This window comes from Callospermophilus lateralis, chromosome 10, assembly GCF_048772815.1.
Source record: "Callospermophilus lateralis isolate mCalLat2 chromosome 10, mCalLat2.hap1, whole genome shotgun sequence".
Taxonomy (NCBI): domain Eukaryota; kingdom Metazoa; phylum Chordata; class Mammalia; order Rodentia; family Sciuridae; genus Callospermophilus; species Callospermophilus lateralis.
Window position 1 is genome coordinate 65,450,934 of NC_135314.1, and position 53,409 is coordinate 65,504,342.

The window sequence follows — 53,409 nt, forward strand, 5'->3', positions numbered from 1 at the left end:
AAAAACAAGTTTTGTAAAGTAAATAAAGGACAATCTCTTCCCTTATTTTCAATAGTGAAAATTAGACTTATTTTAAATTTGTCTTTATGCATATAAGATTAAAACATTGCAGATAATAATATAGTTTCTTTCATGCATCAGGACTTCTGGATTGGCATTACCTCCTTTCCTTCATAGGCTGACCTGCCTCTGGAATACTTTGTTCTCCTAGGTAGGAATTGTCTGCCTCTCTATCCATTTACCTGGAAATTCCTCCCAGAGTTAGACTCAGTCTGGAGAGCAGCTGGATAAGAATGCTCTGGATGGATCCGATGTTGCTCAACTAGTTCCCTAGTTTCTGTCAAATTGTTTCTTCCAAGCCCCTCCCCTGCCCGTTTCTGCCTATACGTATAACTCTGTATTATCCAAGATCAAATAAAAAAGTATTTTGCCCTTTGTTTTATTTCCTCCATAAGGGCAGGCAGGCATCTGCTTTGCTTACCATTGAATCCACAGTGTCCAGCACATAGTAAATATTCAATATATAATTGTTGAAGAAATGAACTAATGAGTGATCACACTACAAAGAGCTGAATAATGCAAAAATACCAAGAACAATACATGTGGGGAAAAAGGTATACTCATAGTTAAAGCTTCATCCTGGGGTTTCATAAATTGACTTCCAGACCACTCATGTATAATTGAATCAAGCCTTTATTGAAGCACACTGGTCGCAACTGACCAGAACATAAACCTGTTTCCCTGATCAGCCCTGAACAATTGCAAGGATGCTCCTTATAAGCTTGAAAATCACAAAAGGGACGTTTGGGGGACTAGCCAATGCAAGCAAGCCAAGTTGCAGAAGTGAGAGAGTGCAGTCAGGCAGCAGGATGCTTAACCAATCACAACTAGCCCAGACACCCCAGTTACAGAAACATAGCCCCATTACCCTACTTACAGAAACAATGCTCCATTAGGTAGTTCTGTGTTCTTAAAGGTTTCTATAGCAAAAGGAAAAGAACATCTTGCCCTGGTCATGACCCTTCTACTTGGCATGGTTGTTTTATAAAATGGAGTTACTAAACAAAATGGAGTGACTTTGGCTTGACTCTCACACTCACACATTGCTGGTGGGACTGCAAATTGGTGCAACCACTATGGAAAGCAGTATGGAGATTCCTCAGAAAACTTTGAATGGAACCACCATTTGACCCAGTTATTCCACTCCACATACCAATGATGTTATGTGTTATGTCACATCAATGTTTATAGCAGATCAATTTACAATAGCTGAACTATGGAACTGAACTAGGTGCCCTTCAACAGATGAATGGATAAAGAAAACATGGTATATATACACAATGCAATATTACTCATCTTTAAAGAATGAAATTATAGCATTTCCCCTTAAATGGATGGAACTGGAGACTATCATGCTAAGTGAAATAAGCTGATCATCAAAATCCAAAGGCTGAATGTTCTCTCTGATGATAACCCACAAGGCAGAAGAGGATAGAAGTTCATTGAGTTAGACAAAGGGAAATGAAGAGCAGGGAGGGGGCATGGAATAGGAAAGACAGTAGAATGAATCAGACATAACTTTCCTATGTTCATGTATTCATACATGATCAGTGTAACTCCACAACATATACACCACAAGTAATGGATCCTAATTAGAATAAGTTACACTACTCATGCATGTATAATATGTCAAAATACACTCTACTGTCATGTAGATCTAAAAAAGAACAAAAAATAAAAGAATATGCAAAATAAATCCATGATTCCTATCCCCAAATTTCTTTCTTTTCTTCCTCTTGAGATATATATAAAACTAATATACCCTTTATAATCTACAGTTCTGTGACAAGGAATACAAAGAGACATATCACCACCACTACTATCAGGATAAAGAAAAGAGCAGAAATTCCCTCCGTATCTTTGAAAATCACTTTCTTCCCTATCCCTTGCTTGTGGCAGACTTTGGTTTTGTCTTGTCCCAAATGTCACAAAATGTCAGTTTTATGTCTGGTTTTTTAAAATAATGCATTTGAGATTCATCAAGTTGTTACACCAATTGGTATTCCACTCCATAGTTTGTTCAGCCATTCACCAGTTGAAGATTATTTGGGCTATTTCCAATTTGGGGGGCAGATATACAACTTTACATACAAGTTCTTAGAGGATGTAGGTTTCACTTGGGTAACATAAACTTTGTTAAGAATTTACTTTCTTTGCTATTTCATTTAATTTACTGATAAGGGAGTTTTTGTGAATCTCAGATAAGCAGGACTACTGCATTGCATGAGAAGTTTAACTTTACACATAACTGCCATTTGGTTTACAAAGAGGCTGTACCATTTCAGATTGCCAAGAGCAATGTGTAACACTCTCACTTGTACTCCATCCCTTGTTGGCACTCAGTATTGTCAGGTTCTGTTTTCTTTTTCAACATCAGCCCTTCTAAAGAGTGTGCAAAGGTACTGCTTTTGGTTTTGAGCTCCATCATCCTAATGACTGTGATGGTGAGCATCTTTTCAGGCATTTATTTGCTATCCATACAGTGTCTTTGGTGAAGAGTCTGTTCAAATAGTTTGCCATTTTTGTTACTGGACGTTTGTTTTCTCATGAGTGAGTTCTGAGAATCCTTTATATATTTTCTACTAGCCTGTGGTTTAACCCTTTGGTTTAACCTGTTCTCTTTTAAAACAAAATTTCCCCCCCTGACTTTTCTAAGACAACATGATTTAATAGGTATCTGAAATGGAAAAAACCTCACAACCCACTTGTAATTGCAGACCGGGGGTTCCCCAGGTTCTCAGGGCCTGCACTGACCAGCAGATTCTGGTTTTGGCTAATAGTCCAGTGCACAAAGGCTTTGACATTTCAGCACGTTCTGCGTGTGTGCCTCTAACGCTCCTCCCCCGGCCTCTTCCTCCCCTAGACAGATACCCTTCTCTTTTCTGCTCTGCACAGGTGGCCAGAGCCATGCAGCCCATTCTCTAAGTCAGGAGTTGCCCTGTCAGAGTGCAAGGGGTGAGAAGGAAGTGGTAAAGGGACGGTTGGCTGAGAAGGTGCTGAGAGGACTGAGAGGATGGGGAACCATCTACAGAGGGAAAACAGGTGAGTCCAGACTCCCTACAAGGGAGCAGGGGAGAGGGTGAGGGCAACATGAGAAAAAGAGGGCTGTTCTTGGGGGTGAAGGGAATTGAATAAGGAATCTGACAAGAATTCAGTTCCTCCTATGTGTCAGACACCCCACCAAGTTCCTTAAATACAACTTGGCCCAGAATCCTAGTGAGCAACTGCTGTGAAATGCGGAACAACTTCATCCAGAGAGGCCTCTGTGCTAGGCCACCACCTAAGAAAGGAGCAGTTTTCTGAGGTCCTGGGAAGGGAATGCTCCCTTGAGCACAATGCTCTACAAGGAGCTCCAAGACACCTACTCTTTCTGTCACTATTTTAAGTTCAAAACAATTAGCAAGTTTCCTGCCACCATGAAGCCTCATGTACTGCAGACTTCCTAGATTTAAAACAGGTAAGCAGAGGTCATGTACATAGGTAGAGTGTTTGACTTAACTTTTCTAGACCTCAGTTTCCTCATTTTAAATGGAAAAAAAATTAAATGATACCTACCATGGAAGCCACTCGTGTGCATAATGCTAACTTAATGTCTGACACAAAAAATGATTCAGTAATCAGAAGTAAAATTTTTTTAACCAGTCTTCATTCGCATCAAAGCAAATGAGGTAAAAATTAGTACCACCCAAACTAAGGGGATCTTTAGGGTATAAAGTGATGAGGTCTAGGGAGAGGAAGCTTGCAGAATGGTATTGTTTATGGGATTTTTTGGTGTCCAAGATCTCAGATCATGCCACTGGAAAGTGGAGTACAGAAAAAGGGCGTATCCCAAAATACCACTTACCAAAAGAAGGCTTGGAAATCATACAGAATGTCTCATGTTCCTTCTTGAGTAGCAGTATTGTCTGAGACTCCTCCTCCCTGGATATTCAGAGCCCTTTGTCAGTCTTCTGCTCTAACGGTCTTCTGAAAGAGTAGACATCACTGTTTTTAAATGTGGATGTGAGATCTTTGAATGTAGGGATTATTTTTCATTGTTTATTCACTGTTTCTTAAATTCCTGGGTCCTAGCATTGTTCCTGGATCATAACATTTCCATAAGCATTAGATGAATGGTTGAAAACAAGGAAAAAACTGTCTTGATAATAGAAACAAAATATAGATATGTTGTGAACAGGAAAGTAGAGATTGATGTCACAAGGGTAATTCTTGCAGGACTTCAGTGTCAGGGTGGTGGATTATGACATTAACATGTAATCATTGTAAAAAATTCTTGAGACAAACTTCTAATCATGGTTATAACATTAGATGCATTATATTTATTTTAAGTTCTATATCCATCAGTCATTTGATTTATTTATCTGTAAAGAAACAATAATGTCTTTTCTCCATTTTTGTTTTGGATTTTGGTTTCTTTTGTTATTAATGGTAAAAGTTATTTGTACTTTAAAGAAATTAGTCCTTACGTAAAAATTGCAAATATATATGTATGTATGTATGTATGTATGTATGTATATGTGTGTGTATATTTTTCATTTGTGTATATTTTTCATGTCTTGGGCCATGCTAACTTTTATGGATATATGTTTGTTATATTTTAAAGATAATTGAATTAAATGTAGAAAGTATTTAGGTTTCTTGCATCTATGCTTTAATTCTTTCCCTCTTCTAAGACCAACCCACACATACATGCTTTGTGTGGTTTTGTTTTATGTTTAGCCCTATATATTCAACATACGCTTTCAGATATAATGTTTTTTTTTAAATGGTTGATCAGTTGGCCTAGGATCCTCATTCCCATGCTGATTTAAAATGTTTTTCCTGACATATTCAAAGGTCTTGTATTGACTGGGAACTAAGTTTTTTACTTTACCCATCACCCAGTTCCCACCCTGTCAGCATGCTCCTTACCATGTCTTTCCTGATCAAATTTGTTACAAAAACTGGGAAAACTCCCCCATAGGATAGAAGGGCACCTATGCTTTCAGGAGAAGAGCTCAGGGTTTCTGAAGGAAGAATCTGCCCCAGGGCAACCCAGACTCTCTCCGTTACTGGTTGTGGATCCTTTAGCAAATTGCCTATTTGGGCCTCACTTTCTTCATCGATTGGTAAGTAATAGTATGATAATATGAACTTCATGGTGGTCATATTCTGGGATTAAGTGAAACATGGCGCATAAAATGACTAGCATAAAGTAAGCAGTGTTTGTTAGTTTCCTTTTCTTCATACTCTCAACTTCCAGCAAATGAAAACATGATTTTGCAGATATACAACCCAAACAATGAATCTATTCATTGTCTTTATTTAATTCTTTTCCTCTCCTTTTAGCCCTGTTCTCTGTCTGCCTCCATGCTTTCTGTGAAAGATGGTGATTTACAGGAACCCATTGCTTGTGTACAGCCCTTGGAACCCCACCAGTTAATGACAGCTGAGGAGCCGAGGCCTCTCTCTGTACACTGACACTTTAGGGAATGTGATGAGGGTTCCTGGACATTTGGGAACAAATGATTTAGGACCAGAGGTATATGTCTAGGGACTTTTCTGTGGCAATGGAAAGAACATCAGGTCTGAGACAGCTGTGGCGTGTCATTAGGAGGGAGTATTAACAACTGCAAGAAGGGCCGGGAAAGCTGAAGCGATTTCAGGATTACACAAACAGCACAAGTGAGCAAAGTGGTGAAAATAGAAAGAGTGAAAATCCTGGAGAGGAATTGCTGAGCTCATTTCGGATACATTGAGTTTTAGGTGGCAGCAGGATACTCAAGAGATGCCTTGGAAACTCAGACTCCAAAACACCAAGCAGAGAACATCCAGGTGAGAGAACCCTGTACCTAACTCTGTACCAGACTCCTCCCAGCTTCTGCTCAAGAAAAAGGTAGCCTGACAGGTCCTAGCCCTCAAGTACCCATCACACACACGCACACACACACACACCCTGCGTCAGCATAAGTGTACTTAATGTGAAGACAGGATAATAGACAATGGGGAAACTTTGGATGGGACTTGTGCTGCTTTGCTAGGAGTCTGAAGTAACTGTGAGCAACAGTCAATAAGACAGTGTCAGACTCTCTCCTACCCTGTTATAAAATAAGGGGTCCTATATCCTATTGTGTCTTTGTTTGCCTGTCTCAAATCCTTTGTGCCCAAGTTCCATCTAGAACTTCCATTTGAAACTTTTTCTGTTTCTGAAGTGATCCCATTCCCCACACCATGACAATTCTTGGAAGGTTTATGAAGAAGTCCTTGAGTTTACCCTGATGCTGTTAAACAGAGCCTCATCAATTCTTCCTAACCTTCTGAGTGCCCAACTCTAAAGAATTTCCTCCAGGAAAAGAATCACCACAATGTGGAATTTGCGTCCCAATGTCCAAGAATCCAAGTATGGTAAAATCTGTTGTCCTGTTTCCTATGGAATTATTTGCACTTTTCTCATAGTTTCAGAAGGATCTTTTGAAAGAGTGGAACTAAAAATCAACTGCTGGGCCAAGGCTGTGTGGGGGCTGCCGACTCAGTGATTGGCCAACAGACCACATTCTTCAGTGCAAGCTGAGAATCATATATTTTGGGGCAGGCATCATTGGGCATATAGTTCAAATATGCTAAAGCATATAATCCAAATGATGAAATAAATAAGAAGGGCCAGGACCATTAAAACAAGGGAGAGATCGGGTAGACCTGGGAGCAAGGGAAGTCTCTGTGGAAAAACAGAAACCTACAATCGCTGACTTGTAGGTGAGGTTATAGAAATTTGATTTGAGATATGGAAATTATTGGATCTCATCCTAATCCAAAAACATTCTCATTGAAATGCAAGAATGCGTTTCAGAAAAGGCTTAATAGAGGAAAGAACTTACAAGTAGCTTTTTCCTATAGTCAACTTTATCTGATCCTTACAAACCCATTAGCTAAGCAGTATATATATATATATATATATATATATATATATATATATATATATCCTCATTTTAAGATTTAAAAACTGTGGTTCAAGGAGTTAGGATATATAGATCCAGTAGTTTGAAATCTACCATCTCCTTTTATCTCACTCTCATATCCCTTTTGTGAAATTTTTTCTTAGCATTGATTTGACTAAGTAGTTTCCTTATGATGCCTTTTAGTTACAGAAGAAGGAGATGGAAACAAATGGCTTAAAGGGAACCAAAGGCAGCCAAAGAAGAGGAAGAGCTGGAGGCTGTGCCCTTCAGCCTCAAAGGCTCTGATGACACACAGTCCCTGGAGGCTGTCACTACCCTCAGCCAACATGGTGGCCACAGCCATTGTTACAGTGCAGCTAACCACTCCTCCACCATCCCCTCTGACAAAATTCCCTGGGAAAGGTCATCAGAGAGACCTTTTTTGGACAGTGTTTTCCAAATATTCTTAACTAATGTAATAATTTATAGAAGGCTTTCACATCCAACCATGGGTTGGGGGGAGTTGACCATGCCTCAAATTCAGAAAGATGCACAGAATGATATTTAGATTTTAACCCAATATCTGTGTGCAGAGGGGATTTTTATTTTATCTACTGTCAATGACATGTCTGGCTATCTAGCTATGCCATTGGAGTCAGGTAGTAGATGATCGTAGGTGCCAGTTAGTGTTACTTTGTTCTTGGCTAGTCATTTCTTATTCATATTCTTATCAAGTATCTACTGAAAACATTTATTCTATGTCAGATGTGGCACATGCTGGTGACGTGTATCATGATAAATGAAGCAAATATGACTCACCACTCTGGTGAAGCTCACATTCTAGTAAAGAATATAGACAGAGGAGCAGACCATTAAAATGTAGTACGAAAAGGAGAAATTCAGAGTGCCCTGAAATGATGTGTAGATATGCCAAACCCACACTGGAATGAAATGACCTTTAAAGATGTCCACATGCCTGTATCTTGATTTCCTGAAGATAATCCTATGTGTTCCTCATCACAAAGGAACAAAGCAAATCACTAGTATGGGGTGTGAGAAAACTTTTCCCTTTGCTGGGAATACAGTAAATGTTCTTCCCCCTGATTTGGAACCAATGGTGTCATCTTCATCTTCAGAGGGATGTGTCCAAGTCACCTAAGGTGAAGGCGTGCCTGGGGAAACAAAGGGTTTTCTACAGAAATGGTGAAGGGTAGGCAGCCACCTTAACAAAGCTGCATAAACGAGTCTTGTGACTGTGAGTTTCTCTTGGGTATTTCAGATGCTGGGATTGCCACGACAGAAAAGAGTGTTTCTGCCTCCCGTGGTAAGTGGAGAATCACTCTTATGAGTGATTTCCCTACGTGTGGTTTCAGTGTGGTGTTTGCTCTAAGTTACCTGTGAACTCTGGGCTGTCCGTGGCCACAGTGCAATCCTGGCACCAATCCCAGACCGCAGTCACTTAGAGTCCATCTGGGAAGCAACCCTCAGAATTGGGTGAGAAAGAGGAACAGTTGTCTCATGAGTGGTACACTTTCCTCAAACTGGCAAGCCTCAGAAGCGAGAGTGAAACTGGCTACTAATATGAAGACTTTTTTTCACACTGAAAATTCCAGGGTCTCCATGTGTAGAAGCACACCTTTCTGTTCCTTGCACAGATAATTTACAGACAGTTTACTAATATAATTTACTATCCAAACTGGGACACCTTTGGAAATGATGAATATGCTAAACATAATTAATAACTGCTAAGTAATTGGTAATGACATTAACCACTGAGCAAACCAGGGCAATATGGTGATCCTCCTCAGAGCAATGCGTCCTTGTCTCCGGAGATGGTAATGGATGTCCACTACATTTATATTCCATTTTTCCAGGAGACCTTCTCTACAGTGTGTTCTAATGGAAAAATGTTTAGGGATCATAGATTAGGACTGGGAATGGCAATTATCCTGGCTCCCCCACTCACATGATATAAAATAAACTATTATTGTATTAGAAATAAACCTCCAAACAACCATAGTTCCCCTACATGTAAATTCCATATCAGGTTTAGAAAAGGGAAGAAAGGGGACAAAGAGAAAAAAGGGAGCAGGGAGATATATGTCCATCTGGTCTCATCTTTCATTTTCTCTTTCTTATCCTCTGATTCCTGGAAGCTGAAAAGTCATCATAAAAGTCATATAAATTTAACAACTTAAAGATTTAGAATTAAATTGCATATGTTATTGTAATTTCTTTGGAGAACTTCTGAATATCAAAAAAAATTTACTTTTCTCTTTTTTGCTTTTGCAGGAAAAAATTATGTGTTTTTAAAGCAAGGCAAGATTCCCAAAAGAAAAGTAAGTCATTGCCTTCCCTTCATTTTCAATTTTGATAGGCATGTTTCCAAACTGTCCCTTCTCTATGCAGTAAAAGCCCTGTGGGCATATTTCTAGTATAATATCTACATATGTTACCACAACGTATCCAATCATCTGTCTTTTGTCCCTACTGGATTGTGAGCTCACTGAAGAGAAGATAGGCTTATTCATCTCCATAAGTCCTTAGTGTCTGTGGTCTGGTGGCTGAAGGGATGAACTACAGACAATAAATGTAAAAGGTGGAGACAGAAGACATTTATAAGGAGCTGCGAAAAAGCACAGGGATGGGCAGTTAAAGATTTAGATCCTTGTCACGAGAGCACAGGATAATCAGCAGCTGCACAAGGGGCAAAGGGGCAGGGATGATGGGCTCTGCATAACAGCAATCATCCGTCTTCTGTGTGGATAACAATTTTGGCAGGGAAAGGCAAGAGCAGCTGCCAAAAGCCCACTCAGGTGACTGGTGCACTGGTCTCCAGGGACAGATCAGTGAAGTTAAGGAGAGAGAAGAATTTGAGAAGGAACAGGCAGTGAATAGCATTACATTTAAGATGCCTTTGCTTTCCTGGGCAGAGGGGAATGTAGTTTATTCACACACCAAATCCTTAAATCCAGCTTTGCAAGGTGTTTAAGTGAATAAGCTTACCCTCCCAGCCCAGCCATTTTACCCCAGGAATGGTGGGTCCCAAGAAATTCTAATCTTCATCAGAGTAAAATGTGATATAAATAAGACCCCTGATGCTTACAGTCACAGACCCTGTTCTTGTAACGATCATCGGAGGGTTCTGGATAGCTGTAGAAGCACATGGGGACGTGAGGCCCTGAGGAATGTAAATCTGTGCACCGCATGGCAAGCTACGTGCCACACCTGCCTCCTGTGCAGGCTGCGTGGAGGGCACCTGTTTATTTACCAGCTGGCCCTTTTGCCATTTTGGGGAGTGGGGGTTGGGGAGTGTGGCAGATGTGTTCATTTGCCTTTTTTGCTGAGTGGTCAGAGCCAGTCGGTGACAAACAGCTGGCTTTTGAAAAACAGTCTTACTTGTGTCCCCATTCCCTGCAGCTTCAGGAATGGGAATGCTCCCCTTAAGAATTTCCCTTCTGTAAGACTTTCCTTGACCACAGCCAACACAGGAGCACCACCTCCTGCTGCCCGCAGGACAAGCAATCCCCTCCTCATTGCATTCTGGGTCTCTCCCAGTCTGTGTGCCTCCTAGGCTAGCCTGTGAGCCTCTAGAGGAAAGGACTGTTTCTGATGCTTATCCTGCATGTTCCTTCTAACAGAGTAGGTATGCGAAGGATTTTGTTAAGTAAGGAGAACAGAGGGAGGAAAGCAAGGGGAGTGTGATTCCCTGTTTCACCAAATGTGTCTCTTTCCACTCGATCTCTCAGCTTGAGCAAGCTTGGGCTGTTTCTTGTTCAGATAGCTCTGTGACTCCTCAGGGATCTTCTGCAGATCATAAGAGCCCAATAAGGGCACCTCAGCTGCCCCTTGGTTCTCTGGTTGCTGATATTCCAGTTCCCACTCCTCTTAAATCACCTTGAGATGTGAAATTCATTGAGTTTTATTTTCTCTCTCTAGATGAAGAAATGACACCTACTCCTATCCAGGTAATAAGACCTCTTCTGACCCTAACATGGAAGAAGAACTTTTTAGATGCCAGGAATGTGAACCCAGGACCATATGCAGGGCCTGGTGGCAGAAGTAGCAGCCCCTCTGTTGCACAATTTAGTTTAAGGAACTAATATTTACTGAGCATTTCATTTATGACAAGCAATGTACTGAGTGCTTTAGAGGCATCATCTCATGTAGCTGTCACAACAACCTCATAAGATGGTACCATTGTTTCTCCATCATTTAACATATGAGGAAACAGATTAAGTGACAGCTGAAAGATGGCAGAGCCAGGAACCAAAGATCACTCCAAAATGCATGCTCTCTCCCTGTACTTGGCTCCCTTTGCTTTTATCTTCTGCAACCCCACCATAAGTAAGGCCTTTCCTTGAATTGTTTCTCTTTTTAAGATGTAATGATCTCTATAGTAAGTGGTTATGTCATAACCCAGTATATTAAGATATCATCAGATCATTGTCTTTTATGAGAAGGGGCTGCCCAGGGCCCAAGACTTAGGGAATTTTACAAGGTGTTCAAGGGTCATTCTGGAACATGGTGTACATAGAATACACATGGGTAGTCTGTGTACACTGGGCAATATGAATGCTCGGGCTACCTTGTCTAGAGGTTGGAGTGGAGGCCATTTTTAGGAAAAATGGCCAAGAGATGGAAAGGAAATGGTTGTAGAAGAGAGACTTTACCCAGAATCAGGCCTGTGTGGAGACTAAAGTGTGAAGGGAATAGCATGAGGCCAAATCTTGATGATGACTCTCCTTTGGCCAGCAGGACCATGCTAATCAGACCCACACGAAGGAGCTCTGCTATGTCCTTATCCATCATCACAAGGACCAGGGAAGAAGGCCTTCAGGGACCTCTGCTGAGGTGTACTATGAGAATGTTTCCTGCAAGGCTGAGAGACCCAAAGAGTCTTTGGGAGGAACAGAGACCGAGTATTCACTTCTCCATGTGCCCTCCACTCCTAGGCACCTCCCTTCCCCAGAAGATGAATATGAGCTTCTCATGCCAAGCAGAATCTCCTCTCCCTCCCTAAAACAGCCACACATACTTCCCTCCCCTTTTGAGACACAGTTTTCCCTTTTACAATGAAGAAGCTGGACTAGTGTTAGTTTAGCACCAGCAGGTAAAAGTGGAAAGTGGGCGTCTCTGCTTGAAGCAAGTCTCAGGCAAGAAGCCCTTCTGTGCACAGTTTGCTAAAGACAAGGGCCTCTAAGATCCTGCTCAACATTCAACATCTGAGAATCAACCAGTCATCCTGAACACCATTATTTGAGAAAGGAATGATCATCCTTGGTTCTAAAACTGGAAGTACTGTGTGGTGGAAAGAGATTTGTGGTTCCCCTGCAGCTCTGTTCACCACGAAATGTTCTTGGATTCTTACAAAATATAATCATGATTGTTATCTGAAGGCACAAGGAAGTTTTCTCATTATATCAAGTGACCCCAGGGGGAAGTCACTCATTGCAGGGACTCAGTCCTACTCCCAATGACAGCCTGAGATACTCCTCTGAGGAATGTCCTTGATACAATGTCCTTCGACTCATTGGTTCCTGTGCCTGGGTTGGTTATGGGTTGAATCAGGAGGGTACAGTATAGGTTTTTATAAATCTTTAACCATGTTTTTTTTAAGCTTTATATTTCTCCCCATTAATTTATTTTGGTGGGGAGAGCTAGAGATTGAAACTACATACTAGACAAGCAAGCTACCACTGAGCTACATCTCAGCCCGCCTCCTCCCCACCCGGTAAACCTTAATAAGACAATCAGTCTCAAAAAGTGATACTGCATAAAGACCTTTGGAGATTCTTTAATTCCCTCATCTTTTTTTGGACTCAGAGAGAATAATTTGCCCATTGGTATATTAAGTTAGTGGCACAACTTTAGCTAAGAGCATGATTTCCTGGCTTCCAACTCAGTACTCTTCCAATATACTGTACAGAAGAGTCTCTTCTATGTAGTCAATATCTCTATTAAATAGCATGTCATGTATAAAATAGGAATGAGAAGTCTACATGGGAAACAAAACTCACATCCACCCCTTCTCTGATGAGCATGTCTCCTTTGGCCTCGATTATTTATTGTCTCTCTTCTCCTTTTTTTAGTATTTCTAGAATTATGTCTATCCCTAAATCAGGTTCATCACACTGTGGCCCACTAACCGAATCTGGCCCATCACCTATTTTTGTAAATAATGTTTTATTGAGACACAGCCACACTTATTTCTTTGCATTGTCTACAGTTGCTCAACCATGGAGGAAAGTTGAGTAGTTGACATAGACCACAGGCCCTGAAAAATCAAAAATATTAATGTTTTGTCCCTTTATAGATTGAAAAAAAAATTGTAGACCTCTGCCCTAAATGATCATATTTGAGATTAACTTAACAGGAATATGTTTGGTTATTGATGTAACTCATAAGAGTAGTGCCAATAAAATGATATGAAAATATTAAACCACAAATGAGATGAGTGAGACCAAGAAAATTAGCAAATTAGGCTATTTCTATATTCACACCTGTGTCCTCCACTTGCTGTTTTGTTTTACTCATGGCCATTGTCCTAATTTTAGAGAAGTTAAAATAGTAAACGTTTGTTGAAACAAGCAGTAGATACATTATATGTTTCATTATTGTTTTGTTCTCAAAGCTAGCAAGCTCAACTTTGCTATTTAAAACATGGCAAGTGCCCAATGAAGAGAAATCCAGTGGTTTGAGGCTAGATGATCAATGCAGGCTTGCTGGGCTTTCAGCCAGCTGATGGTCTGCAGCTAAGAGTCAATCACATCCTGACATCTTAGCTTCTGCTAGTCTCCTACTTTTAGCAAAATTCTTTCCCAGGTAACCCTAACTTGTATCTCTGGCTGGAGTTCACTCAGGTTTGAAAAGACATGTTCATGGTAGCAGAGAACACTGTGCAAGGTGTAACGTGGCTGGGGGAAGAGTATGGACCCAAGACAGACAACTAGTGGTTCAAATCCTGGTTCTTTCTCTTCCTGTTCTGTGACCTTGAATCTGTTACCCAGGTGCTCAGGTTTTTCACTCACATGGGAGGATTTACATTTAATACAGTAAGCAGAACCTCTATCATAAACCCCGAATAGAAATCATATCAAAGAGTAAAGAGAAACAGAAATCTTTTATGATGTATGGAAAAGAGCATGTTGATACATCTGGTTATCCAGGGCCACACAGGGACTTTCCAGCAAGGCAAAAGCACCAAACTGATGGGTTTTTGCTGGGATTTTTTACATGGATATGAAACCACTATGGAAGTTGGTTGGTTGATATATTCTTAGAACAAAATGGCAACCTATATGTGTTTGAGCCTTATCCTGTGAAAGCATTACCTGTCCCAAACAGTATTTGTCTCCCATCAGGACCACATTAAGTATAAGTTCCTAGCCAAAAAAAAAAAAAAAAAAAAAGAAGAAAAAGTTGTTCTTATAGTGAAATTAGAAGGATGTAAAAGGAAATTATTATGTGCTAGAGAACCACTTTGATGTGTTTTGAAATACCCACAATGATGTATACAATGTTATTTGTCAATCAGAAATAATAAAAATAACTTAAAATAAAATTTAAGAAAATATGAGTTTAGTACACTTCATGTCCTTCGACTCATTGGTTCCTGTGCCTGGGTTGGTTATGGGTTGAACCAGGAGGGTACAATACAGGTTTTTATAAATATTTAACCATGTTTTTTTAAGCTTTATATTCCCCCCCATTAATTTATTTTGGTGGGGAGAGCTAGGGATTGAAACTAGAATATCTCAATTATTCTAATAAAATTTAATGTTGAAAAAACCCTGCTACGTCTGTATGTAATGCTGATTCTATTTTCCAGAGATTTCTAGATTTCTGATGAAAGCTGTATACTCTATTGGTGGAAAATACACACACACACACACACATTTGTATACAATCGCATTGGGTTGAGGATGAGCAATCTGTGTTCTTGGTAGAGAACCCGGGGTGGAGCATTTACTCTCCCATGTCATAAATATAACCAGAAAACCCCTCAACCCCTGCGCTGGGCTTCAAAGAGTACATAGCCAAAATTCAGAGGTACCATATCCAGCAACAGCAGGCAGGCTCTGTGGTCTCCATTTACATTCGTATGAGCCTCTACAAATAATCTCTTACTCTGAGAAACTTATTTGGGACAAAAGACATAAATGGGAAAGGGGCAAAGATAGGGCAGGGAATCTGTTGAGAAGTTCAAAGGTTGACACTTTTAGGACAAGCAATTTTAGGATGACAGGTAGTTCAAATCTTCTCAGAGATGAAAGGGCACAGGCAGAACAGAAGAGACAAGTCTCTATGACTCCAGGAGGGCCTTCAGAGAAAAGGAGGTTCTGTTTTTCCATGTGTCTGACTGTTCTTTTCCAAGCCTAGACACATAAGTGCAGAACGTCCACTTGGTCTGATGATGCTCTGCTTCTGCCAATTGTTGAATGAATCTCTCCCACTTTCTAGAGGGCACTTTAGCAAGTGCTTGGGGAAATACTGCACGGAGGTTGTCATCACAGAGTCTCCTACAGCCCGCTAGCCACACCTTTCAATTTATCTTTCCCTGACCATTTGTGCTCCTCATAGATCCCAGATGTCAACCAAAACCAGCACTGAACATGACTGGGGGACACCCACCAGGGTTGGTGGCCAGTCATCATGTGTGGTGAGTGGACTAGGCTTTGCTCACAAGGAATGATGGGACGATGGGCTGGTCCTCCTGGCTCTTCAGGTCTTGGTCTCCCAGGTGTAAGATGAGGGTGCTCCCTTTCGATGTTGAAAGTCAATGATTTCTAATCATAAAGAAAACTTTAAAATCTGTCTATGGATGAAACTACCCACAACATTGTGAACTGCCTTATTAAAAAGCAATAAAACAGTAATGGGAGAGAATGAGAGCCTTTGAGAGAATGCTTCTGTTTTTCTTTTCATGGATCATACTCTGAATAGAGCAGGAGTTTATATCAAGAATCCACATATAAAAGGAAAAGGAGAGAATGTGAACTGCATCCTAAGAAGATACAGACATGTGCAAAAGAGGGCAATTATTCAAATCCCACCAGTGCTTCAGGGTTCAGGTTGAACTTCCTTCTTCCTATGCAAAACCTTCTCCAACTGAATTACACTGACCACGCATTTCTCTGAGCACCCATGACTTATATTTTGTCTTTATTTTTCAAATCTGGATATGGAACCTGGGTATCTTCCTCTGCTATTTCCTCTTTCAGATTCTGACTCCCTGATTATATGAGCAGCTTCTTTTCTCACTATTTTCTCCACAGAGAACCTCGATAAAACATATCACTTTAAAAAAATATATATAGAAAAAAATTAAATTGAAAAGCAAAAAATAATTGGACACATGGCTAGAATTTTTGGTGGCAGCAGAGACAGAAGGGATTCTGCTGATCGGGCTGTCTCCTTTCTATGCATATCTAGGTGACTTCTGAAATAGAGCAGAAATTCAAACCCTCCAATTATTTTGTAGATACTTATTGAAACCTCTTCCTGTGCTGAATGGAACACACAGAGAAGAATGCTGCCTACCCCAGTCCAAACAGCTCCATCTTATTCATAAAGAAGAGGAAGCTGCCCTGGGGAACATGAAAAATCACTTCTGACCCCATTTACTGCAAGAAAATGCCAGTCCAAAGCATGACCCTGGAGAGACAACACCCGTGAGACAAATCTGAGCACAAAAATGCAGATGCAAAAATAATTTATTGTAAATGTTTTTAAAGTCATTCTCCATTAAAATTCTTCATTTTATTCCAAAAAGTACAAATACACTAAAAGAGTCACGTTTGACACGTAAAAAATAAAGAGGAAGAAGAAAAATTCACTAATTTAAGGAACTATCCTTATAATGAAACAATGAGTTGTAATACATGTGTCTTCTAGTTAAATAAAAAAGCGAATTCACATTATCCAGAATCCTGGCTCATAACAAGCTCAAGTCACTGTGGCACGCACCCATACATAGCTGCCTCTCACAGACTTCCACCTGTGGCAGCTAAGACACTGAGATACTGCAGCTAAAATATCTCCTTATAGGACCACACAACTGTTTCTCCTGGAAAATGTGTACAAAGGTATTTCTCTCCCAAAACAAATATTCTATACCTTCACAACAGGCAATTCTATATCCATTGAAGACTGATACAGTCCCTAACATTCCTCCTGCCCTCAAATGACAGACATAAGCTCTCAACAATTTATGCCAAAGGGACAATAGTTCTTCCTGTTTCACAGCCGTTGGAGATAAGACACACCATCAATGCCTCAAGACACTGAGTCCCGCAAGAAGGCCAGTAACACGCGTACTACAAAGCACATGTGTGGTATCCACAGCAGAAGTTAAGCAATCTTGACGGTTATTTGATGGAAGTTTATAAAAATATAAAGGAGTGACAATGCAAAATGATGGTGGCATGTTCAAAACCCACAGGGACTCGTGTTTCGAAGAAGGAGATGCCAAATAATTAGTAATCCCTATCGTATTTCTGTGTCTGTGTATGTAAAAGTAACACTGGATGATGTGCTTAAGGCTGGTTTGCTAAGATACCCAGATATTCTGTAATGGTGGGAAGAGTTGGAGATTTCAAAGAGCAATTGGTTGAGTTCTCCCTTGCCTGAATGCTCGCTTCACCCTGCCCCAACACAGGCTGACAGGAACCTGTCTAAAACAAAGCTCTACATCACCCTTGTGCAAAAGAGAAAGTATCCACACATGGGTAAAGAGAGCCAAAGCCTCAAGAACTGCAGCACCCACACATCAAGTGACCTGCCTCCCCCCAACCCTCCCACCCATCTGACTTCCTGCTTTGTCAAGACTTGACCCAAGTGAGTCAGCGCTTGGGAGCTGCCTCGCTGGGTGTGGAGTCAGACTTCCTATCTGTGCAGAATCAGGAGGAAGGACAGTCTGGTCATTGTCATAGGATCTTTCCTGTAAAAGAGAATGAGTTCTTTTCTCTCCAAAAACTCAGAGGAGCACCTTCTGACACAGACCAGCCTCAACCACTTCACTCTGAAAAGAAAACACAGAAGAACAAGTCATTACTTCTAAAAAGCAAGATTATTTTAAACATTTATGTTTTTTTTCTTCTGGTTTCATTGAGTTTGAAAATAAAATCTTATTGGAATGTGTGTCAGTTCTGAACAGAAATGTTCACTCTCCAGTCGGCACACATGCATGGGTGTGCACACACACCACCCTGGACACTTTCCCAAAGGTAAATAACATTTATTGTCTGCTTTTTTGTTTTGATATAAATCAAGATAAATAACATTTTGAAGCAACATTTTGGATACTGAAGATATCTTACCATTTGGCTATTTTCTTGTAATCTAACCATAAGAAAACCTCTAAAGGGTCAAGGTTTTGAATCGTGCTGTGTGTTCCAGAGAGGGAAATGATGGGAGCTGGCTGAGCGGGAGGTGCTGATGGAGACCCTAGCAGAATACACAGACAGCTCCTGTGCTCAACAGCATGGTTCTCAAACTTCATGGTTTATTTTTTCTGTAACTTTTTCCAACTATGCTGTCAGCTTATGGAGGGCAGGGACTGACCTCCATCCACAATGTGGAACATTCCCACACAGAAACAACACCGGCTATGTGGAGGAGTGAATGGATGGGTGGTTTGTACATTGCAAGCTACTACAATGGCCAAACCAAACCACCTGCCCCCAAACTGTTCACCTACCATCCCGATTCTGACTTCTTTTCTACTTACCATAGAGAAAGAGAGATGCTGGATCAAGTCCCAGACTCTCACAATGAGGTATACTCTGATCATAGAAATCCTGTAGCAAAACTCCCAGTACAAGCTCCTCACTCATCATGTACTTCATAAAGTCGTCATCTTCCCACGGAACCCCAAACTGCAGGTGATAGGTTGCTGTGGCGTTTTCACCACTGAAAGCCAAACCAGAGAGAGTAAGACACAAGCAGAATCATACTGAAACTCGGGAAATCGATCTTATCAACAATATGTATTTAGTTCTTCATCTTCTTCCTCTAAACAATAGCAAAGGATGTATTGTCCTGAGAGAATGTACTATACTAGAAAAATCTTCCCTAGACCCATCACAGAAAGTGTGATACCCAAAGGACCTAAAATCAGCATACTATAGTGACACAGCTACATCAATGTTTACAGCAGCTCGATTCACAATAGCTAAACTGTGGAAGCAACCTAGATAGATGAATGGATAAAGAAATCAATAGATGAATGGATAAAGAAACTGTGGTATATATACACAATGGAATATTATTCAGCATTAAAAGAGAATAAAATTATGACATTTGGTAAATTGATTAGGTAAATCGATGGAGTTGGAGAATATCATGCTAAGCAAAGTAAGCCAATCCCCCAAAACCAAAAGGCCGAATGTTCTCTCTGATAAGTGAATACTGAACCATAATGGTGGGGGGGCGGGGAGGGGAGGGTGTGGGGTGTGGAATGGAACTTTGATTGGGCAACGGGGAGGGAGAGGAGAGGAGTAGGCATGGGGGCAGGAAAGATGGTGGAATGAAATGAACATCATTACCCTAAGCACATGTATGACTGCTCATATGGTGTGACTCTACATTGTGTACAACCAGAGAAATGAAAAGCTGTGCTCCATTTGTGTACAATGAATCAAAATGCATTCTGCTGTCGTGTATAACTAATTAGAACAAATTTAAAAAGAAAAAGAAAATGGGATCACAGCCTCCTCCCTCCACCTAGTACTCATCCCTCAGAGTTCACTGGCAGAGGCCATTGAAGGGAGAGACACGGCCTACAGTTAAAGAATATGGCATGCTGGCATGTCCTCTGTCCCAACAGCAGCCTTCCACCCTCTGAGGCAAGTCAGGAAGCCTGGTCTCCGCTCCTTGCGTATTTCCACCTGCCCACTCTCAATGCTACCCCCGCAAGTGAGGGTTAGAGTTTTTCAGTTTAATATGCTCTTTATTAAACTTATAAAAGTGTTTAAGGTGAGGCCCATAGCTGCCTACCATTGGCTGAGTGCAGGACCCCTGAACCACTAGGCTGCCTTGTGCACCAGCAGAGAACCACACCGCCTGTGTTTGTCCCCAAAGTTGGATTATTTTTTTTCCTGTTCCTTTTTCAGTTCCAGAGACCCCTAATGCAGGATGACCAAGATTTCCTGAGGAAACTCCAATGAAGAGGAAATCCTAATTCTTTCATCTTCCTAGAACATATTTTTCCCATTTTCAGAATAAAATTAATCGTAGGTCTATCCTCAGTTAATTAGTAGCTTATGCTGCTCTTTGACTCTGATTCAACATTTAGGGTTTTCACAGTTATTCTAATTGTGTGGTTCACGATGACCTACATTATGCAATAAAATAATCAGTAGGTGGTCACAGCTGAGACTATTACTCTAGTGTAAGTTTAAAGACATTCGAGTCCCACCAGCATGAATCAGCCACCGTCCTTGCTAAGGACAGGCAGAGAGCTCCCTCTTGTGGCCAGAGGTTAAACCAGCCAATAATTGAAACATTTCACAAAGTGGCTGACAATTCAGTCTGTAAACTCTACTATGGCCAAGTAGAGCGCCAAACCCTGTAGATGAAATGAATAAGACAGAATTGGAACTCTGAAGAAGCACAGTTTCAAGAGTGTCACTCAAATCAGGCTGAAATATGCACTTGCAAACTCTAATCCATCTACCCTAATTTGCAGGTGCCATTACTTATCCTCTGATCTCTGCCCTTTAATTATGATTAATGGTGGTCAGCACCTTGACAGAAAGCCATCCTGCATGCCGTGGGCAAGGACTTGAGAGGGCTAATAAAAAGGTCCAGAGGCTGAATTTCAGAAGATCAGCTGAATGAAAATTTGGACTGCCTAAACCAGCCTGGCTAGCCCATCCTCGTCCCCCATGTCAGGCAACTAGGTGAACTTACACTAGGCCGCATTTTTAAAAAAATTTTTTTTTCATTAGTTGTTCAAAACATTACAAAGCTCTTGACATATCATATTTCATACATTTGATTCAAGCGGATTATGAACTCCCATTTTTACCCCATATACATATTGCAGATTCACATCGGTTACATTTTGAGGGGAGAATTTTCAAGGAAGCAGTGAATCCTGTGAGCTCTGCCCCAGCAGCCCACCCACCTCTGGAGTGCGTCTAGCAGCTGATAAGCTAAAGGGCATTTTCCAGATGCCTGCTGGATCAACCTTGACTGAGGTCAGGAAACCCCAAAGACATGAATGCATAAGTCAGGGAAGTGGCTGTCTATTGCCCACGTGCAATAGCGTCCTTTTAGAAGCAATGGCTTTTGTGTCTCATTTCAACACTTTAGAAACTTTTCCTGGCTTTAGAAAAAACAAACATGCTTTTCAAAGATAATTTTTAAATCTAAAATACAAAAATACTTAAGTTTTTTTCCCCCAAACAACTTTATTTCTTTTTTTTTTTTTTTTCAAATTAGTTATACCCCAGATAATGTTCAGTGACAGATTCTCTAACACCAAGTCTTGGCTAGATTTCAGGTCATGATTTTTTGATGGGTTTTTCCCACTGTCTATCTTTACTCTGATTATATGGTCCCAGCTCCTCTGGACCCATAACATAGAGCTAGATTCCTGAAGGCTGTGTGAGGGTCTTTTCTCTCCCAGCGTTGCTTCAATCTTTGAATTGCAAGTGGGGTCAAGGGGATGGAGGAAAGCATGCTGGGTCTGATTATATATCTCTCCCTTTTCTATTGGCATTTAGTACCAGTGGTTTATGATTAAAGGGAACAATGTCAAAGATGGCAACATTAGGCAGCATGTGACTTGGGGGACAATTAAGAAAGAGAGAAGGCAGTCTGACACCACCTAGGTTTGCATACTTCAGATCCATTTTGGCCCAACCCCATGGTGTTACCACTGGCTTCAGATGCTTCCTCTCCCAGGTATCCTAATATTATAGTTTGGAAAATGTCTGGTTTTAGAGGGAGATTTCAATATGTAATATATCCTTTGATGGTCACATCCCAGAGACATCTCAGGAACAGAAGACAATAAAGCTTTGCTATGTAAATCTTCTTCAAATTATTTCCAATAGTCTTAATGATATAAAGTCCTAGTAAAATGACCTCTACGAACCTAGACCCTTTTGACTACATTCCAAGCATATTAAAGATCAGGGGGAAATTGAAAAATAAAAAAAGTGTATACACATGTGTAGTATATGTAATAAATACACATGCATAAGAAATCACAACAAACTATTAATAGTGGCTAATTTCATAGAAGTTGGTATGATTAATTATTGGTAGTAGTGCAGGAGAAAAGAGGCATAGGTTGACTTATCCTGTAAAAGTTATGTTTTTAAATTACACAAGGAGAATCTACTCCTGTATTGTGCTCTTCAAAGGAGAAATCCGGCATATGGATTATATCATTTCCATCACATCACTATCTGAGATCTATTTCTCTTTCTACTCTTAATTTACTTGTGCATCCACATTTAAGTAGAAACGATTTATCTGGGACTGGTTTTTCCCCTCTCCATGTGACCTAGTTGAGTTACATAATTAATCTTGGCTTCCTTTTTCTCGTTTGTAAAATTAAAGAATTGAGCTAGTTGATGCCCAAGGAAGTTGTGACCCTGGAGATTCTGTTATTGGTTCCTTTCCTGCTCTGAGGCTCAGGGAAGTCCTCGTAGGTACAGGGTACCTGGGGTGAGCCAGAGAGGCAAGAGAAAGAGATCATATGTTATGCTGCACACTCTTACCTGAAGTCCACTATTTCAACTGAAGTGAAATAACGACTCAGAGATGGAGATTTACTGTACACATCTTCAAGCTAATCAAACAGAAAGAAAATAACATTATTGATGATTATCTTCCGCATCACTGGACAAAACAAAACTACCTCTAGATGAGAGATTCCACCCTAGGAATCAACCTGTCTGGGCTGAGAAAGGGAAGGTATTAGCCTATCACGAACAAAGGCTGGAGTTAGCACTCACTTAGAAGAGCCTCGTTGACCAGGCCCAAGTGACTCCACTGGAATTCTCAACTCCTCTCATGAGCAGTGATGACATCCTATGGCCTGAGTGATGAGGATGGCCAGTGGTCACAGCAGGAGCCCACACAGTCCCCAAGGACCATGGGAAAGAGAGAAAATCCCAAGGTGAGATTGGGGGTGCATCAGCATGGGCCCCTCAGCACTGGGAATGTCACTGGCCAAGGGCTTCTTTCTCCCTTCTGCAGAGCTACATTGCAAGGAGCAATGGCTGTGATGGGCCACAGGTGTAGCACTGCCCCCTGCACAAAGGGATAAATCGGGGAGTGGCAAAGATATGGAGGTTTTATTTTATACATGAAATACTGCAAACATGAGAAAAAATTCTGACCTGCCTCCTAGATCTTATGCCTTATATTGTGCTACACAGATGCCCCTTAATTTATAATGGGCTTCTATCCTGATAAAATCCATTGTAAGCTGAAAATATAGAAAGTAAAAAATGCATTTAGTACACCTATACAATACAAAGCTGAGCCTTGTCTACCTGCACTGTTCTCAGAACACTCAGATTGGCCTGCAGTTGGGCAGAATCATCTAACACATGTCTATTGCATAAGAAAGTGTTGAATGTCTCATAGAATTAATTGAATACTATACTGAAAGTGAAAAACAGAATGGGTGTATGAGCGTGCTTGCACACCATCATAGAGTAAGAAAATCGGAAGAGAACCCATTGTAAATTAGGGACTGTCATTATTGAGTTCAGACCTTTATTTTGGGAAACAAAATAGGGCTAAAGTGACTTCTACACCCTATTCAATTTTTCCCTCCTCTCTCCCCTAGTGCTAAAGAGAATCCTGACAACTTTTCCTTGCATGTTTCTCCTGATCTCAAACTCAAGTGATCCTTCTACTTCAGTTCCAGAGTAGCTGGAACTATAGGTGTGCACCACCACACCCAGCTTAAAACTTGCTTTTTCTTTTCTTCTTTTATTTTTTCCACAAAAAAATTACATTTGAGATTTATTTGTCAGGTACATCTCAATGAAGGCATTTAGTCTAACTCCTGGGTAGATTCCATCACAGGATTATACCAATATATCTGTTCTACTGATGGTCATGTGTATTGCTTCTGATTTTTCCCTTATTACAAAGTATGCTGAAGCAATTGTCCTTAAACGTTTCTGTTCATCTCTCTTTGTACATGTAAGGCTTCCCAGCTGCACATGTAATAGTTTCTCTGGGCTACATACCAAGAAATGGAATTGCTGGATCGAAATAAATCTTGCCAAATTGGTTTCATTTTACTCTTCTCCCCGCAATGTATACATGATTCTTTTCCCACATTCTTTCCAAACTTTTAAATTTTTCCAATTTAAGGAATAAAAAATTGTGTTTCATATTTGTATTCTGCTTTTCTTATAGTGAGTCTGTTTTCCTGTGTTTCACTCTGAATGGCTCATTAGTCAGTTTCTTTTCCTATCTTTTTCTTGTCTCCCTAAAGTGGTTAGTTTTATGTTATGGATACGTGCTGTTGATAGTATGTTACAGAATCTTTTCCCAGGCTTTGATTAGTCTTTTCATCATGTATCAGAGATACTAATCCTAACCTCACAATTAGGAGAACATGCAGCTGAACCCATGTACCTTGTATTCCTTCTAAATTTACACTGGAAGGTTAAACACCTTGGTCTCTAGCAGATTAGTTCTAACATAAATCAGGACTATACTGAAGTCTGGCTACACTCCCGGCAGGCACCTGCCCCTGGGGTTGGAATGAGATTACAGCCAAGTATCTAAGAGCACCACCAGACCCTCTCCTCCCAGCCTGATTTCAGCACAGGCAATTGTTTGGGAAATCTCGCCAGCATCTAGTGGTATAACTGTGCTGAACAAGGCTTGCCCAGCTGCACCGTGAAGGCTCAGTACCTGTTACTTTATCCAATAACAAGCATCAGAAGACACAAAGCAGCTGTGCCCAATCCGGAGCTCACCGGTCTCCTATCTAATTCCAGTGGGATCACAAGGAGGCTGTGCTTGACGGCTCTCTACCATCTAATTCACACGGTGACAACTCAGTAGCTCATTAAGCACAGATTAGAACATTTGCAGTGTGTTGTTTTTAATTTTTTTAAATTAGAGCTTAATGGTTATATATAGCAGTTGGATTCATCCTAACAAACTCATACACGCATGGAAATGGATTTCAACTCATGATCCTCCCCTTTCCCTCCCCCTTTTCTCCCCCCCCCCATTCTTTTGTTTCTCTCACTAGACTTCCTTTCGCTCATCTATTAATTTGTCTTTGATTGGTTCCTTTCGTAATCTTACTCTTCCATCCCGCTTTCCTTTATTTTACTCCAGCTTCTGCATATGAGAGAAAACATTCAACCTTTGATTTTCTGAGTTTGGCTTAGCGTGATATTCTCTATTTCTGTTCCTTTATGGGAAAGTGCCATAATTTCATTCTTTTTATGGCTGAGTAGAGCTCCATTGTGTGCAGAGCTCAACACAATTTCTTAATCCATTCACCTAATGATGGGCATCTGGGTTAATTCCATAATTTAGCTATTGCAAACATTGACTATTTGAACCTTTCTAATCTTGCTAATACTGTCTAATGGTCACATCCCAGAGACATCTCAGGAACAGAAGACAATAAAGCTTTGCCATGTAAATCTTCTTCAAATTATTTCCAAATTATTTATAAGAACCTGACTTAACAGACATTAATACATCTCCCCTTTTTTCAGGTTAAGAAACCAGCCTTCCAAGATATTAAGAAACCAATAGTACCTTCTCACTCTGCTACCGAATGGTAAAGGCAAAATTCAATCATAAGGGCAGACACAAAATCTCAGCTTTGACTCATTTGACCTAAATACCCAGAGAGGCTGAAGCTATGTAGGAGAGTGGCTCCTGAATATCAGGGTGGGAAGAAACGATGCTCTAGTGACACTGGGGGAATGACTGTCTTATGGTTCTGGAGCTCACAGGAGGTGGCTGTTGAGCCAGTCATCAGAAAACTAGGAAAATCAGAACTAGGAAAGCAGCGTTAGCAGGGATGCTAAATAGAATGAAAGACAGGAGAAGAGTGAGGATGCTATAAAGCACTAAAAATATTAGCAATATTAAACAATTATAATGTTTCTTCCTTTTGGTTTGAGTTTCCTATGAGAAGGGTTACGTCTATCATCTCTCTCCCCACCACCTCCTTCCTATGCTAATTTTTAGGATCTAGTACTATGCTTTGTACATAGTAGACTCTTACAATCTTTTTTTTTTTTTGTACTGGGAATTGAACCCAGGGGCTCTTTACCACTAAGCTATATCCCCAGTCCTTTCACTTTTTTTTATTTTGAGATAGTCTTACTAAGTTGCTGAGGCTGACCTCCAACTTGTCTCAGCCTCCCAAGTTGCTAGAATTACAGGTGTGCACCACTGCAAAAATTTTTAAGTGTTCTAGCCATCTATTGCTAGTGTTCACACTAAGATTATTTTTGTTGATACAGTCTCCTTCTATATTTAGGGCATATTTACATTTGAGGAGTTGTTAGTTACGCTGTCCAATCTGGGCCCAAAGAAATGGAATAGGGGCTTCCCCAGCCTTTATTCAAGTGTCCCCCACTCTGTTCCTATGAGGCTTGGTACCAACAGAACTAGGAGACCAGTGAGCTAATTAGGAGAGTCTGACTCCATGGCTAAGAGGAATCACCCCTGGGTGCCTTCTCTAGGTTATTAGAGCACCATTGCTAGTCCCAACCACGCCCAGGAGGATGCAGTGCACCCCATGAGCAGCAGGTGGCCTTAAGCAGCATAACAGCCCCAACTTTGAGGGAAGAAAACCGGCAATGGGATATTAGAAGGCCCAGAAAAACTGTTAAGAAAAGCAAGGGCAATGGCATCACTTTCCAACATACTGGGGCATAATAAAGAATGCAAGTGTGGCATCTGTCCCCAGTTCCTGGCACAGAGTTCCTAAAACCCCATGATGACCTGGTAATAGGGATGCTGGTACATCTCTTATTCTAATCTTTGTTCTTCAGTCTCAGCTTCTAAACACCTTGGAATCTCCTGGGTGGTAGGAGCATCTTCTGTTCTAGTGAGGTGACTCTTGGTGAGCATCTGATTGGAGGCAGGTCACCAGAAACACCAAGCCAGGGTAAAAGCTTGGAACTGTAAGTACCTTCCCCACCATATGGACAGAGTAGGGCTAAAGAGTGATTAAATAACCCATTATGCCTGTGGGCCGAAGACTCCATAAAAATCCCTAAAACCCAGAGTTGGAGAACTTTTGGGCAGTTAAACATCCACATTCTGGGAGGGTGGCATGCAGGAAAGGAGGGCTCCATACCTCTTCCCACATAGCTGCCCTCCTCTGGCTGTTCATCTGTATTCTTTATAATAACCAGTAAACTGAATTCCCCCGGTTCCGCAAGTTTTTCTAGAAAGGAGGAGTAGTGGGAACCTCTGAGTTATAGCCAGTTGATCAGAAGCCCAGAGGACAATCTGTATGCATGATTGGCATTTGAAATAAGGGCAGTTTTGAGACTGAGTACTTAATATGTGAGGCCTATCCTAATTTCAGGTAGATAGTGAAGGATAGTTTAGTGTGGGAAAAAGCTCCCAGAAAAGTGTTCTGCACTGAGTGGGAGTGTAGAGAAAAAGTCCATTTTTCCTATACAAATGCTCACTTCTGTTTACCCTACATATCTAGGAACTTCTGGAATTTGGCCTAATGGAAGAATACTGACAATAAGCCAGTAATATCTTAAAGTTCCTAATTTTCGTTCCTGAGTCTTTTGGTTGGAAAGTGGGGGCAGGAGTCTTTTACCTCCCTATATGTTACTTCTATCATCTGTAAATCAGATAAATCTAGAAAGAAAGTTTTTTGGAGTTCTTTTTGTGCAATTTCATTTTATACCTTTGAGACACGGCAAGTGTGGTGATTTTCATTTTTCAGAGGGAACTGGCTCAAAGCAGTCTATATTTGCCTCCGCTTTGAGTGCCAAGCCCTGTTTCCTTGCCAATGCATGATGATGAGCTAAAAGCATCTGGAGAATTTACTGATTTTTTTTTTTTTTTTTTTGGCTCTGTTCAGGAGATTTAGATCTAAAGTGCAAAAGTAACATCTAGTTCCTTTGACACACAGTCCAGTCTGTATCAGGTGGTTGCTGACATTTTATTTCTGCTAGGCAAATGCAAAGCCACTCCATGAAAATAGGAAGCCAGGGGGAAAGTAGCAAAAAGCTATTCACTCAATAACTACTCTGGGAAGAAAGTGGGAAGAAAAGACAAAAGGGAACCACAGATAACAGATATTAACATGGAAGAGAAGGAGAAAAAGAAACCTGGAATTATCATCACACACACACAAACTCCTGTGATAAAAGAAGCAATTCAATCTCATGCAGTTGTTCTGACACAATCTAGATGAAGTTGCCTCTTCAGAAGCTTCTACAAGAATCAAATGGAAAACCCATAAAGAAGACTCTCTCCATTCCATCTGGCTATGGTAGAGCAGAATCACGAAGGGCAGGTTGGTCTTGATTGGATTTTTTTATCAAAAAATTTCCAGGAGACACTTATTCTGTTTTATGGAATAAAATGTGGCCTAATACTAGAAGTGAAAATACAGCCAATTGAGATCTTTAACTAAATTGTTGCAATTTTGTCCTTTGACAGATTTAGCAACTATAAAATGGGATCAGAAGGAGACTGTTGATAACTCTCGAAACCCCTTGAGGAATGCAGAAAGGTACCATTGCGTCCTGGGGGTTCCCTGTACCTTCATCTCAGACAGGATTCTGCTCTTTTTGTCATGGACCTCCTTTGGCTCTTAGGGTGCCAGGGTTAGTTTGTGTTGTGAGAGAGCCTTTGAGTTTTCATTTGTAGTGACTGGCCAATAAGTCACTGGAGAAAGTTCCAGTTTTAAAGGTAACTAGTAAAAATCCAGACTTAAGGAAACTTTTTCTTTTAGGCTGTCTATAGTTTATTGCAACCTGGCAAAGATTCGTTTTATGAACAAATATTGAAACATTTGCTTTTCTCCAGACTCTGGAAACTATTCGTGAATGTTCTTACATTTATGAGAACATGGCTATGTTAAAAGTTCAATAAAAATTTAATCTCTTTATGACAGGATACAATTAGAAATACTGGCTTTGACCAGGAAGTCTTGTGTCTGTCTATATATAGGCCACTGCTATGGTATGTCCCCCAAGGCCCAGGTGTTAAAGGCTTTAATCACTGCCCATAGCACTACAGAGAGGCGGAGGTACCTTTAAGGTGGGACCTAGTGGAAGGAAGTTAGGTAATTGAGGGCATGTTCTTGAGGGGGAGTTGGGTGCCCCTTTTCTCTCCCTCCCTTTCCCCTGCCCCCCCCTTTCTGCCACACACTCCTTATAATGGTATACTGTGTAGCCACAGGCCCAAAAGCAATGGGCTAAAACCTCTGAAACTGTGGACCAGAATAAACCTTGCCTTCTTATAAGTTGATTATCTCAAGTATGTGTCTATAGTAACACAAAGTAGACTAACACGGCCACAGAGTTCGCCAAAACATCTGATGTTCCCAATCAGAGACAATCAGACTGCAAAGTGGGAGTAGAAGTTGATATCATGCTGTAGGCAAGTTTTCCGAAGATATTTCAAGACCCTCTTAATTTCTCCTTGTTCATGCCAATCTCTTTCACTTTGCAGGATAATGTTATGGTCTGAATTTCATAATCAGTAGCTTTATGAGTAAATTGACTATGTCGGATCTGCCACATCAAACACAAACCCAGGTCCTAAAAGATTCTTTGTTTACCAAACGAGTAACTTCAGCAACATCCCTAATGCAACCATTTTTCAAATTGTCCTAGTGGTCTCCCTTAGAGTTGGCATTCTCTGCTATAATGTAACCCATCCTGGGATGCTAGGTGACAGAATTGCTGCTACTGCCTGAGCAAACAGGAATCTGTACAGTTACTTATACTTCCTGATACACATAGATACACATTGGATATCAAAGAGATCCAGTTGCAAAACTGAACAAATAGGCTACTTGATTTAGACAGATAGGTAGATTCCTCCCCTGTCTCATTCTTTGATCTACTTTATTTTATTTGGTTTGGTTTACGTAGACCCTGGCTAAGGAGCATACATCAAACTCATGGATTATCTTTCTGATAGTCCTAATAGCAGTCCTTCTGATGTTTTATACCATCTCAAAAGTTTAAAATATTTGCATACAGTCATCTATCGAACATCAAATGCTTTCTCTTTGGCTGAAATGACAAAAATTTAAGGAAGTCTGTGATCATGAGATTACCACAATCAATAGATGGTGTGTTGAGACCAGAGCCCAAAATGATGACTGCTGAGAGTGCTCATGCCCTCAGTTTTTATCACACTCTCATTTAGGTGTAACCCTGACAAAAGAGGGGAATTCTTAAATAAAGTTACAGAACGCCATTGTTTTGAGCTAAGCTCCTGCATATACCAGGCTAAAATCAAAATAGTGTGTCATTCAGGTCACCAAGCCGAAACTAGACTGTTAGTATCTGACCTCTGTGAAATCCAGATTAGAGAGATAATTAAATTTCCCAAACAGACCAGTTTCAATTAACATAATAATGAAGTTCCCTCCACCTTAGCATTAATCCTAACCCACACACACAAAAAAGGTAACTTGAAGTAATCAGATGCTAACCAATCAGACATTTTTCTATTGTTCTACCTCTGTGTCCTCACCTTATCAGGAAAGTAACTTTGAAATGATAGATCCACTTTTGTTTTTGGTTTCTTCAAGCCCTTGTCAGTCTATAAAACCTACCACTTTTGCTCAGACCACTAAAGCACTTATTCTAGTTTTTATGGAATGAAATCTTTCCCAATTCTAGAATTAAAAATAAAGCCAATTAACATTTTTAAAAAATTGTGGGTCAGATTGTGAACTGTGGGTCTTTGACAGGATGGCCGAGAATGCCTCAACCAACCCTGGTGATCTGGCTGCAGAGCCCCATCTTACACAGAAGGCTCATTCTCTGGTATTCCTACCCCATAAATGAAGCCGCCATCCATCTACCCAACCTCCCAACCAGGAGATGGGAATCAGCTCCCCCCATTCCCATCTAATCCATTCAGTCTTGTTAAGTGAGGATACCTCTTGGATCTCTCTGGAATCCTCCTCATTCCTCCTCACACTGCCCTAACTCAAACCTCCCTCATTTCTCAGCTGACTGGCTATAAGACCTTCTCACTGTTCTCTTCCTGGAATCTTTCTCCCTCATCACACAGAAAGACTAGAATGAAAATCTGACCAAGTCAGTCTGCTGATTAACGTCTTTCAGTGCCTTACAAAAGACTAGGAAAAGTTCATGATCTGACCCCTACCTTCCTCCTCAGCTTCTCCCAGAGTCCTCTGCACACAGCAGACACAGTAACCACTGTGCAGATTCTCAATGTCCAGAGCTCTTCTACCTAGAACATTCTTACCTTGTATTTCAAAACTCATCCTAAGAATCACCTCCTCTAAGAGGCTTACACACCTCTAACCTCGCCTCTGGTTGTATACCTGCCCCTCCTTTGTGGTGCTAAAGCACACTGTGCATATCTCAATAATAGAACATACCTCAGGATTTTGTATCAATTTAATCGCTTCCTCTGCTTAGACTGTGAGCCCATTGAGGGCACAGACCACGTGGCCCTGGCATGTGATCTGTTGCGAGCACAGTATAGATCTTCAATGAACACTACAAGTTGGATCAAATACAGGACTTGAGCTGTTCTCCTCTGTTCTCCAAGATGCAGCTGGAGGCTAGAGCTCTGCCCTCTAGCTTTGCACCACATAAAATGCATTTCTAAGCATCCTTTTCTACCAAAATTCAAAGAATTATAGCTCCTTACTCTAAAGTTCTATGGCAGCTATGCAAGCAGAGTTCAGACTCTAATGTTAAGAATTCAGTGAGTCATGTGTAAGGCATAATTACCCTTTTAGTGAGCAGGTAAGGCAATTCCTCTTCTGTAAGGCACTCTTCTGGAATCTTGAGCACAATGAAGAATGTTTTGTTTGATGATAACTCAAATATTTCATTTTCATCTTCATCAATATAAGTTACTAAAAAGTGGAGGGGATGAAAATTTTTAAAAAAGAGAAGTAAATACATGACTAAAATAATAAACACTGATTCTGTTGGCTGCTATACTTAAACATACAATGAATACTCATCAAGGATAAAGCTAAACACCAGAAATGCTTTCTCTGCGGAATAAAAAATAGAAGCTTGCTTCTGTTACGGTAAAAGGTTGATTTGTTTTATGCCCAAAGAGGTTTAAGAGACCATCAAATACAGATTGGAGGAAGAGCCAATGGAAAGAAGTGGGAAGAATGTGAACTTCTTTGTCCAGCTTAGTTAGGTACAGAGATGTAGGTTGGGAGATGGGAGGGGGTGCTGGGAGATGGGAGGGGGTGCTGGGACACAGGAAGTCATAGCAACCAACTTCATTGAACCCTCATCCAGTGCTGTGTTATCAGAGATCAAGAGGAAGTGATATCAGGCACAAGAATGGAGGAGACACTAGAAAATGAACCGTGTGAGCCCAAGTCTTAATGTCTTCCCAGCAGACAGTGCCCATGAAGTCATCGCTCTAGCTTGGGTCTCACAGGAGAGGAAGGTTGACGCACTCTATTTGCAGAAGCGAAGCCAAACTGAGCCCCGGGGCCAACAAGAGTTAAGTTTCTGGGACAATGAGCTCTGTGTTGCCTGTGTCCTAATGAAGGCTAACTAATTGATTTTTAAGTAGAGCTGAAGGAAAAAAACACACACACACACAAAATCAGGAGTCAGAAGTTGGCACTCAGGTAGTCATTACGCTGTGCACGGAATCCATGCCAGCCTCACCAGCTGGCCCCACACAAGGGACCACCACTCTGCCCCTGAGAAAGGCGTGGGTGGGAAGAACCAGGTACTCGTAAATGCTCCCCTCAAACCCCATGCTTCAATCATAACAAAATGAGTCTCTTTTACTGAACTTGGAAAAGCTATCGTGGAAGAAGTTCAGTGTTTATGAGAGCAGGTAAGAAGCAAGAATCCTGGGACTTGTTACCTGATGGAATTAAAAACTGTGATGCCTCAGGAGCAAGGGATGTGAAGAGTTAACACAGCAGGCCTGAGGTGGCTCACCTGCCAAGGAATGCTCGGAGTTGGCTCCTGGCTGGTGTCTGGAAACTAAGATTTGGGGAAGGTTCTTACATCCTGGCTAAGAGCGGCCCACTGTGCCTCAAATGTTTGTATGAACAATGTGGCTGACATCTCTTTTCTTTCTGGAGTCTGGAGATTTTGCACATGCATGCTAGACTGCCTATGTGATCAACTCTTAGTGAAAACTCTGGGCACTGAATGTCTAACGAGACCCAGGCGGTCTAAGTAGACCAGACTTCACAAGCGTACATAAACTATTGCTCTAAGTAAGCAGGTCCCGTGCAACACAACTGGGGGAGAAATCTTTCGGGCTTGCACCTAGCTTCCTCTAGAGTTCACTGTAATAAATCTTTTTAATTCAAGGTACCATGTTGCTATACTAAATCATAAGTCATTAGTTCAACTATATGCTGAGTCCTGTGAAATCCTAAAAAAAAAAAAAAAATCACTGAATCCAGGAATGAATTTTGGCAACTCCAAACAGAATTATCCCCGCATCTTTATTTGTTATAAACCATGTTTTATTTTACTTGACAATAAAAGTTGGGCCCTCGTAATGAAAAATTTGCAAATAATAGGAATTTTTTGTAAAAAGGTAAAAAAAAAAAAAGACTAGTTATCTAATCCCCACATTTTCTATTGTATATTTGAGGTTTTAATGAGTAGGTCATTTATATCCTGCTCTTTGTTGTGTGTGCTATTGTTGCTCATTTGTCTTGGTTCTTCTGTTGTTGCTAACATAGGCAAAGTCATTCCCCATGTGCATGAAAGTCCTTGCAAAAACTATTTTAATGGCTTCATAATGCTCAGAATAGGGTCATGAACTTTCTTAAATATGACATTTGGTGTTTTCAACTTTCACTGTTATAAATACTTCCTCATGCAGTAGACAGCTCTGTACCTATCACATAGATTTCTGTAGCAGACATCAGTGCCTCAGAAAGGAACTAGGTGATACTGGAGGATAGATCAGAGATTCTAATAACTGCCAAACTCAAGGGCATGAAAAAGAGAAGCCAAGTTCAAAAAGAGGTCTCCAATATTAGCTCTTAGGACATATATTTAACTTGTAGCACCTAAATAATGAATCTGCATCAGGACCTGGCTAAACAGTTGTGTTTGTCAAAATTCAAATACTAACAACAACAACAGACTTACCCAGTCATTATTGTTTTTAATGTCACTAATGAGACTTAAGCTGGACAGTACTCTCCATGTAGAGAAAATAGGTTTAAAAAACTCATAAAAACATACACAAGTATGTGGGAGAAGCAGGTCAGCTCTTCAGTGGAATATAAAACATGAAGCTGGAGTGAAGGTCTTAAATACCTGATGAAATCAAGGAGTAATAGAGTGTTGTTAGAAGTCTCCCAGGAAGAAAGTAGAGACTAGCATTTGTAGGAGGTTAATGTGGTGGTCACTGGTGGGATGAAATGGAACTGGGAGACACTGGAAGCAGAGAGGCCAGTAGGCACTGATTTTGACTGAGAGTGGTGGGAAAAGGCAGGAAAGCAGGAAGTCAGAAAGGAGGGAGAAAAGCAAGGAAGGAGTTGGCTTTACAGGTGGCCAGACTCTCTTTGAACCTCAGCCCTATTATTTATTAGTCCAGTGAATAATTCACTTAAATCTCTGAAGCTGTTTTCTCAATAAAATATCACCTACATTGCAGATGATGGTAAAGATGAGAACTAATGCAAATAAAATATCCAGCAGAGTGCCTTGCAGGATGCGGGACAATTGCTAACATGATACTATCAAGGAATGATAGATAAGATTTGGTCAATACCTAGACATGTAGCAGAAGATATGAAAAAAAAATGGTTCCAAGATATCCAGCCTAGATAACTGGAAGAAAAATAGCTACTGTATCAAGCATTTAGTGCAAGCACTCTGCTATACATTTTATAGATATTACCTCATGTAATCTTCACATCAATCCAACAGGTTAAATATTATTTTTTAATTTTTTTATTCTAATTTGTTATATGACAGTAGAATGCATTTCAATTTATATTACACATATAGAGCACAATTTTTCATATCTTTGGTTGTATACAAAGTATATTCACACCAATTCTTGTCTCCATACATGTACTTTGGATGTTAATGTCCATCACATTCCACCGTCATTTCTAATCCCCTGCCCCCTCCCTTCCACTCCCACCCCTTTGCCTTATCTAGAGTTCCTCTATTCCTATCATGGTCCCCCTCCCTTTCCCACTACCAATCAGCCTCCTTTTATCAGAGAAAATATTTGGCATTTGGTTTTTTGGGATTGGCTAACTTCACTTAGCATTATCTTCTCCAATACTACCCATTTTACCTGAAAATGTCATGATTCTGTTCTCTTTTATTGCTGAGTAATATTCATTGTGTATATATACCACAAGAAAAATAGCTACTATATTAAGCATTAAGTGCAAACACTCTGCTATACATTTTATAGATATTACCTCATGTAATCCTCACATCAATCCAATGAGTTAAATATTATTATTTTTGTTTTTAAATTAATACTTTGAGGCTTACAGAAAATGCATATTTTGTTCAGGTCAATGAGCTAGAATGTTTTAGGGTATAGATCGATCTATAGACTCAGGTTCGGAGATCATTCTGCTTTATGAATGATCTCTTGGTGGGAGCAGAGTGTTTCCTTCAGAAACCTGGTCTCCTGATTCACCTTACAACTAACAGGCAGTGAACTGGGGAGGAGTACATGCTCTGGTCTGAGTGTTTATGTCCCCTCAAAATTTAAATGTTGAAACCTAATCACCAACGTGATCATCACAAGTGGGCTTAGTACCCCTATAAATGATGCCCCAGAGCACTGTCCCATCCCTTCCACCAGGAGGTACACAGCTGGAAGGTGCCACCTAAAAAGTGGGCTCTCACCAGACACCATATCTATCCACTGACACCTTCACTTTAGATGACTCCTCACCCTCCAGAACTGTAAGCCATAAACTTCTATTGTTTACAAGTTCATGGTATTTTATTATAGCACCCGACACTGACTGAGAAAGGAACAACTAGTAGTTTCATATGGATAATGATTGAGATGATGGTAGTTACATCAAGGTAGAGATCTCTAGTAAAAATATCTCAAAAACTGAAGAAAATTGTGCAGATGTACACCTAGGAGTTTCCTCCTAAAGAGGAGATGGGTGGTGCCCTGGGATTTCCAAGAGAAAGAATAAAAAGTATGAAAATCAAAAACAGTTGAAGATAAACCTCATGGACCCATAAGGCAGAGAGACCAAAAGCAAAAATAGCAAAAAAGAACTAAAGTCCAGGTGTTCTGTAGATTCAGAGGAATACAATGTAGTTGCCAGAACTGAAGGCTTCAGCCAGGACAGAAGACAATGAAAAGGTTGAATTTTGTATTCAGACAACTGCTAGTGACCTTGGGAAGAACAATTTGGTACCAACGGATAGAAGAGGTTTAGGAGTAAGCAGGAGACGGTGTCCAACTACAGAGAATCTCTTTCTAGAAGTTCGCCAGTGCAAGAAGAGAGAGAGAGGAAAAAAAAAAAAAAAAAAAAAAAAAAAATATATATATATATATATATATATATATATATATATATATATATTTAAACCCAGTAGTAAGAAGCCTGTAGAAGATTGCTTTGAAGGAGAGATAAAGAGTAGAAAGGAACCTGACAAGGTGGAAATATCTACAGGTCTTTGGGAGAGAAGCCAGGCGTATTCTGTGAAGATAACAGGCAAAGAATTCGGTTTTGATAAGGTGTAAAAAAAAAACAGATTTGAAGACAGGTGAAAAAGCAAAGAAATATCAAGGTCATGGGTCTACAGAGATGCTATCATGTTCCCACCCCAAAGGACATTTGCATCTCAGAGCTTGCTAAAGCAGTCTGCCTAGGATTTCCTCATGAGTCACCAGACTCCAGGGGGAACTGCCCTGTGAAGACAGTCAGTCAACAGGCCAGGACCACGTGATAGCAAAATATACAGCTTTTATTCTCAACTGAAAGGTAAAATGAATCCATTCAACACAGAGTCACTTAGAAAGTCCCTGCTTACAACTCAGTACCACAGCATTCCTTCCCATGGAAGGGCCTACAAATTAAGAGATTGAAAGGATCAGATAGGAATCTGTCATGCTGGGAGGGATTACCTGAAGGCTCCAAGAGTGCTGTAACTTGTTATCCTATTTTTAAACATCCATCTAAGTTTTGTATTAGTAAAAAGTTGCTCAGGGTCTCTCTCTGCCTAAAGAAAGGAGAACTCTCCACCCCCCAGCCCCCACCACTTGAGGATGCTTAACTGGTTCTCCAAGTTATCCAGAAACAAAATTACTTTAGCCTTGACATGAAGAAATTTTAATACCTGGGGGGAGGAGAGAGTCCATTAATATTTTTTCCTATCATGCTGGTCTAAAATAGGCCTCCACGCTCAACAGGATTCCCTGGGTTCTGCCCATAAAATTGGCTGTTTAAAAAAATGTCAGTATCAGCTTAGTATGGAGGAGCACTGGCCTCTTTTCCCCAGTGTTTACACAACAGGTACTCGATGCCTGAGTTAAGCCATGTACCCCGAATCTGCCATCCCAATGGCGGGAGTGGGGAGCCCAGCCCAGTGTAAGCAATAGGGGTGCATAGTCTGTAGATGATCAGCAACAATAATAAGACCGACTAAGGTCTTATTGCTTACTTAATTTCTTAATGTCACCTCCCCACTGGACACTGTGCCCTAGGTACCCCCACTGTCCCCTCTCCAACTAGTTACCCTTCTGTTCTGGGGTGCATTTAATGCCCTGTTCTGTGTCAGCATAGTTATCACCAGCTCTGCCTGCCAGTCTGTTGGGGGATTACAGAGCCTAGAGACAGGAGATTAAGGGGTTTGGAGGAGGAAAAGCAGGAGGCCAGTAGCAAATAGAGTTGCAGAGGAATCTCAGTCTCTTAATGAATCCAGACAGCCAGAGGAACAGCTCTCTGCCTTCCCAACACTGACCCTTTCCTCCCAGACAACATATTCCTCCCAGTACCTGGGAGTTCTGCAAATATTTGATTCATATCAATGGATGGCAATTAGGAAGTGGCTGAGTATTGCAGATTATCATCCCAGAAGTTCCAGAGAGCTGCTTTTTAGGGGAGGCTGGGACTATCACAGAGGAGAGCCCCTGTCCCAATACTTTTTACCTATTGCATCTATCCTCTCCCCACTAAAATTTCTTCCCTGAATTTTGACTGAGTGGCAAAGTGACCTCAATATAATCTTTTTTTTTATTAGTTACACATGACCGTACAATGATCTTGACAATTCATACATTTGAATCAAATGGGATATAATTTCTCATTTTTCTGATTGTACAGGTTGCAGAATCACATTGGTCATACAGTCACCTATATGCATCTCAATATAATCTTGAAATCCTAAAAGTAGGTTACAAGACTATTTAAAAAAATTGACCTCAAATTATTTTTTAAATGCAAGAAAGCAAAGGCTGCAAGAAAATATAACAAAATATTAATAATATGAATGGGTTTTATGGGTAACTAAACAGGTTTGTTGTTGTTGTTGTTGCTGTTGTTAAGTCAAAGTCTTTTTAGTCTGCCTCTCTCTGCAGGCCCAAATACTTGTGGGCTGAGATGGCAAGTAAAACTCTCACAGCATTAACATATGCTAAAAGACAAATTTACAATCAAACTAAAAAGAAAGTTTGCATTACAAGTGTTAAAACATTCTTCCTTGAATACTATCCTATGATCTTTTATGTCTCCAGAAAAATTGAGGGAAATGTAATATCTATCTTTGCGGATTATTCTTTATGAATTGAAGAGATCAGACAATTTTAAGAATAGAAGACAAATTTTTGGATCTCATGTTTTAGAATCTTAAATATTAAATCACCAATATCTGTCTTGTTTTAGGACCCAGATGCTACCAGATAAAATTAGTAAACTTCCAAGGTTGCACCAACTAGTTGGGATACGACAGGACTGTGTGACTCAATCTCAGTTTCAACATCCACACGTGGGAGTCCATGTGAAGAGAGAAGGCCAAAGATTACACCCAGACTATGGTCCTCAGCACGACAGAGGAGATTTGGCACCTCTTATTAACTCTTCCAACTTAAAGCCAGCTCATGGCCTCCAAGAATCATCCATGCCACCTAAAGAATGCCTTAGATATCTGAGTAGACAAGGTGCCTGCCTGAGAAACTCAGATGCAGGAAGTTGGCTGATGTCATCCAAGTTTTATTATTCCTTCAGGGACTATGAAACCTTGGGCAAAAGATTAAGGAGACAACAGGAGGCTGAATGGCAAATGTACCTCCTGAGGAAAATTCTTAACAAGCCCCTGGGAAGAGACTCAGGAGCTTTCTCTCCATTTTCGCTCTCATTCCATAGCTTGACTCTACCTGAATGCTCAAATGCTTGCAGAGGCCAGATCCCACAAAGGTAGACTGCAGGTCTAGATGTGCCCCTCAGAACTGTCACCCCATGTACAAAAAAAAAAAAAAAAAAAAAAAAAAAACTATTGTTTTCTTTCCTATTTTGAAAAAGAATTAATTGCCCATTGGACATATTTATGCATCATAAAAACTTTAATAATATCATTAACCATAACAATTTGGTAATGCCCTCACAGGCTTTAAAATGGTGTAGAAGATTAAATCATGAACCATTTAAAAAACATGATGCTAACAGAAAATTTCTAATGACTTGCCAAAATTATCTTAATATACTATTAAAATTCTAAAGGTATTCCATGAACTTTAAAAAACTTGATCTTAAATTATTTTATAAATGCAAGTAGTAAAAAGACTAGAAGAAAATATAAAAAACTATTATTAATATGAATGGGTTTTATCAGTAACTGAACATGTATTATTTTTTAATTCAAAATAAATAATAAAATAAGAAAAAATATGTAAAGCATATCATTCACAAGATATGATTTTTCTTTTATGCACACATAAAACAAATATAAAGTTATTTCTAAAATAAGTTAAAATGACAGCTCATAGACATATAGATCCATAGTTCTTTTAAAACCCACATACATTACTCAATATTTTATCATTATAAAAATATATCAAATATACCCAGTGAACTTGATAATTATTTTTATTGGACACATTATAAGAACAAAAAGAACTTTCAAACAAGCAGATACTGAGATGCAATAACATGTAAATTAGTGTAAGTTAAAAACATAAGAAATGTCTTCAAGATCTAATGGTCAGAATTCAAAGCAAAACACTGCTCTCCATACTCCTTCTGGAGTTTATAAAACAAACAACAAACAAATGTAATAAAAAAAAAAAAGCATGCATATCTCCCACCAACACAATCCAAACCAATTTTCAACTCATGTCATAAGTAGTGAAATAGCAATGAACACAGTTTCCATTTCAGATTAGGTCACAAGCATTAAGCAAAAATGTGTCAAGTTAGTCAGTTGAAATCCTCTTACCTCCACTAAGACATAAACCAATGATGATCACTATAATGAGACCCAGGAAGATGGAGGTGATGACCATCCACAGTTTACACTTGCCAACCAAATTCTTATTGCAGGAGCTCCAGGGGCTTTCCTTCTTGGCCTAGAAAGCAAAGTGAGACTGTGAGGCAGTCATCTGATTTCAAACAAATATTCTCCAATACCTGTTAGGGTCAGTGACACAGAAATGAAGGCAGCAGGATCCTGACCTCAGGGTCTACACTCTACTGAATCAAGTTTATGAAAAGATATATAGGAGGCAGAATGGAACCTCACAAAGAAGTTAGCAAGAAAATACTCTGGGGGCTCTGAGACACGGAGGATAGGCAGGATTTTGAAAGGTGAATTTTTTTTTTTTTTACAGTTTTTTAAAATATATTTTTAGTTGATCCATAATAATTATAAATATTGATGGGGTTCAATTAGATAGTTCAGAACCTGTGTACAATATGTAATGATCAAATCAGAGTAAATGACGTATTCATCATATCAAACATTTATCACTTCTTTGGGTGGGTATGTTGGGAGTACTGGACATTCTCTCTGCTAACTATTTTGAAATATACAATAAATTGTTATCAACTGTAGTTACCCTACTGTGTCATACAGAACATTAGAAAGTAATTCCTCTGGTCCAACTGCATTCCTCCTGCACCTGATAACCACCCTCTCTCCCCGGCACCTTTCTCAAGCTCCAATAATCATTATTCTACTCTCTATTTCTATGAAATCATTTTTAAGCTTCCACATATAAGTAAGAACGTGCAATATTTGTCTGTGTGAAAGATGAACTTTTGAAGGCATTCCAAAGGCAAGGAAGAGCAACCATGGTGTTGATTCATAATGGAACTGGTCAACATATTCCAAGGCTTGGGATTACATTAGAGAGAGTGAAGGGCTGGAGCCTACGCCAGATGATTTGATTGCTGCCAAAACAAATTGTATTTGATTTGGTATGCTCTGGTGACTTGTTGAAGGTTTTGGAACCCAGAGCTGAGTTGAAAATTAAGAGGAAAATCATGTATCATTGAATTGGATACACCAAGAAAAAACTAAAAGGTTACTACTGTGGTCCAGATGTTACACAAAAAATAAATAAATAAAAATTTAAAGAATATATATATAAAAAGAAGAGGTCTGTGAAGGAAAATAAGGATCAGAGAAAAGGGACTGAGGAAATGATCTGCAATGTGTAAGGCAGAATGTAGGGTCAGAGAAAATAATCACAGCTGCTTTGGTTTACTGAGCACCTGTGTCATTTCACTTAATCCTAACAACCCTTCAAGGTATGCATTGGCCTGTTTCAAACATGCAGTTCAAGGAGATTAGGCAAGATTAATCCCTGGGGAGTGTCACAGCAACACTCTGGCACCCTCCCCTTTGTGTGCAGCCTCCTAGCATGGCTGAGTGGAGCCTCAGATCATGAGCATGCCCCTGCCCTAGAGGGGCCCCTCTGCCCCTCTATCTGCCCCTAAATGGTTCTGTGACTCTTCTGCTTCCCGGAACTGCACCATTAGGTAATTTCTACACGGACACCATGGGAAATGACGGAATATAGACAGGAGAAAAATGTGTTTCTGCATTTCACGCACTTAGATTTCAATCTGAGGAACATCACTTACAGGCGGGGAGCAGATACTTTGAGCAAGCCCATGAAACCTGCAGGCCCCAATGTCCTCCACCTTAAAATACAGACGCTTCTCCATTGATGATGAGCATACACCCCACCAAACCTATCATAAACTGAAAACACTGTAAATCAAAAAACACATCTAATACATCTAACCTAGCTGAGTACCACAGGACTCTGTCAAGTATCAGTTATTCACCATCATGATTGTGATCGGGTGGCTGACAGAGACTGCCGCTGCCCAACTTCACAACAGAGTATGATACTTGCAGATCATACCAGGAAAAGATCAAAAGTCTAGTTCATGTTCCCACCAACAACATATAGGATTCCTTTTTCTCCACATCTTTGTCAGCATTTTGCTATTCGTTATTTTAATAGTGATCATTCTGACAGGCATGAGGTGGAATCTCAATGCAGTTTTGATTTGTATTTTCCCCATGCCTGAAGATGTTGCAATATATTTTCATGTATTTACTGGCCTCTTGTACTTCTTTTGAGAAGTGTCTGTTAAGATCATTTGCCCACTTTTTGAAATCGGATTACTTGTTCTTTGGATGTTAAATTATTTTAATTCTTTATATATTTTGGATATTAATCTTCTGTCAGATGATTAGCTGACAAAGATTTTCTCCCATTCCAGAGGTTGTCTCTCCATTCTGTTGATTGTGTCTGTGTGGAAGCTTTTTATTTGATGTCATCCCATTTGTTAATTTTTGCTTTTTATTTCCTGAATTATTGAAGTTCTATTCAGGAAACTCCTGCCTGTGCCTGGATCTTGTTTTCCCTTAGAAGTTTCAATGTTTCAGGTCTTACATTAGTTCTTCAGTCCATTTTGAGTTGATTTCTACACAGAGTAAGAGAGAGAACATTAAGGAAAACAGTATGGAAGTTCCTCAAAAAATTAAAACTAGAACCATATGATTCAGCTAAACCTACTCCTGGGTATACACCCAAAGGAAATGAAGTCAGCATACAAAAGAGACACCTGCATATATATCTTTATTGTGGCACTATTCACAATAGTAAGTTACAGTATAAACCTAGGTGCTCAGCAACAGATGAGTAGATAAAGATAATATGGTACAAGCAAACAATGGAATATTATTCAGCCATAAAAAGGGATGAAATCATATCCCTTTTTGAGAAAATTGATGGAACTGGAGGTCATCACATTAAGCAAAATAATCCAGACCCAGAAAGACAAGTATCTCATGTTTTCCCTCAATATGGAAACTATAACAAAGAAAAACCAAACAAAAAAAAACAATGATCTGAAAATAGGAAAGTAGAAAAGGGACTATTAGGGAAGGGTAAGGAGATGGGGTGGTAGGAGTGGGAGTGGGGAGGTCCATAGAAGGTAATAGGGAGGGTGGATATTATTAAAGCACAACAGATACACATATGAAAATGTCACCATGAAATCCATTGATTTGTACAATTAACATGAGTTACTATTTATAATATTTTTTAAAAAGGTCAAAAGTCTAAATATAAAACCCAGTTTCCACTGAAAAATCCTAAGTGGAACGTTAAGTCAGATAATATTTTGTATGTAAATACTAAATTTAGCTCACAAATCTGAAAACTAGAGATAAAATACACAAAACATATGTTAGACCAATATTAAGCTTTTATTTATGATTTGGATCTGGAATGTTCCCCAAAGTCTCATGTGCTGAAGGCTTAATCTGCAATGCAGCAATGTTCAGAGGTGGGGCTTTTAGGAAGCAATTGAATCGGGAGGGCTCTGACCTCATCAGTGGATTAACCCAGGGATAGCTGAATGGACTTCTGAGAGTTGGTATTAACTACAGGCCGATGGACCATGGTGAGAGAAAGTAGGTCACTGGGGACATGCCCCTAGGGACTAAATTTTCTTTCTCTCTGTCTCTCCTTCCTGCTGCCTTCCGCCATGATGTTTCTGCCTTGCAGCAAGTTGATCAAGAACTAAAACCTCTAAAACCATGAGCCAAAATAAATCTTTCCTCCCTGAGTTGTTCTTGTCAGGGATTTTGGTCACACAGTACTCAACCAAGGGGAGCAATCCCCTCTCAGAGTGTCCACCTGTTCTACAAAGCAGCAGCAGGCACTCCAGGAGGCTTACACCTGAACTGACACTTGTTTATATTCACTCTTATCCTTATTTTGATGATGGCCATCAGAAAGGAAACCGTTGGTCCTCATTAGGAAGGACTACATATCAAACATCCTTACTGAGAGGTCTCCCAGCCTGGCTGCACATTAGAATCACATGGGGAAGATTTTCACTGACACATACCCAGGCACCAAGCAGACTGGACTATCATTTTAAACCTTCCATAGTGAATCAACTGTTTTAACAGAATTGAGACACCCCCCCCCCCACCCACTCCTGGTCTGAAACTTCCAACCCACTATTAGGAACACTTCCCAGTACACGTGCTGTCCCCATACCTCATCTGATGCTGCTGCTGATTGTGCTGTGTGGTTTCATGTTCAAATGCAAGCAGGATGCCCTTATCTTCCTAGGTAAACCACACAGAGGGAGGGGCAGTTCTTGAACTTCCCCATTCTTATGTTCCACAGTGTACCTCCTACAGGTAACAGGCACTTAATAAATGTGTGCAAAAAATTTAAGAATGTACTTCGAGTTAAAAATTACAATGGTAAAACATTAAAAAAAAAAAAAAAGAATGTACTTTGAGAAATTCTAGAAGAAGGCTAGAAGAAGGGTCAAATGGCAGAGCTCCTAAGCACTGGTTCTTGAACCCAGTGTGTCCTGGGAGGATGAGGGCAATGAAGGCCCTGGGAATCTGGACAGAGGAATAGCTCTTTAGCTAAGTGTTTGTGGAGTCCAAGGATAGGGCCACCTCTCACCCTGACTCAAAGCCACCAAAGAAAGGGTTCACATAGGCACAGGGGCAAAGAAGTCCTGGTATAAGGAATCCTTGACCTCTCGGGACAGAAACATATCTTCCTAGTTACAGAGCTCCAGAATTGTCCCAAGCTGTGTTTTTTTTTTTTTTTTTTTTTTTTTTTTTTTTAAACAAGAGGCAACCAGGCCATAAAGATTAGCACAACAGGAAATGACCTCAAATGAGCTAAAAATGAGTGCTAAACATTCTTGACACCCACATTTGCCTTCACTGTGCTGTTCCTTAGAGGTCATAAGTTGGCACTCTGGCAGTTTAAAAGACCAAATACTCTGTCTTCCTGGAGGAACTTAGCTAAAAATTACACAGCCCTCATCTGTAGGAAACTCCTATTCCTGCCCAGCCCAAAGCTGCCTTCCTACAGCCTAGCACCCTTCCTTGTCCTCTCCACAGCCCTGATAGGGGGACCACTGATGGCTCTCCCCTGCATGAATGATCTTCACAAGCTTGAAGTCATTAAAAAACAATTGTGTATCAGCCACTTCCAACCAAACAATAGAGTGCAGTGCTTCTTGACTGTTTGCACATTAGAATCGACCCAGGGATCAACATCTGTTAGAAGTGCCCCTGGGAAGTTTGCAGAAGAACGTGTGGTACAGTAGGTACCATCCTACATATGCTCAGTCTCTGCCCTGAAAACGGGATCCCAAGGTCATGCTGCCTCTTTCTCTGGCTTCTCATTCTCTCCTCACCAAATTCTAGGTCATGAGAGGTCACAGGCAGATTCTCCACAAGTGCCTTCCCGAGATGCTTACAAATGACACCTTGCATTCTATTTGCATTATATGGCTCCAAAATTTGGGCATCTTTCCTCTGAACACTCTCCCAGATATTCACATCCCTCTTCCTGTAAAAGTCTAAATATGTGGCACTGGATTCTGGAGAATGGCAGGACTGCCTATCTCTTTGATCCCAAAAGCTCTTTTTTTTTGCTCAATCAGAAGCAGATATATAAATCAGGGAAATTTTTCTTAGTACATAGAAAAATTGTGCTTATTTAGGTGGGGAGATACTGGGGATTGAACTCAGGGGCACTCAGCCCACTGAGCCACATCCCAAGCCCTATTTTGTATTTTATTTAGAGACAGGGTCTCACTGAGTTGCTTAGTGCCTTGCTTTTGCTGAGACTGGCTTTGAACTCATGATCCTTCTGTCTCAGCCTCCGGAGTCAGTTACAGTGTAGACACCATACCTGGTAGAAAATTGTATTTTTAATCTTCATTGTGGCATTTAATCTACTTTTTTTAATCTGAACACAAAAAAGTCATTTGATTCTTGTCCTTGAATGAACAGATTATAGTAATGGAACTGTCAACTAACCCAAGTAAGTATGACTTGCTTGCCTCAAGACTATCAGTGTACTGGCTTATTATTATTCTAATGATGCTACCTCACTAATAATGTCTGAGACATCTCAGTCAGAACTCCTCTAGTGAGCTATGCAAGAAAACCAGTGTCACTCTGTTACCTACAATCTATTTTCCACTTTTGTCCCAATGATACTGACATGTTTATAGAGACAACAGACAAAGTGAAGTTCAATGGCTAATATTCCTTTTCCCCAAGCACCAGACTAAGAGAAAGTATACTGCCTCTATATAGTCCCCTAGCCCTGCTCTTCCAAGTAGAAAGATACCCATGATATAGAATGTCATCCTCCTAGGGATTCCTGAACTGTTCTTTACTCCCAAATCCACTCACCCATCCACCTGCAATTCCCTCATCCATCAGACATACCACTCAGCTCCTCATATTTTACTTAAATTACTTAATTATGAGGGATCTAACTTATAGAAATGAGTAACACCATAATTTATAATTTTGGCAACTATAAATGAGTATAAATCATGCTATATTTATATATTTAAATTCTGGATAAATAAATGTGATAGAAACAACATATATCTGACACCTCAAAAACCTCAGAAATGTCAGAAACACCACTGAGTGAGCCTGAGCATTTTGGTAACTTCTCTGAATCTCCATTTCTTCACTCAGTTCCTTTATCTGTCAAATCAAAATACTGACACTTGCTTCTTAAGTTTTGTTGTGATAATCAAATGCATTCATGTCACAAGTACTTTGTACATAAGAGTTGTAGAACATATATGCTTAATGAAAATACATGGATTTCAGCTACAGCTCAAAACTGGAAATCTTAATACAGAATGTAAATGCCTACACACAAAATCTTAAGTGTGTGAACTTTTCACTTGTGCTAGCCAACATTTAATGACCCCACATGAATTGACTTTTCTAGTTGAAATACACTTCAATTTATTTTATTCTATAGAACCTGACTAACTAAAACACTCTAGGTTTTTTTTTTTCCCTGTCCTTTCTAAAGTTTTAGCTGTTTAAGTATTTCTAGAATGCTTTCCAAGTTCCCATATAACACTTCGCCTGCACTCCATTCTGTCGGTCAAAGTAGTGTTCCTATTTGGTGACCTACAAAGCTAAATTATAAGGAGGTCTAGGTTATCTGTATATACCTGACTAACCAGGAAGCCATTAAAACATGAAAGGGCAATCTCTACAAGGTAGGTGCTAAACAATTTGTCAGTGCTGATGGCCTACATGGATCGGGCAGGTTCTACTCCTCAGTGATTGTCCACAGGCACTCCAGGTCTCCAGAAGCATGGACGCATTATATTACCATCATTTGACAGTCCTGCTACATATCTTCTGTTGGTGAAGTTACCCCCAGAGCAATCTCAAACCAGGAAATCTTTAGGGTGAGCTGGGTCTAACCAACATAAGACAAGTATTCCCAATTCCCATGCCTAGACCCTGCCCTCAAGGATTCATATACCAAGTCCACCCTTGTGGCCACTTAGGCTAAAATTAAGCCATCTTTTCCAAACTTCATTCTTTTGTGGTCCCATTTCATTTAAACAGGAGCTACCAACTTCCTCTCCAGGGTACCTATAAAAGCAGTCGTTCAGTGCACAGAACTTCCAGGAATCAGTGCGGCACAAAAGCAATGCTTTCAACTTCTGAATTTCCTGTGTATCCCTAAACTCAACAGTTGGGTAGCCTCAGGGGTGGAGGTGGAGGAGTGGAGCCTAGGAAGTTCAGTTTTAAGCTATATATATATGGGGAATTCCCTGCATGCTGTCAACCACAAGCCAATCTCAGGGGTTAATCAGAAGATTCAGAATTCAAACTGATGCTTTATTTGATGTGAATGAATAATGTTCCCATTACTACTAAGGTTGAATCACCAGGAGATTAAAAGAGGCAAAACCAAATGAGGTTAGTCTAGTCCTTTGGGACAAGAACTTTGATTTCCCTATAACTAAAATTATTTCATCCCCACCCCATCTCCAGGCCAGCCCCAGCCCTTCTTGCTCTTGCTGCTTTGCCCCTTCCCCCTCCCCCTTATCTGTCTTCCTGTGGAATCAAAAGGCAGGCTGAGCTGGGAGAAAATACAGTGTGTGGGGGATGGTAAGCCTGGATGGGAATGTGAGGAGATTTGGGAGGGAGAAGGGGAAATGGTGAGATGGGAGCCCTGGAAGGAGTTAGGAGGGAAATCGGAAGAGAATCTGGGGAAAAAAAAAAAAAAAAAAACACCTATAACTCATTCTCCCTAATTGAAAAAAGAAGGGGTAAAAACTAAATTAAAAGTTGCATAACTTTTTAAAACCACCTATATCTCTGGAAGTTCTCTCCTTCGTAAAGTGCCATCTGGGTCGCGGAGTTTGAAGGGTCACAGGTGTCAGGGGGCCTAAGGGTGTCAGGGGGCCTAAGGGTCGCGGAGCAGGCGGAGCGCTCCGACCAAAAGCCATTGGTGCCCTGGCGCCCCATTCAGAATATTCCAGTGCGCGTCACTCCTGTTCCTCGTCGAGGACGCCCGGAGAGCTCTCTGGAGCCCTGACCCTGGGCGGTTGCCAGGCTACTGTCCCTCGATCACGCCGCCGGCGCGTTAAGGGGACCTTACCTGGTCTGGGGTGGTGTCGTCGGCCGAAGCAGCCAGGACCTGGAGGGTTCCATTGAGAGGCGTCTGCTCGTCCCGCTGCTCCCGGAGCACCGAGAGCTCCAGGTCTTCTTCTGAGGATGAGGGCTTGGCCCCTTCCATGGGCCGGCTGAGAAGAGCTGAGCGGCTCCCCTGGGAGGCCAGACCGACACACCTGCGGGTGCAGAGTCCGCGGTGGCCTCCCGGGTTCACACCCAGCAGGCGGGGAGCGCCCGCCAGACCTCAGGCTGCGGGAGGGCAGGGAAGGGGAGGGAAGGGGAGGGAAGGGGAGGGGCGAGGCCGGAGAGTGGCGGCACTGGGGCCTCGGGAGGCTTTCCTCGCTCCTGCAGGGCAGAGCAGCTCTGGGACTGTGCCCTGCTGTGGGCTCCCGAGCAGAGGAGGGCAGTTTTTCTGGTTTGTTCAGGGCACTGCCTGCTGCACCTCTCTCTGTTGGTGCATACTCGTTTTAGAGCCAATGATTAGGAACCAATGGACTGGCAGCACAGTTGGGCGAAAGAAGTTTGTCTTCTTCCCCTAGGAGTGGCCGTTGCTGGGGCTTACACCAGCCCTGGCTGCCTAGCAAAAGTTCATTCATTGAATTCAGAAACAACTATTGAAGCACCTACGTGGTGCTAGGTTGAGAGCATAAGAAGATGAATAATACACACACTTCCTCCTCCAAGTTCAGAGTCAGGCTTAGAAACATTGTAGAAAGAGTGGTAGTGAGGACTACTGACTCCAAAACCAGTAGGCTGAGTTGTTTCCAACTCTAGAGGGCTCCTAACAAGGAGATTCCAGTACCAGAGTGTCCTTATTTGGAAAGTGGCATATTAGTTCCTGCCTAAAGGAATGAATGAGTGAATGTAAGTAAAACACTCAAAAAATCTTCAGAATGGCGACTGCACACAGCAAGCACTCAAAAATGTTGGAGATTATTCTTTATTTTTGATGTGGGAAGCCACAGACGCCCCCCAGGCCTGTGAAATAAGCAAATGCACACATGTACAAATGTATGCACAATCTCCTCCACACCCAAGGTATAGTGCAAGACTTCCAGCTGGAATTATGTTTGCTAAGCATTGGATGTTTGTCCAAAGACCCCACCTCTCAACTTCTGTCAGACCCACTTGGCTTCCTCCTCCATGCTACCCCCACACAGAGAATCAGAAACCATCTATGTCAGAAGATATTTATTTGTGTTCAAAAGTCTGGCACCCTTAATGCCTATGTTCAGACACTTTGCCTCAATGTCCTGTTTTTAGTGGTCTGGCATCTACTGCCAGAGCATCTGGACTTTGGACTCTACCTGCCTGCTGAAGTGGGGCCTGCTAGCTGCAGGGAATTCAGGCTAACCGGTTCTGACTTGGTTGTCTGCTTTAACAGGCAGATACTAAGGAAGCAGTCTGAATTTTTCAGACAGGGTTTTTGAATAGGCTTTTTAGAAGGAAAAGTTAAGGAGAAAACTGAGGCACCCAGGGACTAGCAATAGCAGACAGTTGTTAGCACCCCTAGATTTAAAAAGACCTGGAGCTGATCAGAACTGGAGCCACTATAGGGGGAGAAAAGGGTTCTGACAAGATCTGTAGTCACAAAAAGATGCAGACCTGACTAGAAGCACCAAGAGTTCTCAAACCCAAACCCCATTCTTTACAGAGGGCCCCAACAACTTTCCTCATGGTTCCCTTCATTGATTAGAGAAGTTCAGTGTCAGTGGAAGACTGCCTGATGTCAGATGGATTATACTATCTCCGAAGCTGGTTTCTCCATCCATGCTTACTTCTACTCTCCTTCACACCCCAGAGCATCAGAAAGCAGCAGCTCCTGTCACAAGCCTCATCTCTGGATGCCTTTGTAGCCCCAGGAAGCAAGGTTTACATATTCTCAACCTAGACTCATATGTATTTTCCAAATTTCATCTGCCTAACCCATATCCCTATGGGTTTGGGAGGAGTACAGGTCTTTTGTTTTCTCTATTATTAACACTTTTAATTTTTTTGTTCTAATTAGTTATACATGACATTAGAATGCATTTTGACACATCACACAGAAATGGAGTATAAATTCTCATTCTTCTGGTTGTACATAATGTAGAACCAGTTGTGTAATCATATATGCACATAGGTAATAGTGTCCAATTCATTATACTATCCTTCTTACCTCCATACCCCCTCCCCTCCTTTCACTACCCTTAGTCTAATCCAAAGTACCTCTGTTTTTCCTTAGCCTCTCATCCTGCCATTGTAAATTAATATCCACATATCAGAGAAAGCATTTGGCCTTTGGTTCTTTGGCATTGGCTTATTTCACTTAGCATGATATTCTCTAGCTCCATCCATTTACTGGAAAATGCCATAATTTCATTCTTCTTTAAGGTTGAGTAATATTCCACTATGTATATATGCACCACATTTTCTTTATCCATTCATCTGTTGAAGGGCACCCAGGTTGGTTTCATAGTTTAGCTATTATGAATTGAGCTGCTATGAACATTGATGTGGCTGCATCACTGTAGTATGCTGATTTTAAGTCCTTTGGTGCTAGGGTGAAGTCTGCATTTTCAGCCAGTTTTTTTTATTATTATTCTAATTTGGTGTACATGACAGCAGAATGCATTTCAATTCATATTACACATATATAGCATGATTTTTTTAATATCTCTATTTGTACACAATGTCTTACCATTGGTGTCTTCATACACGTACTTAGAGTAATGATGTCCATCTCATTCCACTGCCTTTCCTACCCCCATGCCCCCTCCCTTCCCCTTCCTCCCCTTTCCCATATCTAGAATTTGTCTATCCTCCCAGGCTGCCCACCATCCCCATTATGCATCAGCATCCTTATATCAGAGAAGACATTCGGCCTTTGGTTTTTTGGGATTGGCTAACTACGCTTAGCATGATATTCTCCAACTCCATCCATTTACCTGCAAATGCCATTATTTTATTCTCTTTTAATGCTGAGTAATACTCTATTGTGTACATATACCACAGTTTCTTTATCCATTCATTTATTGAAGGGCATCTAGGTAGGTTCTGCAGTTTAACTATTGTGAATTGAGCTGCTATGAACATTGATGTGGCTGCATCACTGTAGTATGCTAATTTTAAGTCCTTTGGGTATAAACCAAGGAGTGGGATAGCTGGGTCAGTTGGTGGTTCCATTCCCAGTTTTCCAAGGAATCTCCATACTGCTTTCCATATTGGCTACACCAATTTGCAGTCCCACCAGCAATGTATGAGTGTGCCTTCCCTCCCCCACATCCTCGCCAACACTTATTGTTGTTTGTATCCTTAATAGCTGCCATTCTGACTGGAGTGAGACAAAATATAGTAGTTTTGATTTGCATTTCTCTAATTTCTAGAGATGTTGAACTATATTTTTGATAGATTGTATATCTTCTTCTGCGAAGTGTCTGTTCAGTTCCTTGGCCCATTTATTGTGTTACTATTTTTTTTTTTTTTGAAGAAGGTTTTTAGTTAGAATCCATCCCACTTATTGATTCTTGATTTTAATTCTTGAGTTATAGGAGTCTTATTAAGGAAGTCTGGGCCTAATCTGACATGATTGAGATTTGGGCCTACTTTTTCTTCTATTAGGCGCAATGTCTCTGGTTGAATTCCTAGGTCCTTGATCTACTTTGAGTTGCATATGGATTTTCAGTTTTTCCAGCACCATTTGTTGAAGAGGCTATCTTTTCTCCAATATATATTTTTGGCTCCTTTGTCTAATATCATGTAACTGTAATTATGTAGGTTTGTCTCTGTGTCCTCTATTCTGTACCATTGGTCTACAAGTCTATTTTGGTGCCAATACCATGCTGTTTTTGTTACTATAAGTATAGTATAGTTTAAGGTCTGGTGTAGTGATGCCACCTGCTTTACTCTTCTTGCTAAGAATTGCTTTAGCTATTCTGGATCTCTTATTTTTCCAGATGAATTTCATGACTGCTTTTGCTATTTCTATGAGGAATGTCTTTGGGATTTTGATTAGCATTGCATTAAATCTGTACAGTTCAGCCAGGGTTTTTGAATAGGCTCTTTAGAGGGAAAGTTAAGGGGAAAACTGAAGTACCCAGGGACTAACAATAGCAGAATATACCTTTGGGTATAAACCAAGGAGTGGGATAACTGGGTCAAATGTGGTTGATTCCATTCCAAGTTTCTGAGGAATCTCCATACTACTTTCCATAGTTGTTGCACCAGTTTGCAGTCCCCTGGCACTGTATGTGTGTACCTTTTCCTCACATCCTCACCAACATTTATTGTTGCTTTTATTCTGGAGTACAGGTTTTGAAGGCAAGCAA

General features: G+C 40.6%; 2 protein-coding genes across 4 annotated transcripts; one reads left to right on the forward strand and one right to left on the reverse strand.

Annotated features, from left to right (window-relative positions):
- The first annotated feature begins 3,073 nt into the window (after positions 1–3,073).
- Positions 3,074–12,277, forward strand: Gcsam (germinal center associated signaling and motility). Of its 3 annotated transcripts, none has more exons than XM_076868256.2 (6): positions 3,074–3,102; positions 5,800–5,874; positions 8,254–8,298; positions 9,267–9,313; positions 10,914–10,942; positions 11,733–12,277. In XM_076868256.2, exons 1-6 carry the CDS (start codon positions 3,074–3,076, stop codon positions 12,051–12,053), a joined length of 546 nt encoding a protein of 181 aa, XP_076724371.2. In that variant the 3' UTR covers positions 12,054–12,277. The 3 variants fall into 3 exon arrangements, with proteins under 3 accessions (XP_076724371.2, XP_076724372.2, XP_076724373.2); XM_076868257.2 differs by having other exon boundaries at positions 5,806–5,874; XM_076868258.2 differs by lacking the exon at positions 8,254–8,298 and having other exon boundaries at positions 5,806–5,874.
- A 5,521-nt stretch (positions 12,278–17,798) lies between these two features.
- C10H3orf52 (chromosome 10 C3orf52 homolog) lies at positions 17,799–49,343 on the reverse strand. Its single transcript, XM_076868538.2, has 6 exons — positions 49,089–49,343; positions 40,577–40,706; positions 31,922–32,049; positions 22,712–22,782; positions 18,706–18,887; positions 17,799–17,997 (listed from the first exon to the last, which is right to left on the reverse strand). The coding sequence occupies exons 1-6, from the start codon at positions 49,224–49,226 to the stop codon at positions 17,993–17,995; spliced, it is 654 nt and encodes a 217-aa protein (XP_076724653.2). The 5' UTR covers positions 49,227–49,343; the 3' UTR covers positions 17,799–17,992.
- Positions 49,344–53,409: the final 4,066 nt, after the last annotated feature.

Excerpts from the sequence above, each read along its gene's own strand:
- C10H3orf52 (XM_076868538.2), bottom strand. The coding sequence starts at position 49,226 with ATGGAAGGGGCCAAGCCCTCATCCTCAGAAGAAGACCTGGAGCTCTCG. Across the intron at positions 40,707-49,088 it reads ACGACACCACCCCAGACCAG|GCCAAGAAGGAAAGCCCCTG; the intron begins GTAAGGTCCCCT and ends TTTGCTTTCTAG. Across the intron at positions 18,888-22,711 it reads GTTGAAATAGTGGACTTCAG|TGGTGAAAACGCCACAGCAA; the intron begins GTAAGAGTGTGC and ends TTTGGCTTTCAG.
- Gcsam (XM_076868256.2), top strand. The coding sequence starts at position 3,074 with ATGGGGAACCATCTACAGAGGGAAAACAG. Across the intron at positions 8,299-9,266 it reads GAGTGTTTCTGCCTCCCGTG|GAAAAAATTATGTGTTTTTA; the intron begins GTAAGTGGAGAA and ends TTGCTTTTGCAG. Across the intron at positions 10,943-11,732 it reads TGACACCTACTCCTATCCAG|GACCATGCTAATCAGACCCA; the intron begins GTAATAAGACCT and ends TTTGGCCAGCAG.